Source organism: Otolemur garnettii, unplaced genomic scaffold (assembly GCF_000181295.1).
Source record: "Otolemur garnettii isolate 467f Iridium unplaced genomic scaffold, OtoGar3 scaffold00023, whole genome shotgun sequence".
NCBI lineage: Eukaryota > Metazoa > Chordata > Mammalia > Primates > Galagidae > Otolemur > Otolemur garnettii.
In genome coordinates, this window is record NW_003852418.1 from 9,777,433 (window position 1) to 9,834,069 (window position 56,637).

Consider the following 56,637-nt stretch of genomic DNA (forward strand, 5'->3'; position numbering starts at 1 on the left):
AGATACCAAAATCCACAGATGCTCAAGTCCCTGATATAAAATGTCAGACTATTTGCCTAGAACCCACACATCTCCCCCTGTACACTGTAAATCATCTCTAGATTACTCGTAATACCCAATGCAGTGTAAAAGCTGTGTAAATAGTTGTCAGACTGCAGTGTTTAGGGAATAAGGACAAGAAAAGCCTTCTGTACATGTTTAGTTCAGAGACAATGTTCTTTCCTGAGTATTTTTGATCAGCAGTTGGTTGAATCCGTGGATGTGAATCCCCCCTCCTCCTCCAGGGACACGGGGTGGACGCCAAAGGGGATAGGCCTGCACAGGGTCTTCCTCCTACAGAGAGGCCTGGGTGGGGGAGGCGGGCTGGGCAGGGTGAGTCGCAGGCACAGGGAGGTCCCCAGAGCTGGGTTCATGGAGCCTGTCCAGGCACAGACCCAGACCTGAGCACTGAGCCTGCCGTATGTCACTCAGGCCCCACCCACCACACACAGCAGGTTCCAGCATGACACCCATTTTACAAAGGAGGAGACTGAGGCCAGAGGCCAAGTGACCCCACAGTCACAAGGCTTAGAAGGGGCCAGCCAGGATTGCCAGGAGAGCCCAGGCCCCTCCCACTGCTCTGTGGACTGGTTCAGCTGCACGAGCAAAGGCACCTGGCAGATAGTGACTTTAGGGTGGGGTCTGTACAGGGCTGATGGGGTGCAGAGCTGAGGTCCTGGGGGAACCAGAGTCTCCCCAAACCTCAGAGCTGCAGATGTGGGCTCCTGCTCTGGGTTGAGGGTCCTTTGGGTCAGAAACTCCATCTTGGCTGTCCTCTGGACTCTGTTCTAGTGGTTTCTATCAGGCACAGCCCCAGCAGGAAACAGAGGCAGGCTCCATGGGGTTTCCAAGCAGAACAAGGGAAGGACAAGGGCTGGAAACACCTGGGGACCAGCTTGAGAAGGGCCTGGTTCAGCCCTGGGTTGGACAGGACGGGTGGTGGTGGGGAGAGCATAGGGGCGCTGAAGGAGAGCCATGTGAAGGTGGGGCCCACAGGACTGTGGTCACCCATGAGGCAGAGAGGGACTGGCAGAGAGGCAGCCCCACTGTTCCTCCTCCTCCTGCCCTTGACCTCCAGCAGAACCTCCCCTTGGCCAAGCCCAGCTGGAGCCCAGGAGATATAATTCTCAGGAGCCAGTTCCAGGACATTTGGCTGAGAAGGGGGAGCAGGGACCTGGGTGTGGGGGAGGGGAGGTGGAGAAGAGACCTGGGTGTGGGGGAGGGGAAATGGAGAAAGGCCCCTGAGTACCTGCAGCTTCTCCCACCACTGGTGCCCCAGTCTGTGGGGTTGGGGTGGAGGATTGCAGAGGAGAATGTCCCCTCTGTGCCCAGCTCAGCCTTGGAGGAAAAGGGAAGCAGGCTCCTCAGGGGAGGAGGAGTGGTTTGGAGAGCTGGCAAAGGGAAGGGGATTTGAGGGGACCTGGAGGTTGGTGAACAGGGAGGTAGGAAGAAGGAGGCAGTGATTGAGGAGCACTGAGTGGGCGCCGGCTCAGCGTGAACTAAACATAGGGTATCCTATAATTTTCTCATTTTAATATATCAATTTTTTCCCCCAGCTCACACCCTCTTATTATCAGGTTTAGACAACAGGAAGGAGGAAAGTCACAACCACCTGGGTCCCGAGGGTACACTACCTAATAGACAGGCTGGCCCGCCTGGGGCTTGACATTTTGCTCAGATTAGTTTCTGAGATGTGATCTAAATGCCTGTCATTTTTTTAGCGGGGAGTTGGAGTGGGGGGTATATCAAATATTAATATAAGAAGGCCACTTATTTTTTTCACTCTTAGAGATTATAAATCATTTGGGACTCTTTGGGGACTATGCAATTTACAGAAGCTCTATCTGGCTAGCTATAAATTGAACGCTTAAGCTCAAGTTCAAATATCTCTCACCCTTGACTTTGATATAAAAACATGTCATAGTTCACTCCGGGGCTCCATGCGTGCACATAAACAGTATCAACTCTCAAAGACAGAACCCCAGAGAAAGGGAAGATCCATTACTACAGACTGAGTAGCTTAAACAACAGAAATTTATTTTCTCTAGTTCCAGGGGTTAGAAATCAAGAATAAGCAGAGGCGATTTCATCTGAAACCTTTCTCCTTGGCTTGTAGACAGCCATCTTCCCGCTTTTTCTGTCCTTGTCAGTGTCCCGATCTCTTCTTTAAATACAAAAGTTGTATTGGGTTAGGGCCCATGACTAAGGACCTCATTGAACATTAATTACCTGTATAAAGATCCTGTCTTCAAAGACTGTGACATTCTGAGTGTTGGGGGCCAGGACTTCACAGATGAATTGGTTTGGGAGAGGGGATACAATCCAGCACGGAACAGCTATTTGTTTATAGAAGTAAAGCTTTTTCTTCTTTGTCAACAATCCCAGTTCACACCAAGCTCTGTCATCTCCCGGTCGGTGGTGAGAATCATTAATCAAAATGTCAGTAAGAATTTACTGAGGACTTGTTCTCAGATTCAAGGGATAGTGGACCGTGCTGAGACAATTAAGAATCAGGTGCTAAATTCAGATCACCTATAGTGTGGCTGGAAAGACAAACATATTTAATTTAAAAAACAAACAAACAAACAAACAAACAGACCTCCCTTTTCCTATTGCCAGGAAAAGCTTACAAGAGAAAGGCCATTCTCAAAGACTCCTTTGGCCGGCAGAGTTTAGTCTCTAAAGGGATGTTTCGTGTTGCTGACACACTGGCTCATTTTGCCCACATGTAACTGAAAATTAGGCCATTTCTGTTCCAGTGACTCAGCCCTCACGCAGTCATCCATCTCAGGGTGAAGATGAACTGCGAATTGAAAAAGAGTCCATGCTGCGGAGGGAGGGTAAGGGGTAAGCATATTATGCAACCTTCACATCATTTGGGAATGAAAGTGATCTCAGTGAAGCTGGAAACTGGATGAAAATTCTGCCAAGTTGCTTGCTTTTTTTTTTTTTTTTTTTAAACCCATTATATATCTTGAAACTCTTTAGGAGTATTTTATCAAAGGATCCATCCTCTGCGGTGTTATTTTGGGGATCCATTTGATACCAGCTGACATGTTTCTATTTAACATTTCCCTGACTTTGAAAATCACAGCACCCAAATTGAAGGCTCTCACTATGGAAGGGAGCGAGTCTGCAAGAGGAGCTTGATTAATACATTCATTTCTACACCAGTCTCTTGCTTGCCTTCGATGATGGGTGAGACTGCTGCATGAATTATTTTGGAAGAAATCATCTGTGTCTCCCTCCCGCTCGTCCACGTGGAGGCAGGTGAGTGGACAGTGAATAGTGGATGACGTGGCTCGTGTGGATGTTGCTGGTCTGCTTCAGATGGAAGCCTGAGGGTACACATGGTCCTGTGGTCTCTCTCAAAGATGGCCAGAGCAAACCTCCACCAGAAGAGCCCCACCTGAGAGGCTTTGGTAAGGATTTGGGTCTGTTCATGATGTGGTAGGTTTAGGAGTCAACTCTCACTGAGGGCAGATTAAGAAGGGCTTTCCTTTTCAAGAAGGGGATTCACTCACATGGTGCGCCCCCAGACAGGGACTCCTTTCCCCAAACAAGTTCACAGTTGACCCAACTCATGAATCCATAAGAATTCCCTTTGGACTGAGGCAATGTCTAGAGATCTCCATGGCAACCATTTCTGAAGCACCATTCAAACAGAGCCTGACCCAGGGACATGAACCCCTCAGTGTTGGGCTGGCAGGATCCATCTGGGTGCAGATGTTTCTGCCTGATTAAGGTTCTCACATTAGAATCTTAGGTGGTTCCACATGAATACTGCGAAGAGGTTAAAATTGCAACCAGATGCGCTAGGGAGTCCATATGTTAAAGGAATCTTTTGTGTCTTTTAGTGAACTATCCACAGCTAACGCTTTCCATCTTCAGCCAGTTTTTCCCAGTGTGCGGTATACTACCAACTTCACTGTCATTAGTGTCATCACTTTTATCACCATCACCACCATCCCCTTCATCATCACCACCTCCACCACCAGCAGCATCACTGTCACCTTCACCCTCATTGTTTCAGCCCCAAACTGAAAGATCAATTGCCATTCTGGGTTGGAGGATATAGGAAAATGCTTTTGTAAAGCAATTGTCAAATGGGAAAAAAAAAATCAATGAATCAGTCCACAATTTTCTTGGAGATAATTACTAAATCAGTCAAGTTTTTAAGTATTCTAACTTCCCTTTATTATAAACACGGCTACTTTTGAAAAGGGCTCGAAAATGGCCCTAGGTAATAGTGAACACTTTGAGATGAATTGATGCCACGTTTGACATATTCTGAATGTTATATGTTCAGAGTGGATGGGAGAAAAATCACCTGCAGAGAAAATAAATATGAATCCCCAGGGGATTTTATTTTATTTTATTTTTTAAATAAGGCCACTCTTCTCTAGTGCCATTTGAGTCAACCCAAATCCTGCTATTCTGTCACAGACTTTCTGAAGCCAAATTAAAAGAGAAGGACGATATTCACCTCTGTTAATCCTCAAGCGTCCACCATTGTTCTTTATCTTCGTAACATGGAATATTTAAAGGTTGTTATCAGGCATTGTGCTGTCCCATAAAGCAGGTAGTCTCTAAGTGGGAGAGAAATAGAACTGGAAAACCCAAGTAGTCTATAAAAGAGAACAGTGTGTGATTGTGTCAGAATGTCCTCGGTGAGTTTCCTGTGCTCCAAAGACCATCAGAAATTCCAATGGAAGTGAACTCAATTGAAAACTCAATTTCTATCAAACCAAACTGCATCTTTTAAGCCTGGAAGATGCCTAATTTGTTTGAGATTGAAGCTGTGGCCTCTGTTTGGGTTCCCCCACAAGTAGAGCTTAAGACCAGGGTTTGTGTTCAGGAAGATGAGAAAAGTAGCCCTGAGGCCTGAAGTGGAAGGGTTAGAAAGCATAAAAGAAAAGAAAGAGAAATTAATCCAAGGCTGAATTTTGAGTTCGTTCCTGTGCATGGTGGATTTAAACTATGCAGACCTTAGACTCTCCTGGAATCTAGAGTGGGGTCTATGCTCCTTCCCTTTCTCATGGTTCTTCTAGCCAGGGGGAGTTATGCCACATGATTTCTAAGCCTTGGTAAAAACATCATTCAGCATCCTATCTGCTTGCTAGAACACTTGGCTTTTGCATGAGGACTCAGATGCAAGATGTCTGACACTCTTAGGTCTCCATGCTGTGAGGAAGCACAAGCCACCTGAGGCAGCTACCTCCAGGCTCTGCACTGGATTGTCCTAGTGGAGGCTAACCAGTGAGCCATTCCAGGCAGACACCATACAAGTGAATGAAGAAGTTTCTGCACTATTCAAGCCTCCCGTGATTTGAATCCCCCCAGCTCTTCAACTTCTCCCAGCAGAGACCTTGGACCCAACAGAGCCGTGTACCATCTGGATTCCTGCCTCACAGAATCAACTGGTTGTTATTCTGTGCCATTAAGATTTATTTATTTATTTACTTATTTTTTATAATTTAGTCTCTGTAGAGACTGTCAAAAATTGCCATGCCGACTGTATTTTCAAGTCCTCATGGTGGGGTATTGGGAAAAGTTTTCAATTAGCAATAACCGTGCCTTGAATAAACCTCATTGGCTACGATACTGCCACTGAGCAAAGCTATGCCATTAAGTTTTGAAGTGGTCGGCCCGGCAGCAACAGATAACTGAGGCACATAGACGGGCAACTGGGCTCTGGCCCACTGGAAACACTCTCAGGAGCCAGGGGGAAGGCGTCTCCTCCTGGTCTGCTGGGGCATGGAGAAGGGAATGTTTGCCCACTGACTCCAGGCTCACGCCCGGCTGACGCTGGCACCGTTTATATTTATTTTATACTCTGTGTGGACTATTGATTCCCCAGATTTTTGCATAATGGTGTCATTTACTCCATCAGACCTGTGTAGAAATATCACCTTGTCAGGAAGCCTTTTTCTGCCTGTCCCTGTTGAATTGCATCCCTTCAGCACTTCCCTCTCCGGAGTTCCTGCTTTATTTATCTCCTGGCACTTGTCCCCCTCCAACAAACTGTAGCATTTCCTTATTTGTTTGGGTTACTCCTTTTTTTTTTCCTTGTTAGAACAAACTTCACGAGAGTTTGTCAGTTTGCTCCACAATGTAGCCCTCGCTCCTAGAGAGTGTCTAGCGCACAGTAGGCACCCCACAGTACACATATGGAATGAAACAGACATGAAGGCTCCGGCCCGTAGCTGAGCGGTTAGGGCACCGGCCACATACACTGGGGTTGGTGAATTCGAACCCGGTCTCAGCTTGCCAAACAGCAATGATAACTACCACAAAAAAATAGCTGGGCATTGTGGTGGGTGCCTGTAGTCCCAGCTATTTGGGAGGCTGAGGCCAGAGAATCTAAGCCCAAGAGTTTGGTTGTTGCTGTGAGCTCTGACACCATGGCACTCTACCCAGGGCAACATAGTGTGAGACTCTGTCTCAAAGAAATAAATATAAAAAAGGAAACAGACTTGAAGTGAGCTGGACAATACTGGGTGGGGAGAGGGAGAGCCTACTGGCTGGGTTCTCAGGAGAGGTCCCCTGAAGGAGGTGACTGTTAAGTTGGCCGGGAAGGGTGACAATGGGCTAGTTGGCTGAAGGTATGGAAGAATGGTGGCTCCCAGATGGTGGGAGCAAGCAGAGCGCAGGCTTCGAAGTACAAAAGAATTTGTCCCATGTGTACAACTTAAAGAAGACCAATGTGGCTGGACTGGCAGGAATGGGGCTGGGGAAATGGCAGGAACCACACTGTGCAAAAGGAAGTCATCCAAGATCCCCTAGAAGTCACACTCATCTTTATCATTTAAGTATGCAAATAATATTTCCTGATTATCTTTTTATTAGTTAGCAATTTATGTTTTAGCTATAAGGTTATGGGTCTATCAATCCCACTATGCTATGAGATCTTTGGGGACAAAGGAACAGGCCTGATTCTTTGACACCTCTCCAATACCAAGATGATACCCAGCATGCACTCACCACCCAGTACACTTGGCTGAATTGAATTGTGGGTTCCCTTATGAACCATCCCTTGCACAGGAGCACCCCGTCTATCTGTGGATTCAGGGTAAGAGGGAGAAGAGATGTGACAACAGAAGTGACATACTTAGGGATTTGGCATGGACACCTGCTGTTTGCCTCCTTTTCATCTACTCCCTCACTTCCAGTACCAGCCCCTCGGCTTTCCTCGGGGAAACCATCCTTCACCTGCTCCTCCATAGGTAGCTCGGGGACAGCCCTGCCCGGGGGTCCAGACCTCTACAATTGATGGAATTTCATGTCACATATTTTGCAAATTAGAAACCACAAGTAGCAAAGTGATTTTTTGTTCTTTTCTTCCCTGGCCAAGTCATGAAACTTCTTTATAGATCTTAAATGTTTTATTGGAAAAGTACTGTGACATCTTCCAGATACATGTTGCCAGGGCCCTCCCCACAGCCTCTGTGAAGATGCTGATCGTGACAAGAGGGTCTACTCTCTCCTTTCCGCTGCTCACGCCTCTTCCTCACCCCAGAGTCACGTAATTCCCCCTCTCCTGGCAAACCCTTGATATATGTGGGAATAGAAGAAAGCTGATATTTTGCTAAAATAGGAAACTGGCAAGTCCTTTCCTCCCCCTTCCTGTGACAGCTCTTACCAGGAGCCAAGTCCTGTTTTAGGAGTTGTTCCTACCACGGCCGAGTTTGCTCAGGATTGAATCAAGTATTACATCTCCTTTGCAACTGAGATTGGTTCAAGGATGGCCAAGGGACTCAGCCAGAGCCACGAGACTCAATGCTTTTATTGAAATGGAGACACACAACAGTCGTATTTCTACTGTGGTTGCTGGGTCTGCCATGAGGAGAGGCTTCCCAAGAATGGAGAAGGCAGAGACCCAAGGATGGGGAGAGACCCTGCCTGTGTCTGAGAACCTGGATTTAGCCAGGCCTGAAGCAAGCAAGATCTATATTTGGACTTTTTAAAGATATAAGGTAGTGAAGCTCCAGTTTTTGAGCCATTTAATTTAATTTCTGTCACTTGTAACCTAGAGGCCTAGAAAAGATCTGGGATATATGGAAAGGTACTGGTCTGCTGTTGGAGGACTTTGGCTATAAGAAATCTTGAGAACATTCTTTCTGATTAAAAAAATATATATTGTCCCCTCTCCTGGCAAACCCTTGACATACATGGAAACAGAAGAAAGCTGTTTCCTGGTCCTGACTTAGGCTTTCATTTTAACACTGTTTTCAATTTTGTAGGCCTTCGTTTGGAGCCTTGTACTCTGGGTGATCCCCTGATTCCAAAGATGTGTGGCTTCCTGTGAACATAGAAACTTTACAGGCTGAACCAGGCCTGAAACTCAATTTCCTCTTCATCATTTATCATTTCCTGAAACAGAGAGACAAAGAAGAAATAAAGAGAAAGAGAGAGAGAGAGAGGAGGAAAGGAAGGAAGGAAGGAGAGAAAGAAAGAAAGAAGAAAGAAAGAAAGAAAGAAAGAAAGAAAAGGAGCATAATTGTTAATGTTTGGCAGAAAAGATACATTCAATTACAATTAAAAATCTTAATTTTCTTTTTTTGCAACAGAGTCTCATTATGTCACCCTTGGTAGAGTGCTGTGGTGTCACAGCTCATGGCAACCTCAAAGTGTTGGGCTCAAGCAATTCTCTTGCCTCAGCCTTCGTAGTAGCTGGGACTACAGGCGCCCGCCACAATGTCCGGCTGTTTTTTGGTTGCAGTCGTCATTGTTGCTTAGCTGGCCCGGGCCGGGTTCAAACCCACCACCCTCAGTGTATGTGGCTGGTGCTGTAACTACTATGCTCTGGGCACCGAGCGAAAACAATCTTAATTTTTTTGAAACTTCAAATAAATATCATCCTTTTGTGTCCACACTTTTCCTTCTCATGGTGAGCTCAAACATGTTCGCTCTAGTAAACTTTATATCCCCACTTCAATATTGGCTTTGATTGAGGGATGGTCTCGTCTGCTAAAAATATTTAAACATTTGGCGTGTTCAAGGTTAGCAAGCCACTTTGACTATTTGCTTGAACGTTATTTTAGTTTTGGCAAGATTCACGATCCATAAACACATTTCTGTGGTGCATTCCCTTACAGACTGTTTACATTTTCCTCTAGAAAATGGTGGTTTTCCTTCTGCTTGAGAGATGCATTCATGCCTTTGCTCATTTGTCTCCTAGTCTTCTGTGCCACACTCAAAAACTTTTGTTTAAAAGGAAAAAATAATTGGTATCTGCTTCCCCAGTGGCCCCTACATAAGTAAATTCCGTCAATGGATGTGTCTTCACCAGTGTATGAAATCCATCTTTACCCAGAGGCATACAAATGAATCCTGGCAATGTGTATCTTAGCAGAAAAAAACCCTTCAAATATTTCTATCTTTCCAACCAGTGGTTTTCATGAGCCAAAGTCACAAGGATCAGGATTGGTCGTGAGAGAGATAAGACAGGATTTTGGCACAAAATTCACCGAGGCTGGAACTTTGGTTAAAGTGAAGAGTAACTTACTGCTCTGTGTAATTGTATGCATGTGGTAATAAAAGACACCCCATGGATATCAGTAATATAGATGCTTGTTTAAACTCTGAGAAAATGTACAGTTATCCCATGTGGGCCTATGATTTTCATGCACAAATCATCTTTCTTTTCTAGATTTTGTTGGAATGCGTTCTGAGGACCCCCTGCCTCATGGTGCCACAGTGTAGATTCTCTTCCTCTTTCTGACTTTGAGATGTCTAGGGGGTGGGTGGGGAAGCAGTCTGGGGGCTGTTGGGCTCAGCCCCAGCAGGGGGTGGGTGGAGGCCTCTGGGACCCCCCAACAGGTAAGTCTGAGCGTTGCCCTGGCAGGTTCCCACTGCTCTGGCTCCGCTCAGGACTCACCAGGAGCTCACCAAGGACAGGGCGGGTCCTCCAAAGGCCAGAACAGGAAGCTGCAGCTCCTGGAAGCTGCCTCTTTGGGGAAGGGCTTGTGGGAGGAGGCTTCGGGTCATGTGCTGCCCTGGGGGGCCACCTCTGACTTCAGGGGGGTTGTGCGCCTCGAGGGGAACAGTCTGAGAGCAGCTCTGTCTTCCCAGGGCCCCTGAGGGACAAACGTGGGTGTGTGCTGAGTATTTCAATCTGGCACACAGTAGGGCCAGACACTTAGGTAGGGCCACCTGTGTCTGAGTTACTGTGACATTGGTGATTATTATGGCCAAAGGGGAGTTTCTGGTGCTGATTTGAGAAAGTTACCAGCGCCTCCCCAAAGCAGAAATGTAGACAAAGGCTTGGTTCTTAGGATGAGGTTCTTGAATCCAATATCCAACATCAAGGAGCATGAGTGTCTCTGAAACTTAAATAGGCAAAGCTGGTGGAATGTTTAAAGTCCTGTCGAGAGAATATCTGAGGACAGCGATGAAAATTATGGGTCTCATTTGGGTGGTGTAAGTCCTCTTTCTCCTTTCTCATTTTGTTCTATCTTTCTCTTTTTTGTTCGTTCTTTCTTTTATTCTCTCTTTCTTTCCTGCACTTAGAAGATGACTCAGTGTCTCACGAGGGCCCCAGTGTCTTCGGAGAGCTACAATAGGCAGACAAATGAAAAATGTGTCGTTGATTAAGCCGAGTATCTGAAATCTTGACAATTTTCCTGCAGTTAAATTTATTTCCAGTTTATGGCCCCGGCTTATGCAGGGGCCTGGGGCTAAGAAAGGCCCCTCTCTGATTCAAACGGTGATCTTGCAGGATTCTGTTGGGACACCATCTTTTACAGATTCCTCATCCTGTGGCTTAGGGTGTCAGGAGGAACTGTGATGACAGCAGTGCTCTCTGAAGTATGGCTCAGTTGCTCCCAGCTCCCTCCATAAATCCTGGGCTCCGTGCTGCCTGGCAACACCAGATTCTGGGTCTCTTGCTGAGCTGTGGTCTGTCTGGGGGTTGGTCCTCAGCTGGGGCTGAGGCCTGAGGACCTGCGTGTGGGTCTCTCTGTGCCCAAGGCTCCTGTCCTTAAGGCCCTTTGGAGGGAGCCCAGAGGTTCAGCCGAAGCTTCCCAGGCTTTCTAATCTGACGGCTTCTCAACGAAGCCACAAAAGACCCCGTGTCCCCCTCCCAGTGAGTGATGTCACCAAGCTCCCAGTTCCTCATGCCAACGACCCACATGGAATCCTTGGGTCTTCCCTCTTCCTCCAACTTCCACAGAATCTGTTAAATTAAGAACATGTCCCTGCCTGTCCTCTCCTCTCTACACTCTGCTACTGTCCCTGAGTCTGCACCTCTGTCATTGCTTGGGTCATTACAATTGCCTGGCAGTCTTCTTGTTCTCACTCATCTTCCTACCTCCAAAATCTACTCTTTGCAGCACGCAGAGTGAGCTACTTAAAATGCAGACAAGAACATCCCTGAGATGTTTCCAGGGCTCCTGCTGCACAAGGAAGAGCCAGCTCCACCTCCTCACTACATCCCATGGGCCTGGCAGGTTCCTGCTGGTCCCCTCTCATCTTCCCCACCTTCCCCATTCCCTCTATCCCAGCCACAGCCTTTAGCTCTCCCTCCAACATCCCAAGTTCTCCTGCCCCAGGGCCTTTGCACATGCTGTTCCTTCTTCCTGTGATGCTCTTCCTGCATCTCACTCTCTGACCTGCTCCCTCCTGCCCCTCTGTCTTCAGCTCTGGTGTCACTCAGAGGACCCCGACCATCCTGCCCAAGGAGGCCCTCTGCACTCCACATCATGTCTCCGTGTTGTCCACAGAACTGCCACCATCTGGAATTGATTCACTCTTCCTAGCCTCTTACTGTCTGTTTGCTCCCACAGGAATGTCAACTACGTGGGGCAGGAATCTCATCTGTCTGCTCGCTGTTGGATCCCTGCTCTAGGAGCAGGGCCTGCCGCAGAGTAAGCTCTCGATAAGTGTGTGCTGAATAATTGAATGAGTGAGAAGAATCCTGGAGTGGAATGTGCAGATTCTGAAATGACATTTGATTCACTGAGTGCTGCAGTCAGAAGCCTCAGAGTCATTTAGCCGAACCCCGTCATTTGCCAACGGGTAAGTGAGCTTGGGAAGACAAAGTGATTTGCTCCAGGTCCCAAGGCCAAGGGTCTCTTCCGTGCCCTGATGGGAGGGAACATTACCATGCAGTGCTGACATGTGTCTTAGTGACAAGTGACTGTGGGGATGACGGGCCTTTGACTCATTGTCAAGGAAAATCGGGACAAAAATCTGTCAGGAGGCAGGTGCCTGAACAATAATGTGATCCAGCAGGGACAGAGGGTGTTTGGGGTGACACTACAGCGGGAGGGCTCCCCTGATGATGATGAGGGATAAAGGGCCATGGATGAGGCAGAGCCCCAAATCTGACATTCAGCTCACTGGAGGCCTCAGACAGGCCAGGGCTCGGCACAGCCCTCAGGAATTCATGCCCCAGAAACATTTACTGAGGACCTATTGCAGCCTGAGGGGCCTTCAAGGTGTAGATCAGATGCTGTGTCCCTGCCAGAGCCTGCTAATGGCCTCTGATCTCTTTCCTAGGTCACAATAACAAATTATCGTGACCTGGGGCTTAAATAGAACCTTCTTAGTGCTCAGAAACCCAGAACCCTGAGCTGAGATGCTGGCAGGGCTGGCTCCATCTGGAGGTTCCCAGGGCTGATCTGCTCCTGCCTCCTCCCCAGCCCTGACAGTCCCTGGCATCCTTGGCTACAGACCCCTGGCCCTTGTCTCTGCCTCCATTCTTACATGTCGTCCTTCCCGGGGCTTCACATGGCCTTCACGTGAGGACCCAAGTCACTGTATTTAGAGCCCAGCAATAGTGGGGTTTCACTTTTACTTCAGTTACATCTGTGAGGCCCTAGTTCCAAAGAGGTCACATTCTGAAGCCCCAGGAGGACATGGATTTGGGGGGACACTATTTGGCCCAGCTTCCCAGTACTCCCAGATTAGAATCTACACCTCCTGGTGTCTCTGAGATAGTATAGCGTGAGAGTGAAGACTCAGGTATGGGGCTGCCCAGGTGAGCCAGCTGGGTCACCACCCCAAGTGCCTGTGGGCAGGGGTTCCTGGTCCGAGCTCTTCCCTCCCCTCTAGAGGACAACACTCCCCATCTCTGCTATGTGACATCATGGGGCCTCCCAGGGACATGGGTGGGGCCAGGCCACCTGCTCTGGCTAATGGATCCTCCCGGATGTGGCTCCCAGGAGGCTGAGAACTTGGTTCTGGGTCCTGTCCTGAGGGGCTGCTGAGACTGTGCAGGGTGGGTTCAAATCTGCTCCACAACCAGATGTCACTGGGTTGGGGGTTGCTATGAACATTACTGTGACAGTGTCTGAGAAATACAGAAATGTGGCACGGGGCACCTGCTAACCTGTCAGCTTCCCCGTCTGTAAAATGGGGCTAATGACAGATTATCAGGCTGTTGTGAGGATTAAATGAGATAAAGTACGTAAAGTGGCACATGGAGCAGTGAGCATCGGCTCCCAGCATTATCACAAGGCTGCACGTGACCCTGCTGTCTCACACAGTCCCCCTCGGCCACTAAGGCTGAAGGCAAAGGCCTCCTCCGAGTTTCTGGAAAACTCTGCACCTTGGCAGTCTTCACTGAGGTTCACTCGGCTGGGTTCTTCTGTTCTTTAGAGCTCAACTCAAATGGCCCCTTTGCCAAAGAGCTTTCCCGAGAGCTCCATCCCAGGCGAAGTCCCTCCCGTCCCTGCTGGCTATTTAGGGCCTGTCCAGGCACCAGAGGGTCCAGTCCATGGGTGAGGGACTCGTGCTCTTTTGTCCTCTGGCCGCAGGACCTAGCTAGGCCTGACACAGAGTAAGTGCCGCTCTGACAGTGGTGGATTCGCTGCTAGAAACACTCTGACCCGCATCCAGGCTGGGCCCATCCCGTGGCCGCATGCCCAGCCCTCTTTCTGTGGAGGGAGTGGAAACAGAGCCGTGTTCTCCAGAGCTCACAGTCAGGAGGTGGTGACACTCTGAGAAATGTTGCAGCAGCAGGGGGGAGTGGGGGAGGCAGGAGTCTACACAGGCCACCCGGGGAGGCCTCTGGGACATGACACAGGGTGAGGATCCTGAAGGAACAAGGAGCTCATGGGTTGTCGGGGAGACGGTGTGAGGCAGAGGAATAGCAGGGCTGGGCCTGGTGCAAAACCAGTGGCGTGTCTGAGGAGCATGGCCAGCTAGGCTGGGGGGGATGCAGGTGCTAAGGTCAGAGGGTCAAGACGGCTCTGTGTGTGGCCTCAAAGTGTAGCAAGGACGCTGGCTACCATTGTGCCTGTATGGGGTGAGGGGCTGGGTAGTGAGGCGGGCTGGGCACAGGGCGTAGGGCAGGACAAGAGACAGCTTAGGGGTTTGAGCAAAGGTCAGGCTGAGAGATTTGGGGGTGGACTTAAAACCATGGTCAGGAAATAGCAAGCACAGCAAGGGGGACTCCCAGGACTTGGCCCCTGGCTGGAAGAAGGGGGTAGCCAGTGACAGGTGTGGGGGTGAGGGAGGAGCAGCCTGGGGAGAAGTGCTCTGACCTGCAGAGAAACCTGGAAGGAGCAGGGTCCTGAGTGATCTCCCCCAGACTCAGGACCTCCCTTAATTTTCTCTGCCAGGACAACCCACTGTCCTATCACTTAGCAAGCAAAACTGGCCTGGCTTTGCACTTGTGTCTCTGAGGGATTAAAGGTCAATGTCACAGCAGTCTCCCGTGATGCTGCCTTCAAGCCAAGACCTTAATATTCAATGAGAAATCTGCATTGATGAAATTTTCATTAAAGAAACATTATGCCTTTCACTCCCCTTGTTATTCCCTGGCTTTGAGTATCAGGCTAATTTGGGTTTGATTGCCCCGATGATCTGAAGACTGGAGCATTATTAAACATTTAGATGAGCAATGATATGTCTGTGCCTCCTTCTCCTCTCTCAGCCTGAGCACAAGGGGCCCTGCTAATGACTGCCACGATTCAGGGCAGACGCAGCAATTAGAGAATTATCTATAGTTTGAGAGAGATTCGACCCCTCTGCTTTCCAGGGATATTAGCTGCTCGGCTTCCAGGACACACCATTTAATTGATAAAATGCATCAAAAGATAATTGCAGTCCTAGACTTGGTTTTACAACTAACAAGCTGTACTTATGCCTGAGCAGGTCCCCTCCACTTCCTATATCTCAAACTTGCCCCCAGGTGTAGAGTAAGGAGGGTTGGGCCAGGGTGGATGTTTAAACATGGTGGCCTGTGGGCTGAAATAGATTCAAAGACAGATTCTGTCCTGCAGACTGTTTTGTTTGTTGGGTGAACACTTTCCTAGCACTCAGGATCTGGGATTCTACATGTTTCATGTATGTGAACGTCTCTAATTCTCTCATATTTTTCATGCCCCTTTACAGATGGGGAAACGCTGACCGAGAAGGGGTTAAGTAACTTACTGTGTCACCTGCCAGGCAGGAGTCAAGCAGGATTTGAACCTGGCTCCAGAGCCCATGTTCTACCTCTCCGTGCCAAACTGCTGCTGTTGTTGTTGTTGTTATTATTATTATTGGAGGCAAAGCATTTAAAAATAAATTGTCAATTTTAAAAGTGTAAATTTTTATATCAAACATTGGTTACATGTTAAATAATTGAGCCCTGTCAATACTCCATCCACTTTCCCACTTTGTCCCAAGGACCTAGTCCCATCATCTCCTTAGGGTGGAACATGTTCCTCCTGGTCTGTCCCCTATTCCACCAGTCCCAGAGTCCCCATGGCTGAATGTCCTTCATCTTTGGTTATTGATTTACCCTTTTTGTGATGCTTGGATTGCTTTATTCTTTGACTTGCCTGCCTGGTAGTGGCCGACTTTGGGGTCTGTAAGCTGGATGTTCTCTTAGTGTTTGGCCACTGCTGTAATACTATAGTTTCACAAAAAAATAGGAGCTGAAGTACTTCGCCATTTCTCTAGTTAGGAGATAAGGTGATTCTCTCCAAACCCAGCCTTCTAGGTTTTTATGTTTGATTTTAAATGCAGAAAATTTGTATATTTAAAATCTGTATATTTAGGCATGACAGAATAGCTTGTATCAGATGAAGGAATATCTAAAAAACTTAATAATCCCAGAGAGAGAAGAAACAGTTGTTTAGAGGCATCAGAAACCTACAGAGGCTGCCAGGACTTGAGGGTCTGCAATCCTAGAGAAAAGTGAACTACACTCAGGTGAGCACTACATTGTCCGTCTCTTTTTTCGTTGAGGTGGTTGCCAAGATGCAAGTGCAGAGGAGCTGAGAAAGCAGAAAGGGGCAGTTCACAACTCACCAAGTTCACAGATCTGGGAAGACAAAAGTTGATAATCAAGCCCAACAAGAAAGCCAGAGTTTGAGATCCAGAGACAGCAGAGGAAATGGAACTCCCAGCAGTGAATCGGACTGCCTGCAGCACTTTTCCTCTTGAAGCATTTGCTAATTTCCAAGCTGCACAGAGTAAGATGCTCAGAAGCCAAGCTGAAAGTGGGCTCTGAGAAAACTTAGAAACTAAGCAGTTTTCGCCAATGTCACAATGCAAGAACAACTAAAAGTTAGAGTTCAAAGGTCAACAAACAGGAGTTCTGAGAAACACGGACATCTTTCAGTGGAGACTTGCCCCGGGGGTAATGTCAAATGAAAGTAAAGTAGGCCTTATGAAGACAGAAAATCAGCCTTCAATTATCTTAATCCCAGATTCAATTAACATAATCTGCTCCCACCATTGTGGCTGACAGAATTTACTCTCTGGGAAAAGAAAAACTCATCAAAAGACACTAAATTTTTATCCAGCATTCATTAAAAAAAGTTACCAGGGCAGTGCCTGTAGCTCAAAGGAGTAGGGTGCCAGCCCTATATATCGGAGGTGGTGGGTTCAAACCCAGCCCCGGCCAAAAACTGCAAAAAAAAAATTGTTTAAAAAAAGTTACCAGATATAATAGGAACAGGAGAAAATGACCAAAACCCAACGAGTAAAAAAAATAGACAACAGGAAAAATTCCAGAGAGGACTAGTTACTGAAATGATAAGATACAAACTTTGAAATAACTATTAGCAATACATAAAAAAAAAAAAAGCTGGAGCATTTATCAGAGAAATGGAATTTATAAAACAAGAATCAGATGAACCATTTTAAACTGAAAAATAAAATAATTGAAATGTATTTTATTGTTGGGGAATCATTGAGTGTACAAAGAACCAGGTTCTACTGTTTGTATCCATTAGGTAATGTCCCTCTTATAATGGTCAAGAGGTGTGTCACACACCGAATCATTGAAATTTTAAACACAAGATAGTGTATATCAACAATTTAGAGAAAGCAGAAGATAGATTTGTTGAAAATATACATGCTGAAGCATGGAATAAAAACTTTGAAAATACAGGAAAGGACATTGTAAAATATGGAATACTGTAAAAAGTTCTGAAATACTATCTGTAATTGAAATTCTAAAAAGAGAGGCAGGAGAAGAAGCACTAGACGAGGTCAGACGATGAAGCTTGTGAACTCATCCTAGAAAAAGAGTTACATGTCTCGTTGCTGAGTATCCCATGGTCACCTTCAAGGTCCTACACTTGGGAAGCTATGCACTGATGACAGCGCCTAGTCCATCCTTCAAAGCAATTTGGGAACTCTTTCTCTGGAATGGCCACCAGAGCGTTGTCATATGAGGTTTGACGATTAAGTTCACAAACTCATCCTAGAAATAGAGATACACACCTCATTGCTGAATATCACTATTCACTATCACAAGATGGCCAAAGGGAGTGACTGCAGTGATACCCAGTAAGGATAAATAGCACTTTTTAAAGGATGAGTTCATGAACTCAATTGTCAGGCCTCATGTGATGACAGCTCTGATGGCCATTTCAAAAAAAAGGGTTACAAAATTGCTTTGAAGGATAGCCTAGGCACTGGGTTGGTGCATAGCTTCCCAAGGGGAGTACTACCAAGGTGATGGTAGTGATAGTCAGCAATTAGGTATGTACCACTTTTTCTTGGATGTGTTCGTGAATTTAATTGTCTGACTCCATATAGTGACATATTATTTGAGAGTTTTCCTAAGCTTTGAAATATATCAAGTCACAGATTCAAGAACTCCTAGCACAATAAAAACAAGGAAACATATGTTTACTCACATCATAGTAAGATAGCCATGAACTAAAGATAAAAGGAAATCTTAAACTCAGCTGGAGCAAAACTATACATTTTCTTCAAAGGACAAACAATCATTAAACAGCTAACTTCTCAATAAGAGCAATAAAACTAGAAGATAATGGAATAATGATTAAAGTGCTAAAAGAAAAAAACTGCCAACCTACAATTTTATACCCATCAAGAAATGCTTTGAAAAGGAAGATGAAATAAAGGCATTTTTAGGGTAAGTTTGTGGATGACAGATCAGCACTAAAATAAACAATGAAGGCAGCTGTTCAGGAAGGAGAAAAATGATTCTGAGTGGAAGTTCAAACATGCAAGAAAAAATAAAGAACAAGAGAAAGGATAACTACGTTGGGCGTATAAATTTAACAAGTACATAAAACGATAATAATGTCTGTGGGGCTTACCATATATGTAGAGTTAAATGACATGACTACAATCACACAAATATCCAGAAACATCTTAAATAGCATTATAGGATTCTATGGTTTTTCCTCATCCAGGAGGTCATAAGACTCTAATCTTGGGAAGACCCCAGTGAATGGTGGGTATATATTATAATCCCTCGTATATGCCGTGAGAGAATAATGGAGTTAGAACACACAGTCTAATTCATTTTTACAAAACAGAATAATAAAAATACTGGAGAAGGCAAAGTAAGGCTGGAAAAGAGCGAGAAAGGTAATACAAATAGAAAATAGTAAGAAAATAGACTTAAATTGTATGATAATTACATTACATATACACAGAAAAGCTGGTTTTATTTTTCATTTGGAGAGAAATGGGGTCTTTTTCTCATCTACTGCAAAACATTTCAAAGGAAGATATGCATGTGAATCACCTGAAGTGCTTATGAAAATGTTTGATAAGTGGGTGGTTGGAGAACCTGAATTACTGACAAGCCCCAGACCACTCTTGGAGAAACAGCAAGCTCTCTTGTGGAATGGAAGACGATAGGGATGAGGGACTGTTAATGCAAATTGTCAACATATTAGTTTAGTTATGTGGAGCTCAAGAGTTTAGCAAGGGACTGATCCCGTACACAAGTTAGTGCGATGCAAGAAATCGTAACATACTTATTTCAGAGAGGGACCTTTGCCCTCCTGCAATGGCCCAGATCACAGGAGTCAGAGGTCTTCCCTCATCTTAATTATTCATATCCTGGGAACTCGGGAGCAGACCAGCTGGGGTTAGGAACCCAAAGCAGGGCAAGATTCATCCACACACTCATGTATTTATTTGTTCACGAAGCTCCAGCAAAGAATGTTGAAAACAGAGCTGGAGCCCAGCAGGGAGCAGGGGCCTGATGTTGCATGCTGGTCTGGAGGCTTTGTCTCATTCAGGACACTGGACTCCCCTGAGGTCTATCTGTGCACTGGGCCAAGGCCTTGCTGGACACAGCGCAGGTGGTGGGGGCTGCACAGGGAGGGTTGTGGTTTCAGAGGCCGCGGTGGCTGGCTAGTTTCCCTCTCCTGGTCTCCTGGAAGATTCCTGCCCGCAGGAATAGAAGATAAAAGAGGGACTGTAACCCGAGGAGGCAGGAAGAGTCTTGTCCCAGCCTCCAGGTGTTTGGAAGGTCCGTTAGTGACAGCCCTCAACGGCTGGATCTCCTTCCAGATCCACAAAGCCACTCTGCTAGGGGCCACCTCACGTGGTGGGTGGCCAGGGTGGGGAGCGCTGGCCTGCTTTGTGTGAGGCTGCTCCTGGGACATGCCTACGGGTCTAAATTTCTTCTTGAGCAACAGACAGCTTTGGAGGAGCACGGTGGCCCAAGGTCCTAATTCCAATCCAGGAAAGTGTTGAAAAGAAAAGGCCATGCTACTTTTTCTTAATTCCACTGAAAGAAAAGAAAAACATGGTAGCATATTGGTGACTTTCCCTTTTCATCTTCTTTTTTTAAAAAATTAATAGACATTCTTGTTTTTTGAACAGTTTAAGTTGAGTAAAACGTACAAAGCATTCCCCTAATCCCGCTTGATGCCCTGCCCCTGCTACTTTCTACTATTATTAACATCTTACATGAGTGGGGAACATTTGTCACAATTGATGAATCAATGTTAATACTGTGTTTCCCGGAAAATAAGACACTGTCTTATATTTATTTTTTCTCAAGAAGACCCACTAGGGCTTATTTTCAGGGGATGTCTTACTCTCAGCCCTGAAATGCATGGTGCTGAGTATCTGCATCGCCCATCACTAGGTCTTATTATTGGGGTAGGGCTTATATTTAACAAATGCATAGAAATCCTGCTAGGGCTTATTTTTGGGGTAGGTCTTATTTTCAGGGAAACATGATATGTAACTATCAACTAAAGCTCATAGCTTACATTAGGGTTCACTCTTGGTGTTCTATATACTGTGAGTTTGGACAAAAGTATAATTACATGTATCTACTACCATGGCCCCACCCAAGAGTACACTCACTGCCCCAAAAGTGCTCTGTGCCCCACCTGCTCCTCCCTCCTCTTCCCCAGTCCTGTACAACCACTGATCTCTTTGCTGTCTCCGTAGTTTTGCCTTTTCCAGAATGTCATATATTTGGAATCATACAGTATGTAGCTTTTTCTGATTGGAGTCACTCACTTACTACTGTGTTTTTAAATTTCCGCTATGTCTTTTTGTGGCTTGGTGACATTCCATTGTATGAATATACCACAGTATGGTTATCCATTCACCTATTGAAGGGCAACTTGGTTGCACATATCTAAACTTTGTCAATTATAAGTAAAGCCACTATAGACATTCATGGGCAGGCTATTGTAGGGATATTAAGGATAGTAAGTTTTTAATGCATTTGGGTGGATACTAAGGAGTAGGATGACCGGAACTTAGGGTAAGCGTATTTTAGTTTTGTAAGAAACTGCCAAACTTTCGTCTGAAGTCTCTTTGCCATCTTCAGACTTTTAAAATTAACTTCTAAGTATATTTCTAGACTCCCATAGTGCTTAGAACAATTAATTTTAAAAGACTCAGCACTGAGAGTCTGATCATGAATTCATAAAAATCCAAGAGGAAGAGAAAACGCTAAAATCCTCCAGAGAGGACTGATCTCGAATTAAGGACGGAGAACTCAGCCCTGGGAGGGAGAATAGAGCCACACCTGCACACTTCTAGGGAGGCTGGCTTCCAACACGGAATGTCAGGCTGTCAGCACAGCCGGGTTATAGATCAAAGGCAAGGGCAGGGTAAGACATTTCAGACCTGCCAGGCCACTGAGAAGCATCTCTTTAGGAGGCTGTGGGAGGAACATGTGCTCCCTGCAAATGAGAGATGGATGGAGAACAAAGATGCTGTGGGATCTCAGGCATGGGGAGTGGGAGGAGGCCCCCGGGCAGAACTGGAGCACCAGGGAAACAGCCAGATTGCTGTTCCCAAGCAGATCCAGAGAGTAGCCGTTCCCTGGAAGGGTGTTGCCAGAAAAACGTCAAACCATCCCCTTACCTGACATGCGATCATACTGAGAAGTGGGTTATGGTCAAGGTAGAGAACTTTGGAATGAATTAGTGATAGCTACAAGGAAACCAAAGGAAATAAGGGAAGGTCAAAGTCATTATTCATTTTAGAGAAAATACAACGGAATAAAGCAATTGTAAACAAAAAAATGATTAAAGTCTAAATCACACAGCTCAATTGCAGATACTTTTTGCCCATGGTAGTGTAAATATGGCGTATTTCTCTCCCTTACCCAGCTTTACCGAGGTATAATTGACAAATAAAAATGGTATACATTTACGGTGTACGATCTGATGTTTTGATACATGCATACATTGTGAAATGAGTAGCACCATCAAGCTAATTAACATATCCATCACATCACATGGCTATCATCGTGTGTATGTGTGTGTAGAGTGAATACTTAAGATCTACCCTCCTAGCAAATTTCAAATACACGGTGTTTGAACACAATGGTGGTGACCATGTTGTACATCAGGTCTCCAGATTTATTCATCTCATAACTGAAAGCCGGTGCCCTTTTAACCAATATCTCCCCATTTTCCATGGACCTCTATATTTCTTATGTGGTGAGGTCTTGACATGACTCTCTCAGGTGAGGGGCAGAGAGGGACGTGTGAGATGCTCTGACCTAAGAACCAGATCCTTGTTATTTTTGCTTCATAGAAGTAAGGTAGTAGGTAATGAATTAGAAAAATGAACAAATACAATGTAAACATATTACTTAGAAATGTAGAGGTTGACATGCAATAGAAACAGTAAACTAGCTGAAAATGGTTGTTCCTGCAGAGCAGAAATCAGTAGTAGGCGTTGGGTGGGAAACTCCAGCTTTTCATTATCAGAATTACAATCCTATGATTCTGTAGGACTTTATAAAAATTACAAAGAATAAAAAGAATACGTTTTTTTTTGAGACGAAGTCTCACTATGTCGCCCTTGGTAGAGTGCTGTGATGTCATAGTTCACAACAACCTCCAACTCTTGGGCTTAAGTGAATCTCTTGCCTCAGCCTCCTAAGTAGCTGGGACTACAGGTGCCTGCCACAACTCCCGGCTATTCTTTTGTTGCAGTTATCATTGTCATTTAGCTGGCCTGGGCCGGGTTCAAATCCACCATCCTCAGTGTATGTGGCTGGTACCTTAACCACTGAGCTATGGGCACTGAGCCAAGAACACATATTTTTGATGTTGATTTCACATATAAATAAAAACACACGATGTCACATTCTTAATTGCTTTCTTCCTCAGTGATGTTTTTGAGATTTGTGCCATGCAAAGGGCTTTGAATTCTTCTTTAATTCACTGTGTAGTTTTCCTTTATAATATCACTGCCACAATTGCTTATTCATTTTCCTGGTAACAGACACATGGGTTGTTCCTGAATTTCCCTCTTATGGACAAGGTTACAGTGAGCATCTTTGCACCCATGCCTCCATGCCTGTTTGCGTGTTTCTCTAAGTTAAATTCTTAGAACTGTCACTGCTGGGTCAGAGGGATTCATTGCTTAGTTTTAATGTATAATGTCAAGTTGCCAAGAACTTGCCCAAAATAGCTGCAATGATAAATCCCATTAAAAACAAACAAACAAACAAATCCCTTCAATCTGCCTTAAGACAGATTTTCTTATGAGAATTTTAGGGTTGGTTGCATCCACCATAGGTCTGCTCAACTTTTCTGTACCTATATTTATTAATATTTCTTCTACAAACACTGACCAATTGCTTTGTATTCCAGGCCCTGTCTGTGACACAAGCTATATAGAGACAAAAGTTTCCTTATCTCTGTAACTCTGAAGCGGAAAGAAGTATGTTAAAGACATGGTTAAAATACAGGACAAAGGAGATCATGGCCAAAGAACTGACCTCTATGGGGTCATGGGTCTGAGTGACCCTCTGGCCTCCTTGTTAGGACATCTCCACCTCAGAAATGGTACCTCCATCCTTCCAGTGGCACTGAACAAAAGCCTCTGAGCCAGTGTTATCCCTCATGCCTCTCTCCACCCCTCCCACTCCCAGCCTAGCAGCAAGTTCTACAGGTTCTATCTTCAAAATACTTTTGGGATCAGCCCACTTTTTGACATCCCACCTTTACCGCCCTCGTGGCCCTTACCGCCATGGTCTCCTGTCGCATTCTCACAGGTGCCTCTGTCCTGGTCTCCTTGCTCCTCCCTGGTGTAGACTGTGGGCTCCCCACAGGCCCCCAAGGGTCTGCCAGCAGGTGAGTTATCTCTCCCTGCTCCTCAGCTCAGGGCAGTGGAAGCCAATGAATGACGTTCCGAGGGTCCCCGGGCCCTGGAGATCTTCCCCCTACATCTCCAGTCTCTCCTGGAGCATGAGGCCTGTCAGTGCCAGAGGGCCTCGGCGACTGGAAGACCACAGGAGCTGGCCTCTCAGACACAGAGGCTCGAGCAGAACATTCTTCTCTAACGCAGATGGAGTGAAGGGGAAGTGCCTGCTATTGGTCACTGGGCACACTGGTATTCTAGAATGTGAGGGTATTGTGACTCTTGCTGACCTGATTGGTGTTTTGTACTGTTATTATATAATTTTGAGTGGCAGCTTTATACACACAAAGCAGTCTGTCCCTATTCTTGTTTCCCACATATGAGGGAAACAAACAACAGTGGAAGCTCAGGCTGCTTGGTCACTTTACAGGTGAAAGGAGGGTAGAGCTGATTCCTTTAAAGGCAGCTTCAGAGGAGTCAGGCGTGAGGGAGCTCCGGGAGGCCCGAGGGTCTCAATAGAAATGCCAGGTGCACTGGCTCACACTTGTAATCCCAGCACTCTGAGAGGCCAAGGCGGGTGGGTAGCTTGAGCTCAAGAGTTTGAGACCAGCCCAGGCAAGAGTGAGACCTCATCTCTTTTAAAATAGAAAAAAAAAAAAAAATCCAGGCATTGTGGCAGGTACCTGTAGTCCCCGCTGCTCCCCGCCCAGGAGTTTGAGGTTGCTGTGAGCTATGATGCCACGGTACTCTACCCAAGGCACCATAGTAAGATTCTGTCACAGAAAAACAAAAACAAACAAACAAACAAACAAAAAAAAAAAAAAGAAAGAAAAGAAAAAAAGAAATGCCCACATACAGCTGTGTTTGGCTTGGGGGCCAAGAGATCTGGTCTAAGGTTCTAGGACCTGTCTGGCAGGGGCGGACACTGGGTCCCACTGTATAGAAGGGCTGGATCTCTGGGGACAATGGGGGACCCCCTGGAGGGCAGGCTGTGATCAGTACTGTCAGCTGGTTCTCAGGCTTCAGTAGTGCAGGCTCGGGGCAGAGGCCGAAAGCCAGAAGGTTCCAGCTTCCATGGCTCATGTCCACTCGCCCAACCCGTTTACCCTCTTTCATTTTCTTTATTAGGGAACATTTTGTATTAAGCAGAGCCCACTTAGAGCAATACAGTTATTTTAGATGTTTTGCATGTTTTAACTTTATTTTTAATCTCACAAGTAATAGAAAAAATATATTCTGATTAAAATGGAAACAATTTGCAAGTGTGTAGGGTAAAAGTATCCTTTTTTTCTTTCTTTCTTTCTTTTGTTTTTTTTTTTTTTGGCCGCGGCTGGGTTTGAACCCACCACCTCCAGCATATGGGGCCGGCACCCTTCTCTTTTGAGCCACAGGCACTGCTCCAAAGTATCCTTCTTTCTTACAATTTCCCTTCCTTACTCAACATGGTTGTTATTTTGAAACATTTTCTTCTAGACTGTTTTCTATGCGTGTACCTCCATAAATATAGCCATGCAAATATATGTATATATAAGATATCCAAATATACAAATATTATTCTTTATTCCTTTTCATGTAATAGATGTCTTAGATAGAAATCTCTATAAATACACATTGACTTACCTTACTCTATGATATGCCTGCACAGTCGAACGGAGTATGGATGGGCTATATTTGATTTAACCATTGTGTTAGAGATACCTGGCCATTTTCCATTTACTTAGGTATTCATTCATTTACTTTTGCTGTTATAAATATTACTGTTGAGAACATCTTTAAATTTTTAACAACACTTTTTGTTATGCAGAACTTTTAATGTTTAATGTGAAGTCAATTGCAAGAGAAACACCTCCTTAACTGATTTAAGCAGAAGTCAAATGTATTGATTCATAGAACTTAAAAACTCAGGTACTGGTGGATTCAAGGGATTAAACAACCTCCTCAGGATTGTTTATTTCAGCTCTGTTCTTCATAACGGTGGGCTGCCTGCGGTAGTAATAAGGCTTCCAGTAGCTCTAGAACCATTTATATTTTAAGTCCACTTAAAATGATTTGAGTAGAATAACAGAACCTCAGTCTAAACAATGGTTCTAACCTCTTTCCTCCGACCCCACCACACACACATAACAAGAAGCCTTCAGGTAATTAGCTCAGAGAAGGATTCAGTAACTCAAAGTGTAACGCTCTGGGTACATTTCTTTGTAATTCTATTAGTCATTTTGGGATAGTCTAAAAATGGCTGCCACATGTTGTATTCACCCAACAGCATCCAGGGAAGGCAGGGAAGGAATCCCTGTGGCAGGCTCAACTTTCTTTACCAGATGGGGCGAATCTTCCCCAGGACTCACCTTCCACCCACAACCCCAACAGATATGGCTGGGCTGGGTCATGTGACTGCTCTCCCTGCAAATGGGGTTGGGGACAGGAAGCAGGAATTGGCACTCTCAGCCTCTGGATTAGGGGTGTGAGGGGTGGGGAGCTGTTGGGTGGGTGCTCAGCAGCATCTGTCCCTGAGCCTTGTCTCACCCAACCGCTTCTGCTCCAGGGACAGGGCTCTGGAGGGCGGGATCAACTCCTGCCTAGAACCATGCCTGGTTGGGGGATTTACCAGCTGATTGGCCAGACCAGGTCACGTGCTCCACCCTCAGCCCCAGACCTGGAGCTCAACCTGAACTCAGGACTGGCTGAGAGCAAGTGCATGTGTGTTTGTCGGAGTCTGGTTATCAGAAGGTGGGGAAACGGGTGCCAGAAAGTCAAAGGAGGACGTTTACGCTAGAGCAGCCACAGGAACATGGCATAATCGTCACTGGTGGTCATGTCAATTTCTAAGAGTGAATTTCTGGCTAATGCTGACCTTTGGTAACTTTCTCTCCATTTTATTTTCCTCTCAGCCATGAAGGGCGAGAGGGACACTTTAGTTAACTCTTTACCTTTTCCTCTGCCCTCCCCTGTCCTTATCCCTTTCCATCTGTGCCAATTGCCCCTTTGAAAATGAGTGTCTTTAGGTGGGAATTCAGGGAGCTTAACCTAATCAGTGTGGACCAAGTTGAGTCCTCAGTAAAGTCACAGGCACAGGTCTTATTCTTTTATTTTTATTTATTTATTTATTTATTATTTTTTGCAGTTTTTGGCTGGGGTGGGGTTTGAACCCGCTGCCTCCCACATATAGGGCCGGCACCCTACTCCTTTGAGCCACAGGCGTCACCCTTATTTTTATTTTTTTTTTTAGAGACAGGGTCTCTGTTGCTCAGGCTGGAGTGTGCAGTGGTGCCATCAAAATTCACCACAGGCTCCAACTCCTGGGCTCAAGCCATACTTTTACTCGGCCTCCCAGGTAGCTGGGACTTAAGGCCTGAGCACTATGCCCAGCTCACAGATACCTTTAAAGATCTCCCTTCCAGCCTCTGTGTCTATAGAGAGAGGTGGTGTCATTGCAAAGGATAATGGCATCTTCCCATCATCTCTCGGACATTCTGTTTCCACCATCCTCCACGGAAGCCATCCAATCCCACTTTACTCTCCCCACACACCCATTAGCAGCTTGTAAAGAATCAGAGCTACGTGAAGCCTGGAAATCAGCGTGTTCCAGCACCAGCTCAGCTACAAAAACAATCTGAAAGCTCACAGCTTTAAAATGACTTGGCAGTCTGTCTATAAAATATCCTGTGGCTCAAAAGAGGGTGAGAGCATGCCCGCATACATTAGAGATCCATTGATTGCTTCTGGAGCTAGGTAACCTTTGTCCACCAAAACGAGAGAACAGCTGAAGCCTGATCAATCAAACCAGCCGTTAAGAATCCTGCCTAGTCCACAAGCCTGCTCCAGCTCTGGGGGCCCAGGGAGAAAAAATGAAAGGGAACAGGTTTTAGCCATAAATGCAGGGAACGCGCTGACAGGCCTGGACAAAGGTTGACAAGGTTGAAGACTTCATTGTGCCCATGGTTTGGGACTTTCTTTAACTCCCTCCTGGGCTACGTGTAAGGGAGAAAAATGCAAATTGACCTTGGGGTTCTGAGATCAGAAGCCACCCTGCAAGGTGACTGTTCTGCCTCCCGGCACCTGCATCCTGGGGCTGCATGTTTATGGTCAGAGCAAATATAGGCTGAGGAGAGGGAGGGGCAGGGGACTCTGAACTTGTCTCTTCTCAGCAAGAGGGTCTCTGTGAGTTTGCTCGGGCCAAGAAACTTGACATTCACCATTTCCAGACCAACCACAAAGTACGTCTGTGCCTAATTCAACAAAAATATCGGAGGGGGGACAATAGATGGCTGATCCCCGGAGCCATATATTAAATGAGGATGGGTGGATTATTAAGGGGTACTCTGTATTTAAACTCAGATCTTTCAGTTGTTTTGAATAAAATTTTATTTTGCAGAGAGCTCATTTTGACTCTTAAAGAAGAAAACACGCTTTTGGAGGATACATCTTTTGTTTAAAAATCTAATTTGGGAAACACTCGTATATATCAAAGAGCTGTGGGGAGGGATAATCGTCACAACATAGCAATGCATTTTTACCAAAAAATTTGAAATATGTATCAGTTTCCTATCCTTGCTGTAGCAAATTACCAAAAATGGAGTGTCTTAACACAGTACTTATTTATTCCCTTACAGTTCTGGAGTGTCTGAAGTGTGTTGACAGGGTTGCTTTTGGGGAGAATCCCCTTCTTGCTTTTCTAATCTCCAGGAGCTGCCGGCCTGCCTTGGCTTGTGGCCCCACCCTCATCTTCAAAGCCAGCAATGTAGTCTCTTCCCATCTCTCCCTCTCTCTTGTTCTCTCATCCTGCTCATGTCACCTGTTTCTCACTCTGCCTCTCCATCCTGTTATGTGCTGTCTGTATACACAAGTCTGTACAGAAGCACACAAATGGGTAGAGGTGTGGCATCAGGACTGAGGCTGGCACCCCAACACCTGCACCATGGGGGAGGGTGGCAGGGGAAGGCCCAGGAAGGGAGATTGGGGCAGACTTGCCCTAAAAGGAGACTATATTTAAATCATTTTAAAGTCTCTTTTTCTATTATATGAGAGACTATTAGTTGTTGTCTGCAGTTTTCTTACCAAAGGTAGAATAAAATTTGTAGTAACATCTCCTTAGATCAGGGGTGGGGGGTGTGCAGGGTGAGCTGGGGAAAGCACCCTGGTGAGCAGCGGGAGGCGAGGTGTGGGTGGAGCCTGTGCATGTCCAGGGAGCAGAGCCCTGCCCAGGAAGCCATTTGTGAGGGTGTACCCAGGAAACCCAAGTCCTCCTGTCCTGTCCCCCGTGGTTACGGAGCCTCCAGTGGACCCAAGGCAGAAGCCCTTCTTCACAATGTTGTCCCCCTTTCTGAACTGGGTGGGTGAGGTCAGGGAGGAGCCTTGTCAGGGGCCGCACAGCTGGGGACTGGGCAGCTGATCTCAGCCAAGCCCATAACTGGACTCTGCAGCCCTTGATTTTAACCAAACAGACACCCTCCCAGCCCCTCCCCCTATCCTCTGTCCCTCGTGAAGAAATAACAGGCGGGCTCACTGGATGCCCTTGCTCTATTTATTTTTCAGTGTCTGCTCCATAAACCCTTGGACGCCCATGTTAATTTTCCTTATAGCTGTGACCTCACCTTCCAGTTATGCACAGTGCTCCAGCTGGGCAGCCCCAGACCACACGGGGCCCAGCTCTGGCTGACATTTGGGGCTGTGAGTCTTGGTCTTGGCTGACAAAGGCAGCAGGTTCTCTGTCAACCTCATTTTCTCCAAAGTGCAAATAGTTCCGTGAGCAGCTCCAGGGACTGTGGATTATAAACAACACACATGAGGGCTGAAACCCTGGGTTTATTGGTTTCTTCAAAAAGCACAAAGATTGGGAGGTGCTGACATTAAAAGGAAAAAAACAAGGTTTCGTGGAACTCTGTGGCTTTGGGTTTTTCTACATAGGGACACCCTAAGGATTGTGTGTCATACTTTATTGGCATTTGGGACCCTAGGGAATGCTCTGTTTTGCTTGGTTTCCCACCTAAACCCTCATTCATCCATTCACTTAAGAAGTTACCGTGTGTCTGTCATGCACCAGGCTCTGTTCTGGGCTCACGGTACAGAGTGGGGCATCGAAGGGGAAGGTCTGACACTGTGGAGCTCACAGTCTGGTCAGGGTCGATCAAAATGAAGACAAGGTGTATCCAGTGTGTATCAGGAGGTGGCTGGGGCTGAGAAGGAAAGTGAAGCCAGGAATGGGGGTTTGGAGTGCAAGGGGGGCTCCTCAGAGGACATTGACTTGGAGCAGAGGCCATGAGAAGGGGAGAGACAGGCTAGTATCTTGGGGGCGGGAGGAATGATCCAGGCAGAGGGAACAGCAAGCGCAAAGGCTCTGAGGCAGGACCACGTCTGGCTTGTTTGAGCAGCTTTCAGGGACAGTGGCTGCAGAAGAGTGAAGGGGGGAGATGTGTATGGAGAAGGTCCGAGAGGTGGAGAGACCAGACCCCCCGCCCCCAACCAGGGTCTTGTAGGAACACTTTGGAGGGTTTTGAATAAAAAGGAGTGTATTAATTTTCTCTTGCTGCATAACAAATTATCACAAACTTAGCGGCCTGCAACAACACAAATGTATCAATCTCTGGTTTCTATAGACCAGGAGTCACCTGTGTTTTGACTGGGTCCTCTGTGCTAGGTCTCACAAGGCTCAAAACAAGATGCAGGTTTGATGTGTCATTTAAACCGGTGGTTTTCAACCTTTTGTAAAATCTCGTGGCAAACTTGAACCTACCGTTAAACTTCTGTGGTGCACTTAAATTATGTTGATCAAAATAAAAAAGAGTGAAAAAAAGAATATACTTACTGGGCTTGGAATTTCTTTCAAAAATAGGTTAATGATTGATCTTTAAATTTTTTTTGCAGTGCACCTAAGATCCTCTCACAGCACCCCCGTGTGCCATGGCACACCGGTTGAAAATCACTGATCTAGAGGCTTGACGAGGGAAAGATCCTGCTTCCAAACTCCCTCAGTTTGTTGGATGGAATCAATTCCTGGGCGTCCGAAGGGCTGAGGTCCCTGTGCTCTTGCTAGCTGTCAGCTGGACACCCCTCTCAGCCACGAGCTGTCACTCTCAGGCCCACGTTCCCCCCCCCCAACTCTAGGGGAGGGGAGCAGGAATCTTGGGGCCAACTTAGAATCCTTTCTGTGCCAGGATGAGTGATCTGACTACTAGTTAAGATGATTGCTGTGACCATGGGGTTCAGAACAGCCTAGGGGGAGGCGGGGACAGGCAGCAAGTGCAGAGCCTGGGAAATCAGTGAGGAGACAGTTCTGATTGTGGCTCTGACCACTGTAGAGGCAGCCGAGGTGACAGAAGAAGTGTTTGAAGCCTGGTTAAAGTGGCTGCAAAATACATTGCAAGGTTTTGGAAAAAGGGACATGGGAAGAGTAAAAACTTGTCACAGGTTGATTCCGGGCTTGTCAGTCTGAGCGACTTGAATTTCCAGCTGTAGGAGCTTATCCAAGCTTTATCAAGAAGTGTAAAAGATTACAAAGAATTCGGTTTTTTTTTGTTTCTGGTGTTAAAGGTAGACATATGCTCCGATTTGGTCCTTTATTTAAAAAACAAACAAACAAACAATGTTCTATGTGTGCAGATGAAGCATATCGCCTAATGTGGATCCCAAATTGTGATTTTTTTTTCATATTTTCAAAGAATAATATAAGAAAATGAGGTCTGCAACTTTATCAGCATTTTTTTTTTTTCAGCTAGTGGTTCCTGAAAAAACCGCAGCACAAAAGAATCAGTGACAATAATTTGTGAAAGAATTACACATAAGCCAGGAATTGGCTCGCTTTGCTGGTTTTGACTTGAATTAGATGTAAGACAGATGAGTCGAACGAGGTCTGTTATGCAGCAGAAAGCACGGCGGTGTCACATGGAGCCGTAAAGGTGCAAAAATTGAGCAGAAACATATGTTCTTCAGAAATTAGCTGTTAGGTACGAGCTTTTTTTCTTGTTGATGTTATCGGTATGAAATCCAATATTATCCTAGGGAAAGGAAACAAGGCCACTTAACTGCTGGATGACAAGCTGTCTTGCACTTCATCAAATCCACTCGTTTACTTGACACGCGGCTCATACCCCTAGGAAGATAAGAGGCAGCGTATCTCTGCTTGGTCTCATGGTGCGTTTTGGAGTAGATGCCAGCTCCATGTGTTGACCACAGTGTGCGAGGCCATTCCGGAAGGACAGATCCTTGGCAAAACGTTCTGTAGTTTTGCAAATACAAAAGACAAACTAATAAAACCAAAGCATCCATGCTGGACGCCAGGCGCCCAGGGCTCCCTCCCACACTGCGACGCGTCTCCTGCCAGGGAAATGGATCAGACGCAGCCATGTTGCCTTTGCTACCTCGTAGCTCTCTCTTCTTTGGGAAATTAGGCTTTTGTTTTAATTTCAGAATGGAAGTGGTTGAGAAGGCACCCTGGCAACCCCCTCCATGTCAAGAACAGGTGTTACCAAGAGCGGCTATTTCCAGCAGCTCCTCCTTTCCCTTTAAAGTCTTTGGGGGTGGGGAGGGAGAACAGAGAGGTGGGCAAAGGCTTCTCTTTGCTCCATCCATGCTGTCTTTTACTTCTTATTTTATTTTTTTATTAAATCATAGCTGTGTACATTAATGCAATCATGGGGTACAATGTGCTGGTTTTAGATACAATTTGAAATGTTTTCATCAAGCTGGTTAACATAGCCTTCATGGCATTTTCTTAGTTATTGTGTTAAGACATTTATATTCTACATTTAGTAAATTTTGCTTGTACCCTTGTAAGATGCACCGTAGGTGTGGTCCCACCAATTACCCTCCCTCCACCCATCCTCCCCCCTTCCCCCCTTCTCCCCTTTCCCCTCCTTCTTGGGTTATAATTGGGTTATAGCTTTCAAATGAAAGCTATTGTTTGGTTTCATATTAGGGCTGAGTACATTGGATACTTTTTCTTCCATTCTTGAGATACTTTGCTAAGAAGACTATGTTCCAGCTCCTCCATGTAAACATGAAAGAGGTAAAGTCTCCATCTTTCTTTAAGGCTGCATAATATTCCGTGGAGTACATATACCACAACTTATTAATCCATTCATGGGTCGATGGGCACTTGGGCTTCTTCCATGACTTAGCAATTATGAATTGGGCTGCAGTAAACATTCTGGTACATATATCTCTGTTATAATGTGATTTTGGTCTACTAGGATACATACCTAGTAGAGGAATTGTAGGATCAAATGGCAGGTCTAGTTTTAGATCCCTAAGTGTTCTCCAAACATCTTTCCAAAAGGAATGCATTAGTTTGCATTCCCACCAGCAGTGTAGAAGTGTTCCCTTTTCTCCACATCCATGCCAACATCTCTGGTTTTGGGATTTTGTGATATGGGCTAATCTTACTGGAGTTAGATGATATCTCAAAATAGTTTTGATTTGCATTTCTCTGATGATCAAAGATGATGAGCATTTTTTCTTGTGTCTGTAGGCCATGTGCCTGTCTTCTTCAGAGAAGTTTCTCTTCAAGTCCCTTGCCCACCCTGAGATAGAACCACTCATTCTTTTCTTGCTAATAAGTTTGAGTTCTCTGTGAATTCTGGTTATTAAACCTTTGTTGGAGACATAATCTGCAAATCCATACTCTCTTCTTAACCCAAAGATGAGGGTCAAGATGTTTTCAAGGCTCCTGGGCTAAAAAATTCTAATAGCAGAAAGGCAGAAAGTAGCTTAATCATGAAAGGGGCCTGCCTGCTATTTTCCCCTAAAGGGCTGGAATTTTTAGTCAGTGCTGGGGGAGGGAGGAGGCCCAGCAGGTGGCTCTGCCCAGCAGTTTCACCATCGCTGGGTTTTACTGAACAAAGGCGAATTCTGTAAATGTGATCACAATCCAAATTGGGATGTGATCACAATTAGCAGCTAAACAGGTGGGTTCCACCTGTGGTTCTCAGCATCTTCGGCTGCAATTGTGGTTTGAGGAATCTTGCTAAGACAGGGAGCTCCTTAAGGAAGGTACCTGTGCCTTATTCATCCCGGATGAACCACGCACCAAGTAGACATGCGATGTGTGGAGTGAGCCTGTGTCCTGGTCTAAGTGGGGGAGTCCTGGCATGTCTCTATCTTTTTAATTATTCACCAACCTTCAGCTCTGTTCCCTATCTACCTTAAGCAGAGGAAATTCATGTCCAGGATGTTGAGTGGCTTTATGACAATGTTGATTTCTTACCTCAAGTGATGAAAGCATCAGTTGGGAGCAGGGGTGCACACCTGGCTTGCCTGCGAGGTTCATGATGTTCAGCTTGTTCTGGTGTAATCATGAACAGAGCCCCCAACACTGACACATGTCCTTGGTGGGACATCCCACCATTTTAGGCACGGGCCAGGCACAACTAAATTCAGACGTCAAAGTCAGTGGTCACCAGGACATCTTAAAGTTGGCCTAACTTTTTGGGACCAAATGGGTGTAAAATTGTCCCAAGATCCATTTCATTGAGGTTGTCAAACAATGGGTTCACAGACACCCAACAGTAACTCTGATTAGATCAGTGTAGGTCATGTGCCTGCCTGGTAATGAATTCTTGTTGCCCAGGAAACGCTGGAGCTAGTAGGTTTAACCTGGAACATGGGTCCCACTTCCTAAGTCTGGGATGTCTTTCCCTCCATGCCACATTTTTTAAGCAAAAATCAAGCTGTTGGCATAAACTCCCCTCACTAAAATATGGGCTCTTTTGAGGCAAGCATTTTTATCCGTGTTGTTTAGTGCTATATTTTGAGCATGGAGAAAAATAACACTCAGCTGTAGAAGCTCCTTAAATATCTGTTGAATGAATAAATAGTGAGAAGACAAGCAGTGAGTTTTCTTGAAGCTGTCTCTTGTATAAATGGGACACCCTGTATCACTCCAAGTGTTCTGCAAAAAAGCAATAAGATGAGACCAAGCACAAGGACCTCCCGCCAAGAGAAGCATCCTTTTGTGTTGAAAAACATGTTTGAAATCACCGACCTGTGGCCTCTGTGAGTCTCTTGTATGCCAATGATTCAAACTCTCCAGAACTTCAAGGGCTGGACTTGGTCAACCACATTGATGGGAACCGTGATGCCTCCTCATGGGAAGAGAAGCTCCTTCTCCCAGACAAAGTGGGGCACTGAGTGTGAGAGAGCCCAGAGGATGCAGGGCCTCCCACAGGTCACTTCCCAGAAGCATCCTTCCTTCCGGTATGAAATGTGCACCGGGGAGGATGTTCTTACCAAGCTGACGTTGGTGAACTCTGGTTCCGCCTGGCAGAGGAACGTGCTGCTGAATCACGTTTGTGGGCAGAGATTATGTCCTCTGTTCCTAGTGTGATTCCTGGCAGCCTACAGGGACTGAAAACTGTGACTTTGGGGCTGGGAAGGTGAATTCCCTTAGTTGAGATTTGTCAGTTTCTCCAAAGAGCCACACCATGGTCCCATCCCATGGTAAGGACTGTGGATGGGGGTGGAGGGCAGACAGGGGGCTGGCAGTCTTGGGTCTCCTGCAAGGCCACCCATCTACTGTGGTTGGCATATTCTTTGGGTGGCTGCATCCATTGTCCAGGATCCTTTGGTTGTAAGCAACGCAGTCAGGCTTTGGCCAGCCTGACCCAAACTGTGGATGGATGTGGGGTGACTCTGGGAGAAAAGAAGGGCTAAGGTACAAGGCTCCAGAAGGGCAAGACTTGGGTCAACTCTGGGAAATCTCTTTGAGGCACATATTTGGGGTGGTGGCCCATTCATTCTAGTTTCTTGGGTCACCCTTCTCAAGATACAACTTCCCAGGAGAGAAGTCTGATTGTGGGCCTCCTGCTTACCCTCCTGCCGGAGCACCTGGCTCATGTGTTCCACCGAGATGGCAACAAAGTGGGCACAGACTCCCTTAGGGGAAACTGAAGTCCTGGACACAAGAGAGGGGAATGGGCGATGGCCGGCCACCAGGCACAGGGGCCCATGCTACCCACTCTGAGATCCTGCAGCTTGGGATGTGCCAGCACTTAGTAGGTCTTCAAGCATTTAAAATAGCATCCCTTACTCCCTCCCTTCAACCTATAGCACTTTGATTTATTTCTAACAATCTCATTGACTTACCTTGTTAATTTCATGCTTTTGTTTCTTTGGGTTAGAATTAGGTCTAACTTATTTTTGATTCTTCCCTGTTCACCTGAGTTCTTGACACAGGATGGAATCTCAATCATCGTTTATTGTAGAAATGAACGATTGAAAACTTGTGTTAAAAAGGAGAAAGCCTGAGTCAAACTGATGGATGTATCTTTGCAGTATGGGGGAAAACTTCATTTGTGGTAAGAAAAAATATTTGAAAATTGTAAATAAGACACAGAGACGATTGAGAGACCTTAGACCTAGGGTCTAGGGCAGTCTAACAAGTCCACATAAAGGGTATGTGAGTCCCTAACGAGGTGTGACTTTGACTCTCTATTTGTCATTGATTAGGGATGAGACATTTCACAACTCTGGGAACTTAGATGTTGACCCACAGAAAATTATAAAGGATGGTGTTTTTCTTTTCTTTTCTGATGGTACTAAAGATAACCCCAAAGTCATGTGATATTTTTATTGTCCATTAAAGTATTGAAGTAATTGTATCTGATGTAGCAATGGTTGGAATTCTTGTTCTTATTTTCCGTGTAGAATCAACCTTTGCTATCCTATTAATTCTAGATTTGATAAATGCTTACCATCTAGTTCATGGGAATTACATTCTGAACATTTTTGAGCATTGTACTTTGATCATAGAGATATTTAGAAAACTGGACATTTTCTAAAACTGAATGGTTTTCATTACATTAAACTATCAAGTTCATGCTAAAAACACCTTTTTCTGGAATAACATCTGGAATGCATGTTGTCACTTTTCTCTACCAATCACTGGCTCCCTCCTTTATAGCTCTCAACCAGGGACTTGGGAATTTGACCCTCCTTTTTCTTTGTTTCATGCTCCTACGCTGATTTTTAGTCCAGAAACTGGAAGTGATGCAACCGAGGTCAAGAGCAGAGCTACAAGACTTGTGCTGGGGAAACGACTGGGAAATAACACTGACCATGAGTTGTGGTCTTCCGTGGAAAAGCTATTCAGGGACATGTCTCCTCTTGTGTGTCTGCACATCCTCAAAGGAGGAGCAGAAATCCACAGTCCCGTCCCCCTCACAGCTGGAGAGCAGATGTGTGACATGGAGTGCACTGATCTGAGGGAGACCAACAAGAATTTAACGCAAGGAGAGGGTAGGAAAGGCGGCAGCAGGCAGAGTCCATTCTGTAGGAGGCACTACAGAGACACAGGGCTTTCAGAAGCTGCCAGAGGAGAGGTCTGCCACCCAGTACCCCACTGTCAGTGTCAGTGACATGAGCTGCAGGGCCTGTGACCAGCAGCGGTAGCCATGGGTCTGCCTTGTTTCTGGTTATACAAGCTCCAACCCTGATCCCCTGGCCTTGCAGAGGGGCTGGGAGCCACTAAATGAATTCCTCTTTTTGGCTAAGCTGGTTAGAGTATATTCTACTCTTTGCAACTCAGACCAGAGGCTGATCCTAACTGGGAAAAACTGGGGTACGGGGACCTTGGTGATGCTTGGATCAGAGCTAGCTAGTTAGAGGCAGAGAAGTGTCTAGATGTGTTCTAGACTGTCTATAATTTTTCATAAGATTGGGTTGCTACCAGATTACCTTGCTGTCGACTCTTGTAAATGCTTGCTTAACCTCATAGGCAATATCTCAGCCATAATTGTTCCTGAAGTGCTATCCTGAGCTTTGATTTCCGAATTCTATGATGCCTCTTAACAAATGCACATGGTGGAAGATTATCTGAATATTGACCTGCATAAGTCTTAGGGGAAAAAAAAAAAAAACTAGTGAAATATCCAGGGTTTAGCATACCCACCAACTGGCGTGCCAGCAGGGGTAGCAAATGAAAATATATATTCAAAAATTTGGTGATGGGGAAATTACTCTTGGATGAGCTTTCTAATCATTGACTTCAAAGAAGGATTTTGTTAGTGCAGTGAAATGCAAATGGTACATTATAATTTGATGTTTTCCATGCAAATGGAAAAGTAGCAGAAATATCTGTCATTTCAGTTCGAGGAAGGGCCCCCCAGGGAAGAGGAAAGCGATATACATTGTCACATCAGGACGTGGTTTGTTTTGGGTAGTTGAAAAAACAGGCATCAAGTTTCTTAAGATTTGCTTTGGCTGTAAATCACGGAGACCTCTAACCCTTCTCCAAATAACTTAAGGATTTATTTTTCCTCCTGTTAAATAAGTCAACAGACAGGTTGTCCAGGGATAGAAGGGTAGTTACTCCATGGTAACAGGAGGGATCCAGGCGCTTTCTGGATTCCTACTTCACTGTCCCTTCTTGAGCTTTGTCTTCATGCCCTCAAGATGGCTGCTAAAGCTCCAGCAGCAAAGGGCACCTGCTTGCTGAGTCAGCTCCTGTTAAATAGTTTTCTTGGAAGTGCCACCCAGTAGCCTATGTTTAGTAACCATTGGCTAGGTCAGTGCAGTGTCCCACAAATATTTGCGGTACAAGAGCCTGGGAACATTTTTATTTTTATTTATTTATTTTTCCATAATAAAAATGTATTCTTACACAAATGTAGAGCTTTTGAACAATAAAAAGAGAGGTCCATGGTGATGGGTCAAGGTTGATTCTACCTGGATCTGGTGTGAAGAAGACATGAAGCAACACTTGGGCAGCTCCAGGCGGTCGAGGCGTGTGGTTACCAGCTCTGCTCCATGTATGTGGAGATAGCGATTTCCTCTGGAAGTTCTGCCACATTCACCTCAAACCGGTCCTGGACATCATTGAGGACTTTGGCATCATTCTGATCAGACACAAAAGTGATGGCCAGGCCTTTGGTGCCAAAGCAACCCGCCCGGGCCACCCGGTGGAGGTAGGTGTCAGAGTCCTCAGGCATGTCATAGTTGAAGACAATGTCGACTCGCTCAGTGTCCATCCCTTGGCCAAACAGATTGGTGGCCACCAGGATCTGCAGCTGGAAATCCTTGAACTGCTGATAGCGTGACAGGCGCTCCTCCTGGGCCGTGCCCCAGTGGATGGCAACCGCTGGGAAGTTCTGTCCCATGAGGACCTGGGCCAGGGCCATGCAGCACTGCATGGACTTGACAGAGATGACCACCTGGTCAAACTCTAGCACATCCAAGAGATCAAAGAGTTGGCGGTTCTTCTTACTGCTCTGGAGTTTGACATAGTACTGCTGTAGTCCTTGCAGCGTGAGCTTGGGCTCCTCATCCACAAACACCTCCATGGGATCCTGCATGAACTTCCTGCAGACAGGGCGGATCTCCTGGCTCAGGGTGGCACTGAACATCATGCACTGCTTCTCTCGGGGCGTCAGGCAGAAGATCTCCTGCACGTCCTGCCGCATGTCCAGCCGCTCCAGCATCTTGTCACACTCGTCCAGCACAAAGTGCTTCACGTTCTTCAGGTTGAGGCTCCTGTGCCGCACAAGGGCCAGGATCCGCCCCGGGGTCCCCACCACAACATGGGGACAGCTTTTCTTCAATACTTTTTCATCTTTCTTGATGGAGAGGCCACCGGAGAAGACAGATACCTTGACACTGGGCATGTACTTGGAGAAGTGCTCATATTCCTTGCTGATCTGGAAGGCCAGCTCCCAATGGCACATGACCAAGACTGTCACCTGTCCGTTGACGGGCTCGATCTGTTGCAGGGTGGCCAGCACAAACACTGCTGTCTTGCCCATGCCAGACTTGGCCTGGCACAGGCCGTCCATGCCCAGAATGGCCTGTGGAATGCACTCGTGCTGGACCTCAGACGGATGCTCAAAGCCACAGTCCCCAATGGCCCTCAGGAGCTCTGGCTTCAGCAGAAAGTCCCGGAAGCCAAAGCTATGGATGGAAACATAGGCTCCCTTGACGTCTTTCTTAGGGGGAGCTGGAGGAGCCTGGGGTTCTTCATCTTCCTCGTAATCCAAAAGTTTGTTTTCTACCCTGCTCTGCCAGGATGCTGGTTCCTCGCTCGTCCTTGAGTGCTGAGAAGAACAGACGCCCAACTCTAGTTCACCGCTGTGCACGGGGATACAACCTGCCCCGCCTCTGCCTCCTGCTTCCGATTGCGGCTTTGCCCACTGGACCGCTGCCTTTTTATTCAAGAAAGCAGGAAGTGGTGATTGGATAGCTCAGGAGCCGGCTGCCTTTTCATTCAAGGGAGGTGGAAGTGGTGATTGGATTGTTCAGGAGGCATCGAGATGCTATTGGTGGAGAGGGGAAAGAGGGCGTGTCTTACGCCTCGGGTTCATTTGTTAATCTAAAAGCAAGCAGGCTAAATTTAGGAGTGAGCTGACAACACGCCAGGTGCATGATTAAAAAAAAAATCTTTCTTCAAGGGTTATCATAGGAATATTTTAAATTTATGTTTTGCCTAGATAATACATGGTTCCCAAAGGCTTGCCCTCTCTTTTTCCACCGAACCCATAAAACCACCCCATTTCTGTGGCTCCTCATAATTTCTTTTCTTCTATATCCTTCCAGCATTTTCTCGGTAGAAATACAATTGTATATATTTTTATATCTTCCCACCTTCCACATTCCAAGGGTTGTATTATTTGGGCCCTCTGAGAAGCTGTTACCGAGACAGACTTAAGTGTGAGGGTGGTTACCATCGTTGGGATTTTTCAGTCAAAGGGAAAACGTATTTGAAATTGATAATAAATATTTCTAAAATTGTTCCCCATAGGGATTGTACCGTTTTGTATTCCACCAGCAAAGTATGAGATCACGGTTCTTCTCATCTTGCCAAAGCAGTGTGCTGTCAAGTTCTCAATTCTGTCAATCTTCTGTGTAAAAGTGGTACGATTTTAATTTGCATCTGTCTTCTTATGAGCTTGGTCATCTTTTCATGTCTTTAAGGGTCATTCATGTCCCTTTTTCTATGGACTCTCTATGCCCTTTGCAATTTTTCTTTTGGGTTACTGAGTTCTATATAAGGGAGATTAGCTTTCTGCCTCCTAACTTTTTCAGGATGTAATTTATCTTTTCCCCTTATTAATAGTGTGTGATGCTAGGCAGAAGTTATTCTGTGTAGTAGAATTAAGCAATCCTTTATTTTGTAGTTTCATAGTTTTAATTAGAAGGCCTTTCCTCTCAATAAGATTCCAAAAGAATTGTTGTTCCATGTCTTTTTCTAGTACTTTCATGTGTGACTTGCTATATGTGTGTGTGTGTGTTTTAATTAAATCCTCTATTGGTTTGTAGTTTACCCAAGTGTATCTTACAAAATACGAATTTGCTTATCTTTTTCAAGAAGGCTACCCAGTTGTCCTAAGGCCATTTATTTAATGTGTAAATAATACATGTTTATTTTACTGATTCTGTCCTATACTAATATGTGGGTGCTCTGTATCTGGACCTTTTTTGTTCTATTCCATTTGTCTGTCAGTCTCTTCATGCATAAATGCCATACTGCTTAAATTATTTAAGTTATATGATCTTTTTAATTAGTTGATATCACTAATGTCAGTGCTATCATAGTTCTTCCTTTTTTTAAAATTAAATCATAGCTGTGTACATTAATCCAATCATACAATGTGCTGGTTTGATATACAATTTGAAATGTTTTCATCAAACTGGTTAACATAGCCTTCACGATATTTTCTTAGTTATCCTGTTAAGACATTTATATTCTACACCTAGTAAATTTCACATGTACCCTTGTAAGATGCACCGTAGGTGTGGTCCCACTAATTACTCTCCCTCCACCCATCCTCCCCCCTCCCCTCCCCTCCCTCTCCACTTTCACCTTCTTCTTGGGCTATAATTGGGTTATAGCTTTCATAAGAAAGCTATAAATTGGTTTCATAGTAAGACTGAATACATTGGATAGTTTTTCTTCCATTCTTGAGATACTTTGCTAAGGAGAATATGTTCCAGCTCCATCCTTGTAAGCATGTAAGAGGTAAAGTCTCCACCTTTCTTTCAGGCTATATAATATTCCATGTTGCACATATTCCACAATTTATTGATCCATTAGTGGGTAATGGGCACTTGGGTTTCTTCCATGACTTAGCAATTATGAATTGGGCTGCAATAAACATTCTGGTACAAATATCTTTGTTATAATGTGATTTTTGGTCACCTCTGGCATATGGGGCCAGCGCCCTACTCTTTTGAGCCACAGGTGCTGCTCACCCGGGAACATTTTTAGCTAAGAACACTGCCTCTCCAAACAACACCAGGGTTCAGTCAATAAGGAATAAGGACAGGCAGGCAGGCATCTCTGACACACACAGACTAGTGCAGTGGTTCTCAATCTGTGGGTTGCAACCCCTTTGTAACAATGAAAATGCATCCCACATATCAGATATTTACATTACGATTCATAGCAGTAGCAAAATTATAGTTATGAAAAATAATTTTATGGTTGGGGGTCACCACAACTGTATAAAAGGATTGCAGCATTAGGAGGCATTAGGAAGGTTGAGAACCACCGGACTAGTGGATCTGTACACAGAGTTTTTCCTAAGGACTGGTAGTGCTTTTGCCCTTGCTAGTGCTCTCTCCATCTTCTTTCTCTCTCTTTTTTCAAAATTTGTCTTCCAATATTCATTAAAGATGAATAAGCAGCAGAACCTATTTATTCTCTACTTTTTTTTTTTTATTTGTTCGAGACTGAGTCTCACTCTGCTGCCTAGGCTAGAGTACCTTGGAGTCAGCCTAGCTCACAGCAAGCTCAAACTCCCAGGCATAAGTGATTCTCTTGCTTCAGCCTCCCAAGTAGCTGGGACTACAGGCGTCTGCCACAATACCTGGCTAGTTTTTCTATTTTTAGTAGAGACGGGGTCTTGATCTTGCTCAGGCTGGTCTCTGACTCCTGAACTCAAGGGGTCCTCCCACCTCAGTCTCTGAGGGTGCTAGGCATGAGTCACAGTGTCCGACCCCTGCTTCCTCCCATCCCTTGAACGTTTATATTAAATAGAATCTGGGTTACAGAGTTCCCGTGGTCTCTTTTCTAAGAGACAGGAGAATAATTATAACTGCTGCAGAAGGATCTGAAATGCCAGAGCTCGCGTTGGAAAATGAGCCTCATAAATTAAGCACCTTCGTTTTCAAAAATTGCATTTCCATATTTTCTAAAATGTGACTTCCTTACATATATATTCAATTATATAAATAAACATTTTTAGTCACCCAAATTAAACCACACGTTCAAATGCACTATGCTAATTGGCTGGAATGTCAACAAAATCAATGTTCAATGTTAAATTTTACCTAAAAAAAGCCCCCCCAAAACTCAGAGAATCAGCTCTTAAGATTTATTTTCTTTACTTAGTTTTCATAAAATAGAACCATCTGATTATTTTCCAAAGAGCCTCTGATCCAGAAGATCGAGTCCAAAAGCCTCATTTAATCCAAGTAAGGTTTGTAAAAAAAAAAAAAAAAAAATGATACCATAGTAAAACTGACCTCTCACGGGTATATGGGCCTTATGTGAATCATTATATCAAGACATTGTATAGCCTCCATCATGATCAATGTAAAAAGAGTTCCATCACCCTCAAAATTTCTTTGTGGGGCCCCTTTTTAGTCCATCTCTCTTCTCTCCCCAACTATTGGCGACCACTAATCCCTGTCCCCGTGTTTCATTTCAAGAGTGTCATACAAATGGAATCATATAGTATGTGCCTTACTGAATCTGGCTTTCCTTACTTAGCGTAATGTCTGGGAGATCCATCCAGTTTATGGTTGTATATTAACAGCATGTTCCTTTTTGCTAGTGAATAGTATTCCATAATATGGATACACCACAGTTTTTTTTTTTTTTTTTTTTTTTGGCCAGGGCGGGGTTTGAACCCACCACCTCTGGCATATGAGGCCAGTGCCCTACCCCTTTGAGCCACAGGCATCACCCCAGTTGTTTTTTTTTTTTTAATCCATCCACCAGTTAATGGATATTTGGGCTGTTTCCACTTCTTGGCTATTATGAATAACGCTGCTGAGAACATTCGTATACACATATTTGCATGGACATATGTTTTCATTTCGCTTGGCTTGCAACGGCGGGATGGGGGGTGGCCTCCTGGAAAATATACTGGGAATATTTTGTTACTACAAATAGTGTTTGTGTGTATGTATCTTTGCGTGAGCCAAGATCAACACTTGTTGCTATGCTGCGCCAATTTTTTTTTTTTTTAATAAAATGAAGTTAATTTCAGCATTGTATATGTGGATTTTGCCAATCTTTTCACATCCCATCCCATCTCATTCTTTACGGGGACAAAAGCCATTGGAGCTCTTTCGATTGCTGTTGCTGTGGTTCAGACATGTGGTCCGGCCTCTTTTGTACCCAGCATTTTCCTCTGTGTTTTCTCCTCCCATTTAATAGATTTCAGATACTCACAATGTCAATGGTAACTGTTATTTAGTTTCACAGGGCATCCCACACTCAAGTCCCACTGGTTCTGTCCTACTTGTCACCAGACTGCAGCTGACCCTTGAACAATGGGGTGGGGGATGGTGGTGTTAGAAATATCGACCCTAGCATGGTTAAAAATATGTGTATAACTTTTGCTGCCCCCCCCATTTAACTTCTAATAGCCTCATGTTGACATAAAAGTCTATTAACATATATTTTGTATGTTATAGGTATTTTGTACTGTATTCTTACAGTAACGTTAGCTAGATAAGAAAAATGCTATTAAGCAAATCATAAGGGGCCAGGTGGGATGGCTCACATTTGTGATTGTAGCACTCTGGGAGGCTGAGGCAGGAGGATCCCTTGAGTTCAGGAATTCGAGACCAACCTGAGCAAGAGTGAGACCCTATCTCCGTTGACAATACAGAGATTAGCCAGGCATTGTGGTGGGCATCTGCAGTCCCAGCTGCTCGGGAGGCTGAGGGAGGAGGATCACATAAACCCAGGGGTTTGAGGTTGCTATGAGTGAGGCTGCCGTGATGGTACTCTAGCCTGGACAAAAGACTCTCTCTCTCAAAAAATAAAATAAAATAAAATAAAATAAAATAAAATAAAATAAAAATAAATTGTAATGAAGAGAAACGATATTTACTATTCATTAAGTGGAAGTGGATCGTCACAAAGTCTTTATCCTCTGGTCTTCACGTCGAAGGTAAGGAGGAGGAGCAAGAGGAGGGGTTAGTCTGGCTGTCTCTGGAGTGACAGATGCAGAAAAAAGTGCAAACCATGGTTCAAGGGTCAGATTAAATCTCCTTTGACATAGCCAGTAAAGTGTCCACCTCTGATGTCAGCACTTCTAAATGTTCCTTTTTCTTTCATCAGATTCAATATTGGGACAGCAGTTTCTGATTGGCTGAAGGCAGCAACTCTCTTCTCTGACAATTATGATTTTTTATTTTTCCTGGAGGAATTTGAGAACCGGTAGTCTTCGGGTTGTCGGTTTAGAGAAGGTGTGGTCTTTAATGTGTCTATCTAGAGGACATTGTGGTGCAAGATGTTGGGCACCTTAATCAGGATCAGAAAGGCTGTGTTGCAATAACAAACAAGACCAAAAGTTTCCATGGCCTAACACAGCAAGTTTTTTTTTTTCTTTTGAAATCACTTACTATTTATTTCCAGGGGATTATTGGTGAGGGGGTTCTGTTCATTATAGTTATTCAGGGGTGCAGTCTGATGGAGTCTGCACCATCTCAAGGCATGCACCCTTAACCACCCCTGCATGGGAAGGGGCCATTAGTGAATCACAATGCACTCCTTAAATGCTTCTGTGTAGAGTTGCACCTGTCACTTTCAGATTTCATCGGCCAAGAGTGGTGCCATGTCCATGCCTGACTTTATAGGGTGGAGGCATCTGAGCCTCCTAAGGGCCTGGAAGAAGTGGGGAGCCAGTGGCACTGGTGAGCTCTAGCAATTTCTTTTAAGAGGGCCATAGGTGTGGAGAGCACAGAATTGACTTCATAAACAGCTTCCCTTGTGTAATGATTCTCTCTTTGAATCTTTGGATCTCAGCAGCAAATTATTATATTAAGTCTCCATATTAATGGCTTAAAGAGCTTTATTAGAGGGTGGACATTTTTCTTTTTTTAAAAACTCAATCTCTCTCTAATCTTATTTTTGTCTGTGTGAAGGCATTAGCATACATTTTCTGGGCTCTCAGCCAGGTGAGTCATTTTCTTTGCCTGTTTCTTCATCTCCACGGTGTCCCGGTCTTTGCCAGAACCAAACAGCGGTCCCAGCCCGGAATGGCGCCGGGGGTCCTGAATCCACCTAGTCTGGTGCCCAGACACCCCTTCTGCTCTCTGCACGGAGCCCACCCTCAACAAGTGCCACCGGCAGGCCAGGCGCCAGGGACGATGCCACTGGGAATCTGATAAGTAACACTTGGTACCATGCCCAGATCAGCTTTTCATCACCCTAGAAGAGAAATGGGCTTGGGACACGTCACTCTCCACTGAAACCCTCGGGCAGGTCTTTGTTATTACCGGGCTGGATTATTATAACACTCAGTTAGAAGGACCCCACCTCCACCTCAGGCCATGTGAAGACTGGAGAGAATTAGAAAAGCAAAATGAAAATGTCAGATTCCTACTGGGGATTAGGAGGGACTCGACTCTAGCCAACTTTTCTTTTTTCCATTCTAAAGGAAGAAAAAAACAGCAACAACAAGGGCAACCCCAATTCTCCCCCTCTTCTCCCCGTACCATAAATGCATGAATTAGAAGGAAAAAAAGAACCCAATCCAAACAAAACTCAACAATTCAGCCGCCAGCCAGGATGGCTCTGCCTGAAATGTTTTCGTTTTCCGTGACTTTGAAGGCTGCTCACACAGGGGCTTCTAAGGCCCATCTCTAGAGAGCACGAGGACTGAATCCAGGAAACAGATGCCCCCCCAAAGTGGGAAACCGGAGAAAATGCAGTCTGTCAAGCAGCTGCAGTTTATTCCATCAGCCATCAAAACTGCAGTCAGACATATCTGCTGGATAAAATAACCATGTTGACTGATTGTTCATACCGAAAAAGACAGTTTTGAATTGACCCAACTCCAGTCTAGACTCCAACAGTCATTCCTGAGTACTTCCACATGTAAATGTTTTCTTCAAAGACAACTTTTTATAAGAACTGAATTTGTAGAACAGACTAGAAACTGAGCTGCTTCTTTGGATATGTTAGACACATGACCCCCACTTCCCTGCACACCCCCAGGATCCCCTCCCAACCCCCACACTGCCCAGGAACTGTAATCTGAATCCTGAAGTTGAGCTTCCCACAGTTGGGGGATACAGACCAGGGTCAGTTCTACTCGTTAGCAAACATTTGCAAACATCAAGAGTTTTGGGGGGTTGCAGGAACTGATGGCAGGTGTCACTTCTAGGATTTTGTGTATATAGGCTCAGGATGGCCTCATAACAAAGAACTGTCCTGTCCAAGTGCCGATATAGCCCCAGGGACAAATATTGGACAAAAGGTTTTAGCTGCCTTTCTGAGGCAGGACCTAAGGGTCACCTGCTTGGTGGCCAGGCTCAGCCCCTGTTTCTCTGTCATGCATGACGCTTCTCCTACTACAGTTCAAATGCTTCTAGTCCAGCCTCCTTTGCAGACAGGAATGGCCATCCCCGAGTCTGACCAACACAGTGGGTGAGTACATCTATCCTGAGATGGGGAGAATTGTCGAGGAAAGGTTTTCTTCTCTTACACAAGGGATGCACAAGCAGAAACTCTACTGCCTGCCTTTGAAAACAATTGGTTGAGGCCAAGATGCTGGAACTGAAGCAGCCATTCTGTGAACATGAGGACACGTGCTTCAGAACCAAGGCAGACTGGTGAGGACGACAGGGCAGGAAGACGGATTTGGCTAAGCTGAGTTAATGGGGGCAGTACATACGATTCTTCCAGTCCGCTAATCAGGCGTCTGGTTATTGACATCCAAACCCAGTTTAGCAGCTATGCTTCACAATCACCTAGAAGCACAGAGCAGAGCTCGGAGGGCATATTCTACACCTACATTGCCTCTTTGATTTTCTCTGCGCTTTTGCTTGTTGACCTAGTGGCTGTATAAACCTTTTCCTGTCCACTGTACTTGATCTTACTTCTGCCTGAAGCACGTCATCTGCTTTCTGTGGGTAGTGCAGGAGCCTCAGTCATTAGCAATTATTCCTACTTGAATTCTGCAGAATTCCATAGAATCATTTACCTGTCAGGACCACCCTAACTGAACCAAGGACCCTCAGTGACAGGAGGTGGCATGAAGAACTGGCTTTTAAATAAACCAGTTTATTTTTCCCCTGCTCCCACCATCAGCTCTGACTCCCGCAAGCCCCCAGGAAGGGCAGGGTGTGTGGAGAGCTTGGGCAGCACCTGCTATAGGCCCCGTCTCCTTCCTCTCAGCTACCCTGTCCTGACCCTACTCTGGGCTCAGTTCTACCCCTGCTGCGGAGGGACAGAAATGGCTCCATCAGCCATCCCGCAGGGGAGATGCTGCAGTTAGGAAAGAAAAGGGAGAAAAGCACAGGGAAGGAGCTGCTGGGATCCAGAGCCAGGACGGGCTGGTGGGGCCAAGGGCAGCCTCACACCACGAGGGCCACTGTGAGGGCGGCCTGGACTGTTCCTCCCCCGAGGGCAGAGGCAGTGGGTCCCCAACTGTCCCTCTCTCTGTGGAGTCAGGGGCCTCCCATATACTCCCACACAGACCTGTGGTTTGCACAGATCTGTGGATTACAGATCACACCTAGCGGCTGGATTGGCTCCTGCTTCTGGATGGGTGAAGGACGTGCAGGCCCCTGTGGGGAGACAGCACAGCCCCAGGCCTGCCTGACGGTCAATTTCACAGTACAATGCCATAAAGTGCTTCAGGGTAGAGGACATGTTCACCCCCCAACATCCCAGCGAAGACCCAGAGGGGTCGGGAGGAGGGTGCCAGCCTGAGCCTGCCACTGAGGAGCCTAAGTCCAGGGTCCTCATTCTGCTGAGGTCACCTAAGTAGGGTGCACAGAATCGCTGAGGCAGAAATCATTTCAGGGCCAAGAAGATGATACATCTGGCACAGATCATGCACTTTCAACTTAATTTCTTTCTCTGAGTATTTTATTTTATTTTATTATTGTTTGGGATTCAGTGAGGGTACAACAAATTAGGTTACACTGATTGCATTTGTTAGGTACAGTCCCTCTTATAATTGTATCCCTCTGCCCCCAAGAGGTATGCTGTACACTGTGATTTCTGAGCGTTTTGGATATGCAGAAAACTCTTAGGTAAGAAGCCCCTGGGTCCTCAGCCGCCCTCCGTGGGAAATGCACCTTTAGAAGCACTTTTGACACTTCCCTCCATCCTTCCCCCATTATGTCTCCTTCTTTCTCCCCAAGGAGTAACCATCTCCTAACTTTGTTTTCTTGCCAACTTATACAACTTATACATATTATACTTCTACTGAATTTATTTATACTGCCAAATCTTATACAGTAGAATCTCTGTAAGTTGACTACCCAAGGGACTGTAACAAACTGGTCAACATACAGAAGTGGTCAACATAAGAAACTAGGCCTACTGTACTGATACTGTGTTTCCCCGAAAATAAGACACTGTCTTATATTTATTTTTTCTCAAGAAGACACACTAGGGCTTATTTTCAGGTGATGTTATCCTCTCTATGCTGAAATGCATGGTATTCCGTGCCTTGATGGGTGTGGCTATGCAGAATCCCCACCATGATGGGCGTGGCTATCACTAGGCGTGCCCATCACTAGGTCTTATTATCCGGGTAGGGCTTATATGTAACCAATACCTAGAAATCCTACTAGGGCTTATTTTCTGGGTAGGTCTTATTTTCGGGGAAACACGGTATATACACAGAGTGCATGTCCAGTCTCTGAAAATTTGGTCAACTTAAGGAGGTGTAGGGTGGTGGTCAGCTGTGGATTTTCTACTGTACATATTGCTTGGCATATTTTAAATCTTTATACTAACAGTATTATGCTGTATGCATCCTTTACATAACTGGTTTAGTTTTACTTAACATGATGTCCTGAGTTTGATTCCTGTGGGGAGCTGCTTTTCTGGTTTACTTGAGCCTCCGTAGTCATGCCATTGTCTCTAGCCCATGGATGCTCAAGTTGGCTTTATGTTCTTCACCCTCACAGACAGAGCCGCAGGGGACATTCGGGGATATGGTCCCTGGGCATCTTCCCAAGACTGTCTCTCAGGAGTTTACCTAAGAGAAGAAGGGGCTTGTGTGTCCAGATGATGTCTGGGCAAATCATGGGGTCTGCAGCCCTGGGAGAGAATGTTCAACCTCTCCGAGGCTTTGCAGGTCAGCTTCTGGGCAACCCCCTCTTCAGATAAATAACTTTGATTTTCTTTTGGAAAGTTACCCTTCCCTGTGAGGTGCTTCCTAGCCTTCCTGTCCCCACTGTGGGCATGTGGTCTTGGCAGAGCCAAAGGCTGTCTCTCCAGGGAATTTAAATCTGGGGAAAAACAAGACCCGGCCTGGGAATGATTGGAATCCACTGTGGGACCATGAGCAAATGGCCTTTATTTCCCTTTTGTGGAATCTCAGAGATGACAAGCTGGTTTTTCAGCCTTCCCTTCCTTTGTTGAGCTGAGCCATATCCTTCCATGAACTCCTTTTTTATTTTTTTCTTAAGTTGGTTGGACCCAAGCGCTGTGTGGTGCAACCACAGATCCCAAACTGGCAGAGCTGCCCGCAGAAGGTGCCAAGGATGGCAGGTGGGCTGGCTCAAGACAGGCAGACACCCTTTCTATTTCCTATCCTCTGCCGAGGGCCATTCAACCTGGAAGAAAGATTAGACCATGGCTCTTTTGTGAGATAGCCACCCCCTAAGTAGGAAAAATTCATCCTCAGCCATCAATTCACGTTTATCTAGCACCAGTGTAGATCTGGGCATGTGTCAACATGGACGGTAGATTCTTCACCCTTGGAGAGACCCAGGTAAAATCTTGAATCGAATTCTCATAAGAGTCTGCGGTCATCAAAGTGAGCAAGGTGGGAAAGCTCCCTTCCCTGTGCCTTTCATGTAGGAAAGAAATTTCAGGCTGGATCCTCATATCAATTCCTCTTTCTGCAGAGGCTTGTAGAAGATTCGCCTTCCATTAAAGCATCATGCTGCCCCTCCATGCCCCAGGAAGGAACTGGGGAGAAGGAACAGCCCCTTCTTGGGAGACAGACAACAAATATTATAAAAACATGGCTTTGCCAGTGAGTGAGGAGTTCATGGGTCCAGTGAATCAAGAGACTTCATAAACTAAAGGGCGAGAGTTTCAAATCCATTTTCTAAGCACAGATAGATGAATCTGAAAGACACAGAAGATAATCTGGAAGAGGTTACCGTGGGTTATATACATCTGACTTTGCTGCTGCGTAAGATAAGAAAAAATAGAGACTTTTCTTGCATAAGAGGTAGGGTATTGTGAATAGTTGTTCTTTCATCCCCGAATCTCTATCATTTTCTTTTAGAAACAGAACACTCCCACTCCTACCATTTTCATTTGGGAAATCTTTCCTCTGCACTTTAGTTCACTTGACCTGGAAGTCAAAGGTCAAGTCCAAGACTCAGAGCTAAGCCCAGCAGCAGGCAGCATTTTCGTAACTAAGTGGCACTCCCTGGCCTCGGCCACTCACCAAGGGTGAGCATGGGACCTAAGGTGACCGGGTCACAAGGGATCTCAGGACTTCCCTGGAAGCTTGTGGCTCTTTTTGTGGGGTTGAACCTTGGAGGATGAGGCTGGAGGAGCTGCAGCCACCTCGTCACCCAGAGCCTGAGCATGTTGGATCTCTGATCTGTCAAGACCCGAGAGAAATGGGAAACATTCATCTGAAAATACCTTCTCAGTCACAAAGTGAGAATTACAGTGACTCTACCACCACTGATCCAGAAAATCATTGTCTAAAACAGAGATATTTTTCTTTCTAATGTGCAAAGGAGCTGCTTCGTTGGCTCAGAGGAGCAAATGTTCCCACAGCCTTCAGAGCTGGCCATTCATCTAAACGCAAGGGGGTGTCCTGTGTGCGTCTACTTTAGTTGAACAGTGAGCCACGGCCTTGTGACTCATTGATTGGTTTCCTTGACTTTTCTGGGCTAATGACTCACTTTTTCTGATCTCCCCTACCTGCACCTGAGGTTCCTGTTGCACAGACCTTCCTGCTTATGCTCTTTTTTGATGATAGCAAATGTTGATGGATGCCCGGCCTACTTATAAACAAGAGCCTCTGCCCCCAGGGCTGAGCAGGAGGTGAGATTTTAAAGAAATGTCTCAGGAGTCATAGAAGACAGGAGTCAAGAAGTGATGACAGACCTATGAGAAATAGCACAAAGCAACAGGGCGGTGAATCCCTGGGTCCTTCCTAAAGGAAAATCAGAGGAGAAAGTGCAACTTTGTCCATTTGAGAAAGTCGATCCAAAAAGGCAGGTGCAAAAATTCAACTTGACAAAGTGTTGCAGGTTTTGTAAATGAAACATAGTTACAAAGGTAGGAGTTGAATGTAGCCTATCTTTGTAGTTCTTAGATTTGACACTTAGAATTCCAACCATTTGCAAATACCTGGTGGTGCCTTGCAGAATGGGCATGGTTATGCTGCAGTAACAGATAAGACCTAAATTCTCAGTGGTTCTAAATAGGCTACATTTCCACCTCAGGATCAGCTGGGATTTCTGTACCCTGGGCCCTGGGCTCACAGAATCTCCATCTTGGCCCATCCTTCTGCAATCACTGTGACAGGAGGAAGATAACATGACGTAGTGGGGTTGGCTCTTAAAATATTTTCCCAAGAGGGACATTATCACTTCCTCCCACATGGTCAAGGGCAAAGTCCATCACAGGGCTGCACCTGCCCTCCAAAGAGGCGAGGAAGTGCCTGGAAGGAGACAGAATGCCTGGTGAGCAGCAGTCAGGACCATCACACTCCATGACATGCAGCAGCAGATGGCAAGGTCAATGGGTGGACTCGGCCCTCTTGGTGGCTGAGCCAGGCCAACCCACCGCTCAGAATTTGGATGCCAGGAAGGGTGGGAGTTGTCTCTCACCCACTTTGTCTACTTCTAGGAATTGATCCAAATAAAAATTCTTTGTGAAAATTCAGCCCTGATGAGAAAACCAGTTTCTAGTCATGGAAGCAAAGAGCAGGAGAAGAGATTTAAAGGTGGGGTGATTCCAAGTCAGAAGACAGCTCTTCTGGAAAAAAGTCAGAGGATCAAATACAAAGGACAAAAATGATAATACAGGAGCAGTGTAAATATCACGATTTGTGCAATAAAACTGTTGCATCATCCTTTTAAATGTATCCAGTGGAAGCTAATTACCATCCCTGTTTTGCGTCCTCTGTCCTTTAAAAATATATCAACAAGCTCGTCTAATAGTTAGAAATGTGTATCATTCTCTTTCTTCCTTGAATGCAAAAAGATTCCTTCAACATCCCCCCCTGCTACCTTTATCTTCTTTCACTGTATTTTTATCCTAGTCATTGTTTTTACTTTCAAATTCACTACCTTTAAAATTCTATCTAGATTGAGTTATCAGTGGAATTCTTGGTAACGACTAAGTGATCACAACAAGAACACGGTAAATTTTGATAAATAACTATTCGACATCAATGCAATGTTTTATTAGAAATGATGTCTGCAGGAGGTGGAAGGAGGGGACTGTGCAGTCTTACCTGAAGGACACTTGTCCCGGAGCTGGTTATTACAAGCTGCCCCAGGCTTTCCCCTCCTGGAATGTGGGGGGGAGGGGTTTGTATACTCTGAAGAAAAGCACCATGGGAAGGGTCTGGGCAAGTGAGCAGGTGCTTTTTCCTTTAAAAGGGAGAAGGGTGGGCGGTGCCTGTGGCTCAAAGGAGTAGGGCGCTGGCCCCATATGCCGGAGGTGGCGGGTTCAAACCCAGCCCTGGCCAAAAAAAAGGGAGGAGGGCAATCATGAGAGCAGAAATGAGAAAGAACGACAAGAGTGTGCTCAGGTGGAACACATGGGGGACAGTGACATGCTGAGCTGGGGGGTCTGTACCCACATCTCTTGGGTGGTGTTTGTGTACCCATAGGAGTAAGTTGACCTAAATTTGGAAATCCTTTTTCTACCCCTTGACTTATTTGCCCGGCACTCTGTCCCTACTTGCACTGGAACACATAATATTGTGGAAAGAGCACTGAGTCCTCTCCGTAGCACTGCTCGGCCCTTGTCTTGTGTGTCCTCAGTAAGGCTACAGGCAGCTCAGGGCAGGGAGCGTTCTCCAGCACCTCCGCGGCACTGTAGAGGGGGAGGCATGGTTTTGTTTGCTCGTGGACACCCATGCACTGTGCCTTCTCCAGGACTCCACCTCCTCACCATCTCCCTCTTCTTCCCTCCTTCCTCCCCTTCCCTTCTCCCTCCTCCATCTCTCCCTCCCTCCCATCCACTTTTCTTTCTCCTTAAAATCATTATCACACAACTAAGGCTTGGATGCTATTTGCATAAAACCATTACCAAGGGACCAAGAATGATGTCTCTTTACCGGCCCGGGTCAATAGCTTTGACAAATGGAGCTGATATCGGGGAAAACAAATTGTTAGTGTTATATTGAAATTTCACTGTGGGCGCTAGATATTTGCACGGGGTAACCAAATATACTAGGGTCGAAGCAGATGAATTCCATTCCAAAACCGCTAAAATGAAAAGGCAGCTGCAAATTAGGTTTGAAATGGACATCCCTGTCCTTAGAGATTTCATAGTGACAAATGGATTAGTCCCCAAGTGAACACAAACCTACTTTGCTTTCATGGAGGCAGGAAGACTAATAAAGGCTGTGTCTCTGCACAGCCCTGAATCAACCCGGGCTCTGCAGCCTCTGTTTAATAGCCTGATGCTTCTCAGCTGAGCTTCTTAATTAACTCGCAGTAAGAGTTGGCCCTTAACAAACTCTTGAACATCTGAGCCTTGCATTTGTTTATTAATTAATATTTAATTTTCCTTAATGTAAAATAAAATGCATTTAATTATCATATGATTATTATCTTTAAATGAATCGTGGTTCTAAGGAATGGCTTGAAAAGGGAAGCTTCAGTCCACACATAACCTCTGTCAATGCTCTCCTCTCTCTCTCTGTCCCACCATGGAGGACACTAAGAAATACGCATATGCCAAGTTAAGGAAGATGATAGTTAGGGAACTGAGTTACTGCTATTTATAGGGGACGTGCACTCCAAGAAGAAAGTGTGGCTCTCTGTAACCTCAGCCTCAAGACCAGTGTCCTAATCTCCCTCCCCTATCCTGTATCACTCAAGAAAGATGGACCATCCTCCTATGATCAATAACCCCCCAAATGGCAGCCATTTAGCACCTTAAACTTTATTTTTCTTGTGCATGAAAAGTTGACTAGGAGTTCAGGTGACCCTCCCTGTAGCTGTAAGGACTCAGCCCTGCAGGTGGTCTCCACCTTGTGCCATTAGCCTTGCAGCTCTGATGCCGCCATCACAGTGTACGACAGAGAGCCTGGAGCATGTGACATGCTTCACTTGAAGCCCCCTTCATCCTCCTCATCACACCGGTTGGCTGGACCCAATTGCCACAGCTGATGCTCTCCTCCAGAACAACTCTGGAACCACTAATACTTTCATACTTTCCAAAAGAAATAAGGATTTCTTTTTCCTTTTTCCTTTTTACATAATGCAGAGCTGATGTCCTCTTGCCTGGAATAGTGCCTGGCACATCACAGGTCTTGTAACTATTTGTTGAATGAATTAATGAATCAGTGATTGGCTGAATGAATGAAGCAGGGCCATGCCATGCCCCTCCCCACCTCCCGGTGTCCGTTTTCCTCCTGGAATGCCAACTGTGCTTTGCGGAGTGCAGCCCCAGGAAGGTGGGAGGCAGAGGTTCTGGCCCTGTCTCTGCTGACAGCTCTGTCGGTGTGGACGAGACACTATTCCCCACGAACACTGGGGTTTGGAAATGCTGAGGCTGTTGTTTGCCTCATGGGAGAAACTGGACAGGGGTAGCATCTATGGACGTGGGTCTGGGGCAGAGGGAGAGGACAGCAGAGAGAAGCACCGTGAAAATATGTGGGGTTAGGAACCCAGAAAAAGCTTGAACTTCCTAGTAGGCAAGTAGAAAGAGGGGAGGGTCTGGCTTGACGTCTATTGGGGAAATCTGGATTACACAAATAAAATGAAAGAGATAAAAATATGGGAGGCCAGAAAACCAGCCAGGAAAACATGACCTGGTTTTGCTAATAGTGATTGCCCTGTCTGCATAAGCTCACAAGGGCAGAATGAGAATAATTCTAACTCCAGCACGGGGCTCGACAGCCTGGAAAGCATTTTGAAGTATGGAGTCAACTCTGGCTATTCACACTGGAGAGACGTTCTGGGTGCAGCTCACATACGTTATGGATAGTTCCTGTCGTCCTCGAAGCGCAATCTCCCTCATTGGACAATGAGGAGAGTGAGGCAGGGAGACTAAGTGTTTTGCCCAAGGTGACACAGTCAGTGACAAAGACAGCATCTGAACCCAGGAGTCTGGCTCCAGAGACCACATGCTGAACTCTGCATCCCACAGACTCTGCAGAAAACAAAACAAAACTCTTCAGATTATGCCAGAGGTTGGAATTCCAGCATTCAGCCAGAACCACGGGGCTGGTGGGATTCAGAGGGAAAGAGCTCTGTTTGGGGGAAGTTGAAGGGAAGATAGCGGAATTTTGTCTTGGTCTGGTCTAATCCTACAGCATTTTGTCTTGGTCTGGTCTAATCCCACAACATAGAGTCTTTCTTCTTTCCTTTCCTTCCCCTTCCTTCCTTCCTTCCTCTCTTCCTTCCCTTCCTTCCTTCCTTCCTTCCTTCCTTCCTTCCTTCCTTCCTTCCTTCCTTCCTTCCTCCCTCCCT

General features: G+C 45.6%; 1 non-coding gene and 1 pseudogene across 1 annotated transcript; both read right to left on the reverse strand.

The window, feature by feature from the left end:
- Positions 1–5,520: 5,520 nt before the first annotated feature.
- Positions 5,521–5,661, reverse strand: LOC111724483. Its single transcript, XR_002772780.1, has one exon. It is a non-coding gene; the product is annotated as a U4 spliceosomal RNA (small nuclear RNA).
- Positions 5,662–38,543: 32,882 nt separating this feature from the next.
- On the reverse strand, positions 38,544–40,469 carry LOC100945034 (annotated as a pseudogene).
- Between the last annotated feature and the right edge of the window lie 16,168 nt (positions 40,470–56,637).